Below are 72089 nucleotides of genomic sequence, written 5' to 3'. Positions count from 1 at the left end.
CTGGACTGTCACCAGAACTCGTGAGAGTCGGGAATGCTCTTTCAGTGAAGGCTGATAAACTTGTTTTATTGAATTGTAGATTTGTCAGAAGACCACACAGGAAGCAACACCTTCTGAGGTGGAAGCCAAAGGAAAAAGCAGACCTGAGAAAGAAAGAGAAGTCCTAAGGTCACTGCGGCCCCAGCCAATTAAGCATCTGTTAACAAGAGTTTATATCAGAGGTGGCTCCAAGTTCTGTCCTCAGAGCATGCTGTGGGACAGTTCCTGTCCTTAAAAAATAGGCTATTGTTCTCCTTGTCTCTTGCCCAACAGCTCTGTCTGAGCTTGCTTCCATTAAAATCTTTCACATTATTTGACAAATGGCCTCAGATACATAACTATAGAGATGTGACCTGGACACCATAGATAGATGGACAGATGGATAATACAAGATGGATGGATGGATAGATAGATAGATAGATAGATAGATAGATAGATAGATAGATAGACAGACAGACAGACAGACAGATAGATACATGATAGATTAGATATAGACAGATAGCAAAAGATAGATTAGAGAATAAAACAACAAATGACAAGATAGATACTAGAGAGAAAGATGATTGATCTAGATGATTGGAGATGAAAGATTGATAGGCAGATTAGAAAGATAGGTAGAGAGATGATAGATTAGATAATAGGACAATGGATGATAGGTAGACAGATAGATGATAGATAACTAGATACCATAGATAGATGAATAAAGGATAGATAAGACAGATCATGATAGATAGAAATTCACAGATGATTGAATAGGTGGACAGACAGATATATTATAGATTAGATAGGTAGGTAGATAGTAGAATATTCATTAGATAGCTAATAGAACAATAGATGACAGGGTAGGTAATAGATAGATAGATAGATAGATAGATAGATAGATAGATAGATAGATAGATAGATAGATAGATAGATAGATGGATAGATAGATAGATAGATAGATAGATAGATAGATAAAAAGATGATTCAGAAAATGATAGATGTCTTAGCTGATGACAGACTGATAGGTTGATAGGTAGATAAAAAGGTAGATCGAGATGATAGATTACATACATAATAGAACAATAGATGATATGTAGACAGATAGACAATAGGTAGATAGATGGACAGGCAGGCAGACAGATAGACAGGCAGGCAGGCAAGTAGACAGATAGATTTGATAAGTCACATTTACTTGATCAATTATACAAAATTGTTTGGAGCACCTATTCTCTTCCTAGCAGAAGGAATAGAATTCTATTCTTTCTTTGTATATACACCCTCCCAACACACATACAAACTAAAATGACTCATACTGTCCTGTTATTTCTTTAAGGCCATACTGAATCATTACACATTCTTTGGTTAACTTGTTTTTAAAGCTGTGAAATAGCCAGTTGAACCACACCTCCATTTCCAACTTTTTGCTGGTTAATTGGAAATAAGAGTCTCATGGACTGTCCTCAGGCTGGCTTTGAAGCATGATCCTCAGATCTCAGCTTCCTGAGTGGCTAGCACTGCAGCTATGAGCCACCGGTGCCTGCCTCGTGCATTCCTTTTGTATGTATGTCTTATAATTTATATAAAAAATTTTAGCCAGGCATTTCTGTTGCTTTTGCTTTGACGTTATTATCCACAGCATCATGATGTCTTACCTTTTGGCTAACTGGTTGTCAATCATCACAACTTGAACTACAAAGTCTGTGATCATCTTGAAGGATGGGTACGTTCCTTTGCCTATCAGTGGTTCCATGCGATACCCGATTACCCACACCTTTGCTACGAGTAGACATTAGCTGTTTATACATGAGTGTCTTGCATATTTTATTATTCTGTCTGATGATCAATGAGCATTTACGCATCTCCAATCGAGTCTGCATAATAACAAAAGAACCAGATCAAAAATAATAAAAATTAGGATATGTGATGAAGACTAATGTGTTAGCTTTGGTCATGTGACTGATCTATTACTCTATTGCTTTTGGTCAGGCCATTTCAACCACCATCTTTCCAGGCAGTGAGTGCATGGGGCTTAGCTGGTGGTGTTGGCCAACAAAGGGTGGATTATTATTATTTTTGCTTGTGTGGGTATGCTGGTCTTGGGACTTGGACTTAGGGTCTGGGCATTATCCTTGAGCTTTTTCTGCTCAAGGCTGGCATTCTACCATTTGAGTCACAATTCTGCTTCTGGCTTTTTGGTGATTAACTGTAGATAAGAGTCTTGTGGACTAATCAGCCAGGTTGGCTTTGAACCATGATCCTCAGATCTCACTCTCCTAAGACTGAGAGCCAGGAGCCATCAGTGCCTGGCTATAGATTTCCACAGCAATCTATGTACATTGTATTTCCAAGGACTAAAGGTGACATTGCATAAGGTATTCTGAATGAATGGTTTTGCCTCCCAAACAAGTGAACTTCTGGAGAAAGGAGCCCTTGAATTATATGTTAATAATCTACCCCAGGCATTACGTATTTATACACCAAAAAAAATTCCTAAATCCAATGTCATATCTTGAGTTATCTCCTGGGACAGAAAAGTTGTGTGTAAGGGGGCAGGAGGGCAGGGAGAACTGGTGAAATACAACCAAAACTTGGAATTAGTTAATAGCGATGCACAAATGTTTTGACAAATATACCATAATTATATCAGATGTAAGCAGCGAGTGGAACTGGATGAAAGGCAGATGGGAATTCTTTTTTTTTTTTTTGCAACTTTTCTTTAATATCGGATGATTCCAAAATCAGACATTCAAAAGTAAAAAAAGAAAGAAGGAAAGAGAAAAGAGTACATTAATAAATATTTCTTTCAGAAATGGATGTTAGTCTATTATCTATTCATTAACTCATCTACAGGAAGGGGCGGTTGTGAAGGGTCTAGCTAATTCTCAAATTAAAAACAAAGGGGTTGCTAGGTGAATTAGATAACCCAATCCAAGGCATTGCCATTCTTTTTCTGCTTCAACCTCCCAGGACACAACATTACCCCCCTACCCCTTCACCCCCCAGTAATAGGAGTTTAAAAAGCATTCCCATTAATCCTTTACCTCTGTCCGGCACCCTGCTGGTCAGAGAATCAGGGACCCCTGCAGCCCTTCATTTACATTCTTGAGTTCACTCAACATGCACATTTTATAAATCTGAAAATAGAATTCACAGAGGGAATAAAATTGTCTTCCTTCTTTTTTTTCCAATCAGTTTTTTTTTTCAATAACTTTTAAAGTTGCATTCATGATATGGTTGCCCAGTGTCATTCTGTTGAGTGTTGGCAAAACCCCGGGACTACAGGAGACCACAGAGGGGTGTAGGCTTTCTCTTGACTTCCTACCCCTTTCTTGCTGGGCAAGTCCATTCCAAGGGAGATTTTGGTCCTACCACCTCTTGTTCCCTTGATGAGACCACTCAGGGCTCTCTGAGAGGTTGTTTCTTAATTGGAGATTACAGTTTTGTTTTTTTTTTAAACAATGTTTTCGAAGACAGAGAGAAGGGTGGGTTTCTTTGGCTCGGCAGTGGCTTCCTACCTCGCAGTTGTGTTATTGCTAAGTACCCTTCTGCCCTCTTAAGATCTTTTCGCTTTTTATAAAAAGCAACAATCATTTGAATAATTATAAAACTGAAAATACTTTCTCTTCTGTGTACTGTTTTCCTCCAAGCAAGAGCTCTGCTTTCATCCCATACATAAAAGAGCAATAGTTATCTGATGAACTCAGACACATAGAATAGCTAATTAACATTAAAATACTGTCTGTTATCATTAGCTTCATTCACACTGCCTGAACCAGTTCTAGCAAGGGAAAGAAGTATGCAGCAGCTATGACTAGTCTCACAGTTTTGTTTTTGATTTTTTTTAAAGAGACAAATTAAAGAAAAATAATTTTTAAAAAGACATTGTGGTCCATTTGTAGGACAATGTTGAACCCAGTGCTCATGATGACTTTCTGCCTGGATTGCCTTCCTGTCCTGGAGGATGACTTCCTTTCTAGGAGGATGACTTCTTGCCTGAATTTGACTTTCTTCCTAGGGATACCATCCCTAGGAACTACCAACTGCCTAGCTGTTGGTAACTTCCTGCCTGAGGGGAACCTCCTACTTAGAGCCACCTCACTTCCGGGGGCTGACTTCCTGCCTGGAGGGATGACTTCCTGCCTGGGGAATGACTTCCTACCTGGGGAAGACTGACTTTTACCTGCAGTAAATTCCTGCCTAGAGCAATTTCCTGCCTGAGATAGATTCCCTTGGAATCTCTATAGAAAGGCTAACTCACCTGCTGCTGTGTCTTCAACCATTTCACCTATTTTTATATCTCAATCTGGTAGAGCGGATACTGAAGACTCATTCTAATGAATACTCAACTATGTAGATAAATAAAAATTAATATATATTTACCACTTTGAGCCACTTCTGGGTTTCTGGTGGTTCACTGGTGATAAGAGTCTAATGTACTTCCCTTCCTCGGGCTGGCTTTGAACTGCAATCCTCAGATCTCAGCCTCTTGAGTAGTTAGCATTACAAACGTGAGCCACCAGTGTTCAGCTAGTAGAAATATTTTTGTTTGCAATTTCTCTTTCAGTATCTCATTGGAAAAATAACCAGATAGACAATTTGAAATTTGTGTTGATGGAGGCACAATGTACCATGACATCTTTTTTTTTTTTGAGGAAAAATAGAGTCCTAAGTACAAGGAACAAATCAAAGCTTTTAGAGTCTTCATTGATCAGCTTTGCTAGCTGTACCAAGTGGATATTTCATAGTACAGAACTTCAGCTGATATGCTGATGGCTCACGCCTGTCACCCTAACTACCCAGGAGGCTGAGATCAGAAGATCACAACTCCAAATCAACCCAGGTCCCATCCCTTTCAAAGGCAACCCAAGATAACACAAGAACCTCTGCTGGCCAACCTGTGTCAGACTGGGACATAGATGCTGCCCTGCCCAGATGATGACCGTGAGCTAAGGGCTCTGTAGCAATGGACACATGTGACAACACTAAACAACTAGTGGTTCCTGGATCAGCTTAGTGTCCAGACATTATTCCTTTCACATAATGATGCAGCAAATGACAACCAAGTCTTAAATGATGGCAATGTGACCCCAAGGACAGCAAAGATCTATTCGGACTGTGGCATAACATAGCACCCATGTGCCTATTTATTGCTGGCTGGCAACTCTTAATAGCTAGAAAACTAACATTCTGCCTCTGTCCTTGGTGAAAGGCTTTCTTGCTGGTTTTGCTTGAAGAGGAGCAAGAACTAGAAGTGGAGTATCTTGGTGGAAGCAATACTGGATCCTCCAGGAATGGATTTCTATGATCCCCAACTCCTTTTGTTCTTATGAGACAGAAGGCGGAGCAGGAACACCCGAGGACCCCACCTTCCCCATGTGTGACTCCTGGAACATCTGTACTTGCTATTTCGGAGCTGGATTCTCAGTCTGAAGAATTGATTTTGTGTAATTAGGCGAGTGATTTTGAAGGGAGATTTTTTTTTGCATGAATTTGCAATATCATTTTCTTTTTCTGTAACTGTTAATGGAAAACATTTATCAGGTTTTTAAAGCTGGAACAAAGTTAACTTTTGAGAAGGGGGAAAGGTGTGAACTGCTCTCTTTTCTGTTTTTATACAATCTCAACGTTGTCTTTGATGCATACAATTAATTTCTTATTTACAATCAGAGATACAGGCTTCCTTATGTGGGGCAAGAAATAGCCTGTCCTAACTCTTAGAAGGCTGAGACTTCAGGTCTACCCACCTGGAAAGAGTTGTAGGAGCCCTTCTCCTTCCGTATCACCACCCTAGGGAAGACTGGGGTTGTAGAAATTTAAATTCAGTGAAAGTGAATGAGGTTTCTTTGATCCTTCCTGCTCTGTGGGTTTCTTCTGGGGGTTGCACAACATCTGAGTTCTTAGGGTGGAACTAGACATGAGTGGGTGGAGCCTGAGCTCAGGGATACTGGGGGGCGGGGGCGGGGGATGTGCCTGACACAGCGATGCTGGACCAGAGTGTGTGGGGCCTGGACATACGGATGCTGGACCTGAGTGGGCAAGGCCTGAGCCCAGGGATGCTGGACCAGAGTGGGCAGGCCCCTGAGCACAGGAATATTTTGTGCCAAATGAAGTACTTTGAGCAAAATGAAAATTGAACATTAACATTGTGGGGATACTGCAAAAGCTGTATTTAGAGGGCAATTTGTAACCTTGAATGATTCTAATAGAAAAAAAAAGAGGAAAAGTTTGAAATCAATTTGCTAATCTTCCTCCTCAGAAGACTAGAAATTAGAAAATAAAATAAAATCCAAAGCTAGTAGAAGGAGTAATAAAAGTCAAGACTCTAAGTAAGCAACCGAGTCAAGGTGCTAGGTCATTAAGCTAAGTGGAGAGGCTAAGTCAAGGCAGTAAGTCATGGAGCTAAGGCAGGGAGGTAAGTCATGGCTCCTAGGCAGACGCATTTTGAATCCCACTCTCTCTTCACTCTTCATTTCCCCTTGAATCAACCATGGCGGAGACCTGAATGGGGAGGAGTGAAGAGGCCCCCTTGGAAACACAGGAGAAATGGGACCAGTGAGCTGTAGTGACCTCAGCCCACCCATGCTGACCACCCCTTGTCACCCCAGCTTCCCCACTCTGTTCTCTCTGGACTAGCTGGACTCCTCCATCTGTCTCTAGAAAAGAAGTCTCAAAATAAATTTGCCACAGGTGTGATGATGACTTTAGGACATTTGCTGAACAGGTTCAGCAAATCACCCTGACAGGTGCATCTCAAAGGGGTGGCAGCTGGATGTGACCTGCCACCTGGGAGAAGGGTCAAGAAATGTCAGTGTCAGGCCCAAAGCAAGATGGCCATCTTTGGGGGGGGGGGCGGACCCCCAGCCAAACACCCTTTCCTTCCTAAAAACTCAATGCTTCTTGGAGAAATGAGCATAGCTCTTTTCTGTCTTTCCATTGGCTGAGACCATTCATCAGCAGACTAACCAAAAAGCAACTTCAAGAGCTGCTGGAAAGCTGAGGAGCAGTGTTTGTTAAAACTGATGTCCTTTCTTACCAAATCTTATTGTTCCCCATTGTTCATAATTCTTTTCCATCCTCTGAAGCTTATTGTTTTCTTTTCTTACTTTGTTGTTTCTCTCCTCCCTCCCCCTTTTTGTTTTTTATTTTGCCAAATCTAGGGCTTGAACGAAGGGCCTGGGTGCTATCTCTGAGTTTGTTTTTGCTGAAGACTAGCACTGTACCAATTGAATCACAACTCTGCTTCTCACTGATGGCTTTTTGGTGATTCGTTGGAGAAAAGAGTCTCATGGACTTCCTTGTCTGGGTTGGCATTGAATTATAGTCCTCAGATCTCTGCCTCCTGAGTAGCTAAGATGAGAGGCCTAAGCCACCTGCTCCTAGGACTTTCTTATTTTTATTTATTTTTTCTTTTTGAATTAAGGTAGAATGAGGGGCTTTCACTGCGATATTTCCATACATGCACTTGTACTTCACATAAACTCATCCCCCTCCACCATATTCCCATTGCGTCCACCCCTCTCCCACAATTCTGCAAACACTTATTTTTGCAAACATCATTTGCAGACCTTTTCACTGCTCTGCCTCTCTTTCTATTCCCCTCCCTACTCTTGATGATCTCTTTTAGATTGTCTTCAATTTCCAATCTTTTACTTAACCTTTACTAGTAATGTACTGCCATTATTTTAGTCTGTATGCCACAATGCAACATTTGGCTTCTTGAGTTTGTCTTAGCTTATGCCATAGGATGATAATATTCATTTTCTTTTTTTTTTTTTATTTAATTTTATTTTATTTGAGAACATACTGTACAGAGGGGCTACAATTACATGGGCAGGATAATGCATACATTTCTTACCAAGCATTGCAGCCTCCTCCTTTGTTTACCCTTCACCTCCCTTCCCCGCCTCCCCCCTCCCCCCACCCAATTATACCCCCCTCCCCCCCCCCCCACACCGACATTGTAAAGCTGGTTTTGACATGACATTTTGTACTTCTCATTGTTGCAACAGGTCCACCTGAATCCTTAAACGACTTGTTTGTCCCTATCTCCTCCACATGTTATACTGACATCAAATATAGTGAAAGCAGGGGTTACACTGTGGGGGAGGGACATACAAAGCAACAAAGAAATAATCTTATAAATGCGTTAGAAACACATGCATGAAAGAAACAAAAACATTAAAATACATATTTAAGGGTTCATTTTCCTAACATCACATTATCTGACCTTTTCCGCTTGACTCATACCTATACTAGATATTGCAAATAAGGGAAGCCATGGGACCTATGCTTCTTTGGGCCTGGCTTACTTCACTTAATATAATTTTTTCCAAACCTTTCCATTTCCTAACAAATGGGGAAATGTCATTCTTTCTGATGGAGGTATATAATATTCATTTTCTATTTTCTATCCAGCTTCCTGCAAATGACATTTTATTTTTTATGTCTGAGTACTATTCCCTACCTCTGAAGCGTGATGTAGCATTTTACCCTGGTGTCTCACAGTCTAAGAATGGAAGGCTGACATGTTTGGGAAGGGTGTTGCTAGACTTTGCATTATGACACTCGATGGGAACATTCTCTTTCTTTGTTCATCTCTATTCTATTCACTTAGTGTTTTCTCTTTTTATCTAGAGAGTACATGTTCATTGGAGCTAAGAGTCTTGTGGACTTTCTTGCCGGAGCTGGCTTTAAACCACAATCTTCAGATCTCAGGCTACCGAGTAGCTAGGATTGTAGGTCTGCCTGGCTTTCTCCACTTTTTTTGACATTCCTCTTTGAACAATTGATACTACTTGATTACAGATTATATTTTTAGAAATGATTTACCTTAGCCAGGCACCAGTGGCTCATGCCTGTAATCTGAGGATCTGAGGATCTGAGGATCACGGTTCAAAGCCAGCCGGGGCAGAAAAAGTCTGTGAGACTCTTATCTCCAATAAAAACTGGAAGTGGTGCTGTAGCTCAAGTGATAGAGCATTAGCCTTGTGCTGAAGAGCTGAGGGACAGCTCCCAAGCCCAGAGTTCAAGCCCTGCGACCAACAACAACAAAAAAATGATTTACCTCAGTCCTTAGATTGCCAAATAAACTAGTAAGCTCCTTAGAACATATATTTTTCTTCCACCTCTCCACCTCCCTCTCCATCTCAGTAAAGTCTTAAAATATTTAATGATTGCCCCCATCCCTCCTCCCAATTAAAAAAAAAAGAGGGATTGGCCTGGCTTTGGTAAAGGAATTGTTGATTCCTCACGTTCAAGTAAGAGTTTAAACCAAAAGAAGATTCATAAACGTGTAGTTTCTCACCCCCATCTATTGTCCTCTGTGATCTTAAGGAATCCTCACCCCCACCCTATTTCCATTTCCCTACCCCATTTCCAGTGTTTATTTGTCCTTTTTGCTACACGCTCTGCTTTCTGAGACTGGATTAGCCAGTCAGGCACATACACAGGCAGTGTGCAGTGATGCTCCCTCTGAGCACCATTAGAAATGTGGTCTGCTCAACTTTCATCTCCAAATTCCATCTATTTTAATGCACAATAATTGCACCATATCATGTTGCTGCCGGCAACACCACACGTCTTCCCTGACGCCGTCTCGCACCTCTCATCCTCTGTAAAGAGGGCGAGCAAATGACTGAGTTATGCATGAAGGAACCAACGCAGGAAGCCCTCAACATCTCCACCCTCACCTGCTGCTAGAACCTTCCAATGCAGACGCTCTGGATGGCTGCACCACCAGTTTGCAAATCCACCACGCCGCCTCGACCATGCAGTAGAGAAGGATCACTTATTGTCATCCATTCAGGGACATATTTTAGAAACAAACAACTCTAAACCGGGCACTGCTGGCTCATGCCTGTCATCCTAGCTACTCAGAAAACTCAGAAGAAGAAAACTGTTGGAAGCCAGCCTGGGCAGGAAAGTCCATGAGACTCTGATCTCAAAAAGCCGGAAGTGGCATTGTGGCTCAAGTGGCAGAAGGATAGCCTTGAGCAAAAGAAGCTCAGGGTCAGAGCACAGGCCCTGGGTTTAAGAGCCAAAACCAGCACACACACACACACACACACACACACACACACACACACACACACACACACACACACACACACACACACACACACACACACACACCACAAAACAATCAACTCCATAGCCTGAGCTGAATGCAGATACAGTGAACCATCTCTGTAGATGTCATAGTTGCAGATGGCAAAGCAGAGAGCCAAGAGGGTAGGCTGAAAAGGCATAGTTTTTTGTGTGTGTGCCAGTCTTAGGGCTTGAGCTCAAGGGCCTGAGTGCTGTCTCTGGCTTTCTTGCTCAAGACTAGCACTCTACCACTTGAAAAGGGTGATAAAAGGCTAGCACTGTACCACTTCTGGATTTGTGGTGGTTAAATGGAAATAGGAATCCCATGGACTTTCCTGCCTGGACGGACCCTGAACTATGATCCTTAGATCTCAGCCTCCTGAGTAGCTAGGATGACAGGCCTGAGCCATCAGTGCCTGCCTTAAGGATTTTGATGATCTCTTCTCTCTCTTTCCTTCAGTCTCTTCTTAATCTCTCTCTGTCTCTCTGTCTCCCTCATCTCTGTCTCTTCAATTTCTCTCATCTCTTTTCTTTATTATCTCTTCACATTCTATTCTCTCTCCATGCCTGCCTCTCTCATCTTTCTCTCTCATTTCTATTTCTGTCTTCCCTTTTTCTGCCTGTCTCTCCTATTTCTATCCTGTTTGTTTCTGCGTTCTCCTTTCATTCTTTCCTCCTCTTCCTCCTCCCATTTTCCTCTTTCTACTTTTTTATTTCCTCAATACCATCCTCTTCTCTGCTTCTGTTCATTTCCTCCTCTTCCTTTTCCTCTTGCTCTTCTTGTAATTTCTCATTATTTTTCTCTTCCCCGTGTCTGATTCTCTCCTTGTTTTCTCCTCCTTCTCTTCCTCCTCCTCTTCTTTTTTTCTCAAGCTCTTTCTCTCCCCCCATTGTTCTTGTATTATTCTTGTCTCTCTCTTATTTTATCCTTTGCCTGGGAGAACTTATTGTAAACCAACTTTGTCGGGTAACTTTTCTAAAACGGTACCTAACATTTATCACATTTGTGTTCAATATTTTTCTTCTATATAAAGAGCTGACAGCCTGCTCTTCCATGATAGATGTACTTATTTCTTTTAAACTATCACTAACCAAGCATATCATTTTTATACAGTAAGTGTATATTCAATTTTCTACAGTTTTGACTACTAAACAGCCTTCCCAGTGAGACAAATGACAAATATATTGCAATATTAGTGAGAAATCCCCTTAAACCCAGGTAAGACTGAGGAGTTGGTCTCTTCCCACTGTGAATGTCTGAGATGATAAGAGAGCCCAGCTGGTGGGGTTTCTAGCCCCAAATCCACCCCCACCCCAGAGCCCTGGCTCAGGGGATTTCCTCCCTTCCTCATGATAGAGCCAGTTTGCAGGTCCTGGACTGAAGTCAGGATGTAGCGATCTCCCAAGCTATGCTGGCTCTTCATTTCCAAAAGTGTTCTCAAGTCTTTCTGATTTTTATTGTTGCTGTTTTTATCAGTATTGGAGCTTGAAATCTGGCCCTTGAGCTCTTAGTCCACTTGCTTGCTTGGCTGGTGCTCTACCACCCGAGCCACACTTCCAGCTTAGACTTTTTACAAGTTAACTAGAGATGTAGCTCTACCCAGGTTGGCTTCAAACTTGAATCTTCTAGGTGTCAGCCTCCTGGATAGCTAGGGTGACAGGTATGAGTCATTGAACCCAGCCTACTACTACTAATTCCCAAGCTTTGCTCATTCTTCATTTCCAAAAATATTCTTATGCCTTCAAAAACACATTTTCTTTTGCTGTTGTTTTTTTTTTTGGTTGCTATTTTTACTGGTATCAGAGTTTGAGTTCAGAGCCTTCAGCTTTTCCTTGGCTTCTTTGCTTGGTTGGCACCCTACCACCTGAGTCACCTCTAGCTCAGCTCTTTGCTGGTTCATTGGAGATAGAGTCAGACTTTTCTGCCTGGACTGGCTTCAAATCTCGATCCTCCAGATTTCAGCTTCCTGAATTGTCAGAGGCACCAACTTGCATGACCCCATGTGAGGTCTTGTGTGCTGTGAGGGGGCATATGGCGGCATGCATTCCCTGGGGGAAAGAGGAACACCCCTTCCAAGTCTGGGCCTTAGCCTCAGATGAAGGTATGTGAAAAGTGCCCTTCGTGCTCTTCCAATTAATGCCTTGAGACTCCCCTTGTGTGTCAAAGGAAACCCACTAGCATGTTGCTTACTCTTCTCAACCTTTGATCCCTGGAGCAACTTCACATTTGTTGACAAGGATTAATTCTTCCTGCTTACTGACTTAAAGTTAACTTTCACTGTCTGTGTTCCTGTAAAACTGCTTAAGATTAACTTTCTGCCCCTGACTCAAGATTTATTTTTATGCCTGTATGTTGTATACCAGCATGTGATATTTCAATAAACTTTGCCCACACCCGCATGGTGTGGTCCACTTTCTGCCTACCAGGAACTGCATTCCTGGTCTTGCTGTGTGAACAGCAACACCGAGTAGTTAAGATTACAGGCCTGAGCCACTGGGGCTGAACCTACCTTTGCTATTGTTACTATTATTTTTTTTTTGTCCTGACCTCTGTCACATCCGTACCAGTTGCTGAAATAAAAATAACTTAAGGCTAAACACATAGGCCTGTCCCAACCCTCAAAGTGATCAAGCCTAACGCCGAGCCCAAGGGCACACAGAAACATTCAGAAGACAGAGTACCAGGGTGGCCAAGTCTGTGTTCAGAGAGCCAGGACCGTGAGATAGAAGCGAGCGAGAAGGAGATAGGAGCCAAGCTCTTGAAATGGACTTGGCACCTGGTGGCAGGTAGTTCTGGGGGATGGGGCGTGAGCGTCGATAATGGATCTGTTGCAATTCCGCCACAGAGATGATGTACGAGGCTGTAACGGTGACATTGAATCGGGTCATCGGGCCCATTGGATGTGATACAATGTCAATGGAACTGTTATGTGTTATGGATGCCACTCATGGAATAGATAAAAACATTATAAAAATAGCTTTTGTCGCCATTTACATTTTTTTCCTAAATGGTAAAAGGCAACAGCTTTCTGCCGGGAATGGGGTAACGAAAGGATCCATTTTCAATACGAATGACTACAGGAGGTCAGAGAGGGGCCACTCGCTGGCCCCCCACACCAAGGGACAAACGGGTAGAGTCGAGGGGCAGCATACTTCGAAGAGAGCAGGCCAGTGTTCCAGCAGTAGCCTTTGGGGTGAGTGGGGTCCATGTCTTCTTTTCCTAACTCAACAAGAATGCACACAGCTCTGTGTGTGTGTGTGTGTGTGTGTGTGTGTGTGTGTGTGTGTGTGTGTGTCCATGTTGGGACTTGAATTCAGGACCTGGGTGCTGTCCCTTAGCTTTTTCACTCAAGATTGGTGCTCTACTATTTGAGCCACAACTCCACTTATATTTTTTGCTGGTTCAGTGACAAGAAGAAATCTCATGGACTTTTCAGTCTGGGTTGGCTTTGAACAATGATCATCAGATCTCAGCTTCTTGAGTAACAAGAATTCCAGGTGGAAGTCACCAGTGCCTGGCTTGCTTATTTTTTGTTTTTGTTTTTGTTTTTTGCTTATAGCTGGAGCTCTACCACCTGAGCCACAGCTCCACTTCTGGCTTTTTGGTGGTTCACTGGAGATATGATTCTCACAACTTTCTCTTCTGGGCTGGCTTTGAATATCCATTCTCAACTCTCAGCCTCCTGAGTAGCTAGGATGACAGGTGTGAGCCACCAGCACCCAGCTCCATGGAGCCTTTATCGTATGTGAGAAATGGATATGGATTCCAAAGCATTCCACAGCCTTTCTGCATTTCCCATCCAGAAACCGGGGGCCATTTTACCTGAGGACTGAAGATGCACAGCTGTCAATCATTCCACATCTTTGCTTCGGGGTGAGATATCTTTTTGTGGGGGAGGGGCGGGGAGATCAGCACATTACCACAGTGCAGGAAAGCCTGAATCTCCATCAAGAGCTTGCATAGCACTCAGGGTCCAATTGTCTTTTTGCTGGGCACCCCCAAAACAAGTCAGCTATTTTGTGGATGAGGAGAGTGACATGATTCGTTGAAGGCTACAAGGCAGAGCTTGGCCAGGAAGGGCCAGTGGCTAGACTTCCTGTAGCCATTTTACCCGTGTTGGCTGCTGCCTCCTGTGGACTGGAGGGACTCTGCTGAAGCAACCAGGACTCTGACCCCAAGCTCTCGTTCCAGCGCTCCTTCTCCCGAGTCTCACTGCCTTCCTCCATGCTTCCTTTCCAAAGCCCATCCACGCAGGGCTCAGGCTCACAGACAGCCAGGAACTACGTCTTAGAGCCCTTCCATGTGTCCATTTGTCTTCAGAGGCATCTAGCCAAGTGACAACCTCAGAGATTGGACAAGGACTAAATGAGGCTTTTTTCTGTCTTTCTTTTATTACTGTGTGCCTATCCTGGGGCTTGAAGTCAGGACCTGAGTGCTAACTCTGAGCTTCTTTTGCTCTGCCACTTGAGCCATAGCTCCAGTTCTGGCTTTCTTGGTAGGTTAGTGGAGTTAAGAGGCTGGTTTTGAACCACAATCCTCAGATCTCAGCCTCCCAAGTAGCTAGGATGACAAGCATGAGCCACCAGTGCCAGGCTTGATTTTTTTATTTGTCTAATTTTCATTAACATTGATCTTTGAGACTACAGTGTTATCAAAGACAGAAATCTGGAGCCATGTGGATAACCTATCAATAAGGTCGGGCCACCCAAGTTTCCCCATAGCAGAGCCCCAGCTGGGCTCAATGACATTCCTGGGCAAGGTTGCTCAGATGTCACAGCCAGCCAGGGAGGTCTACGCCATCCTCCCCAAGCCTGGACAGGCCCCTTGATTTCCACACTCATCATCCAATGCAATTTAAAACAAACAGACCAAAAAACAAAACCCCACCAACAACACTGGGGCTGGAAACAGGGGGTGAGTCATACAGAAAACTGAATACAGATAAAGAGAAAGTTAGTAGAAAGGAAAATGTGTCAAAAGAAATATATAGGATGAAGAGAAAAATTATATACAATTGAACAAAAAAACCCTATCGTTACATAAAAATGAGGGCAGGTAATAGACACAATACAGTGAGGTGTTTAATATATATTTAATTAGAATTACACATAGAGAGAGGAGAGAGAGAGAGAGAGAGGAGAAAGAGAGGACAGACAGACAGACAGAGCGGACCATTTGAGCATTTGAGCAGAGGAGGTGAGAATTTTCTAGAAACCAAAAACTAGGGAAATATTAAAGAAAATCAAGAAATGCCCAAGGATAATTTTTAAAGAAACTAGAAAAATAAAAAAATGATATTTACTCATAGATATAATAGCAAAATTTAATAAGAATACAGGCTGAGGATGTAGCTCAGTGGTAGAGCATTTACCTAATAGGAACAAAGCCTAGTTTAATTCTCGGTACTGACAATAAAAAGAGAAGAGAAGAGAAAAAAAGGTTATCTCAAAAAAAGAGATGAAAGAGCATTGAATTTATCATAAGGAAACATTATGTTTGAAAAGACATATACTTATATATAAATAGGTATATTATAATGAATTATAACATGATAATATAAATAACATATATTTTATGTATTAATTATATACTTGATTATTGTATAATAGTTGATAATATTGATAATAATAATGTAATAAATTGTAAGTAATGTATTTCATATATAAAACACAATATATTTATAAGTGCGTATATCTCAAAATATCTTTTTTTGGGGGGGGTCCGGTCGTGGGGCCTGAACTCTGGGCCTGAGTGCTGTCCCTCAGCTCTTCAGCTCAAGGCTAGCACTCTACCACTTGAGCCACAGCGCCACTTCCGGATTTCTTTCTTTTTGCTTATGGGGTGCTGAGGAATCGAACCCAGGGCCTCAGGCATGCAAGGCAAGCGCTCTACCACTGAGCCACCTTCCCAGCCCCTCAAAATATCTTTATTGATTGTAATTTTTGTGTATTTAAAGCTCAGTTAAAAATAAGTAAAAACACATAATTAGTTATAATAACATAAAAACCAAACAGACAGAGAAGATGATATTCTATTTTTCAAAAGATTAGCAGTATAACAAACCTGGGATTCCTTATAAAAAGATCTAGTTATAAGAGCATAGGAGGCATACATGTGGACATGGAGTATTAACTCTACTTTAGATATTAAGTCAATGGTAGGTTGAGAACAGTACTATGAATATATGAAAGAATGCTTTTATTTTTTTTAAATATGGGAGAAAATTCTCTATACATAGCATCCAACAGGCTTTGAAAAAGAATCAGAAAGTCAAGAAACAAAGTACAATAAAAACATATTTTTAGACCCAGAAAAACAGAGAGACCTTCTCACGAGCAGATTTGCACTACAGGAAATAATGAAGGGAGTTCTTTAGTAAGGGGGAAAACAGAAAATTCCAGATGGAAGGTCAGTGCTGCAGGAAGCAATAAAGAGATCTGAGTAAAAAAAAAAAATCTAAATGGAGAACTGACTTTATCAAAATAACGAACGATGTGGTCTGGGGCTTCAATGGGCGAAGATTTTTCCACCAGGTTGCCTAGAGGAGTTGAAATGGGGCAGACAGAGGAATTCAGTGATTCCTTGTGCTGTGCTGTGCAACTTGTCAAGATACTACAGTGACACTAGATGTTTATCACTCAAAGGGTGAACAGATTATCTCTCTGGAAGTTTCTTTTGCCCTTCCTGTGGTTTGAACGCGTTCTCGAAAGTTTACAGGTTGGAAACTCAATGGTTCAGTGTTGGGATGTAGGACCACGAAAGAAGGGAAACAATTTAGTAGACTCTTCCTTTTTTTTTTTTTAAGTTCTTAATCTGATTGAGGCCTAAACACAGTGGCTCATGACTGTAATCCCCAACTACTCAGTAGGCAGAGATGGAGCACAGATGTTTGAGAACAGCTTGGTCAAAAGAAAACATTAGCAGGACTTCATCTTTACAAACAAGCCAGGCATGGTGTTTCATACCTGTAAAACCAGCTACCTAGGAAAAGGTGAACCAGGATCAAGGTCTGGGGCTTGAGATCCTATCTGAGTAACACGCTAAAAACACAGAAACTGAGGCCTTGTCTCTAGTGGCAGAGCTAGCCCAAGGCCCTGAGTTCAAATCCCAGTACTGGCAAAATTAATCCTAACCAGCTAGAATTTTGAAAGTTAAATACTTGGCACATTTGTAGATCACTGTAACTTAAGCAATGTCTTGTCATAAATAGTATTCCAACTGTTCCCCAAAGCAGCCCTGCAAATATATTTAAGTATTTTTATTACCTCCTTTAGAACAAACCTCAAAAGGCAATGACTTCCATTTATTTTTTGGCTGTTACAGACTCTCAGCTCATCAGCTCAAAGGCAACCTCTATGGATTGCAAGGAGACTTTCTTGAACACTCTCTGAGTGAAAAGACTCTGTGTAGCAAAGGAGACAGGACATCCTGAAGAGAGACTGAAAAGAAGCAGAGAGGAACAGGAAACAGTCCATTGCTCCAACTTTGGTTCCCACAGTGGGGAGGAGAAGCTGAAGTTTCCGTCATCAAGTTAATCTAGGCAGCCTGAGTGACGGACCCACAAGACCTAGCCATGAGATCAGCCCACACGTCCCACTAGTTGGCCTTGGAGAAGAAAGATATTTTGCCTTTCCACCTTTTCCTCAGGCGCCATCTTGAAAGGGAAACCTTTGCTTTGAGATTGAGCTATCATGGGGGACCTGGAAATGAGGAGCACCCACATCTCAGTGCGATAAGCAGGCAGATAAGAAAGGAACCTGTATTTGAGATCCCCTCCTTCCCTGCCCCAGCAGATAAGGGGTAATCTTGACTCAGGGAGCCTGGAGAAAGCCGTCTAGTGATTGAAGCAGGAGCGGGAGTGGAAAGGGTGGAGGTTTGGACAAGTTTGAGCAGTGGGTAGCTGAAGTGGAGAAGCCCATGATGGCCAGACTCTCTATTCTTCCTGCTGAGAAATAAACCCAGTGACCTGAGAACAGAGTTCTGAGTGCGCAGCCTCCGACTTTTCAGCTCTACGAGACGTGTTGAAAGTATAACTAAGAAACTAGGTGCAGAGGCTTATGCCTGTAATCCAAGCTGCTCAGGAGACTGAAATCTGAACATCACCGTTCAAAACCAACCCAGACAGGAACGTCTGTGAGACTGTCCAATGAAAAAAAATCACCAAAAAGCCAGAATTGGAGGTGTGGCTCCAATGGAAAAACATGTACCCAGGCCCCAAGTTCAAATCTCCCTGTCAGCACAAAATGAAAAGCATGGCTACGTCCTCCTCAAATCACTTAAGTTCCTCTGGCTCCCTGGGGAGGGTGCTGAGGCCAGGAGGCCGGGAGGGTACCTGATTTCCCGGCTTCCTCTCTCCAGTGCTAAGCTCTGTGCACTCTTTTTTTTTCTCTCATCTTCCACACATTCAAGGGACACCTAATGAAATCCAGACAGCATTACCAGGAATATTTCAAAAGCTCATTGCCCACCAAATTGGAAAATCATCTAGAAACGGAGGGGCTTATTGCCTGCACCTGACATTCTTTCTAGAAACAGAGGAAACGCCGTGAGCGTGCATTCCCTTTAAGGTATACTGCATTTTTAAAAAAAATTCCAATGTATATAATTACGGTAACTGATAACAAATTACCAGTGGTCCCCCCACGCTTATAGAATACTATTATCCTTAATTAACGGTTAGATACATGCCTTTGATTCAATGGAACTGATTTATTGTCTTAATTTTCCCGATGTTCTGCTTCACGTTACCACCGAAACCAACACGCGCCCATAGTAACCAGCTCACCATGCCTGCGTGATCTCATTTATGACCTGTGCCTAATTAGTTTTTTATTCTCCTCCTCCAACTCCCGCTTTAAACTATAAAAATAGGGACAGCACCGCTCCCAATTCCGATTAATAAGCCACTGGCTCCGGTCCTGTAATAAATAGAGTGTATTTATGGGATGAGATTAACATCTGTGAACTCTTTCTCTCAGATGATCCTCCTGGGTGAGTGAGGTGGGCGAGGTGGGTAGGTGGGGGAGAAAAGGCGTGCACAGGGGTGCTCTGATGAGGTCCTGGCCTGCCTCCACCTTTCTTATCCTGGCTGCCTCTCACCTGCCTGGCCTTTACTGCCTCTATTAGGCTCAGCTAGTTAAGTGAAAGCGAGAGAGAAAGGAGCTGAAAACTGGTGGGGGTTGGAATTTTTCAAGTCCAGGGAGATCTCCAGCTAATTGCTGGGTCTCACTGCCACAATTAGCTGCTACAAGCCCTTTGAGATGGCCCAGGGACCTTCTCAGGTAACAGCACTAGCCAGATAAAGGCTGAAATACACCCCGGTTAGAGAGACACTTACAGACAGAAGTGTCACAGCCTGCCAATTACGCTCTCTCTAGACACAGTCACCTCCCAGGGAAAAGCAAGGGTCTGAGCAGCACCCAGCATAAAAGGGAAAGGCTGCTCTGGAAACTGACCTGCTGCAGGAGGAGAGTCATGTAAGGTGGACAGTGTGTGTGTGTGCACGCACACGTGCAATAAACACTCCATTTACTGGATATTTTCCCCTGGCCTACAAACTTCCTGGCAACACACCACCCCTGGCCTGTTTTATGTGCATTTGCTTAAGAATTAGGGTCCTTTTCTCTACCCCATCCACCCCCAAATCAAATAGCCCCACCTCAAGGCCATCTATTTCACACAGGACCCGGTTACCAGACACTGTGTTAAAAGACAAAAATCACATTTCCAGGGTGGTTGTGATTGCATCTCATAGAAATCATCTAGAACGTGCCCTATTGGTAGATATGTGTAGGTACTCCATTCAGTGATTTGTATGCACTGATGCCAACACTATAACAAAGTATGTAATGAATATACAACATGTAAGGCATTTTCTTTTTTCTTTTTATATGTTGGTCAGGGGCCTTGAACTCTGGGCCTGGGCGCTGTCCCTCAGCTCTTCAGCTCAAGGAGAGCACTTTACCACTTGAGCCACAGCGCCACTTCTGGTTTTCTGGTGGTTCATTGGAGATAAGAGTCTCAAGGACTTTCCTGCCGGGGCTGGCTTTGAACCGTGATCCTCAGATCTCAGCCTCCTGAGTCGCTAGGATTACAGGTGTGAGCCACTGGCACCGGCAATGTAAGGTATTTCCAGTCTGTCTCATAAAGGAAAAGGAGAGAATGGGACATGGATTTGAATTCATGCATGTTCAAGTGGACAGCCCATGACTGCACTCCATGATGTTGGCTGCCCCACTGGTCTTGACTAGCCAGCACTCAGTTCTACATCCACGAAGGAGAGGGAGGGATACTGTAAGATCCAAGGATTGGTATTTTATCATGATTGTGAACAGCACCCTCTCTCACAGCATGACCACCATCTCGGCTGGCCCCTTTAGTCCAGTCTGACCTTTGCTTTTCAGATCTACAGATAGGAAGGAGATACTGTCCTACAATGTATCCACATGTTCTTTGCAACCCATGCTGGACATACATGTTCAGCTACTCAATCCGTGGGAGACCAGGGCTTTTGGAAATCCTCATGATGAGTAAGTCCTCAGGCCTGAAATATATAACATCTGGGGAGCAATTAAAAACAAACAAAAAAAACAATAAGCCAGATGTTGGTGAGTCATGCCTGTCATCCTAGCTACTCAGGAGGCTGAGATTTGAGGATCTGGTTTGAAGCCAGCAAGGGCAGGAAAGTTGGTGGACTCTTTTGGCCAACAAGCTAGCAAAAAGCCAGAATTGGAGATGTGGCTGAAGTGATAGAGTGCTAGCCTTAAACAAAATAGCTCAGGGTCAGCACCCAGGCCCAGAAGTCAAGCCCCAGGACTGACACAAAAACAAAACAAACAAAAAACAACTAAACAGTTTCATATGGCTACTATGAAAGAGCTTGGCACCACTCACAAAAGCCCCCTTCGGTTTTTGGCCACCACAGGGTCCAGATCAAAGTGGAGTTGGACCAGAGCTTCCACAGATAGCTTTGTGAAGTTCTCACGCAGGATGAGACACTGGCACCCCAGGAGGTCATTTGGAGGAAAGCTGGTAAACAGGGTGAGCCTCCGATACCACCTGGCCTTTGCAGAGACCTGGGATCGGCTCTCATTTGTGCCATTTCCTCTCTGTGTGACATTGGACAAATCACTTAACCTTTCTGAACCTTCCTTCCCTGGTTTTACAAATGAGGAATTTGTGTTTCATTATATGTTATCGATTGCTTCTAGCTTTGATATTTGAAGATTCTAACCTGGTCTCTTGCAAGTTATTGCAACGTTGTGACCATGACAACAAACGGCCCCCAATCCCAGGAGAAAGAAATGAGACAGGAGGAATGGAGGTGAGCCACCACGTAGCTTATAAAATGATAGAGTCATGCCTTGGAAAGTAGAATTTTTAGTAAAAGCCTTGCTAACTTTCTCTCTCCTTCCTTCCTTCCTTCCTTCCTTCCTTCCTTCCTTCCTTCCTTCCTTCCTTCTTTCTTTCTTTCTTTCTTTCTTTCTCTCTTTCTTTCATCCTCTCTTTCTTTCTTTTTTCCTTTCTTTTTCTTCCAGCCCTGGGGCTTGAACTCAGGGTGTGGGTACTGTCTCTGAGCTCTTGTGCTCAAGCCAGGTGCTCTGCCATTTGAGCCACAGCTCCAATTCTGGCTTTTTTGGGGGGTGATTTATTGGAGATAAGAGTCTCACAGATTTTCCTGCTTGGGCTTGCTTCTAACACAATTTTCAGATCTTAGCTTCCTGAGTAGCTAGGATTACAGGCATGAGTCACTGGTACCGGGCTTATAGTTTAGATTTTAAACTCTCAGAAAGGAAGACAGATAGGTACAGCTAGGTCCAGTGCATGCCACCGATCTAAACTACAGGATATGAATTGGGTTATCAGGCCTTAATCATCAGATAGGACCTTTAATTTGGGAGTAAGACAGTTTCTAAGGGACCCATATAAGTGATGGACCATCCTCCCTTCTCTTTGGCTGCAAGCTACTAACTACACAATGAAAGTGCTGGCTTGGATGGGTTCCCAACCTTCCCTGAGTGCTCTGTAGACGCAGGTTTCTGAGCACCGTGCATTACCTCTGGCCCCTAGAGGTGGCTTCTTTGTGGATGATATAAGAACCTTCTAGAGCCTACTTGTTTGGAAAGAGTTGCATTGAATGGAAGGGATTGGGAACCTAGTGATCTAGGTCCAAGGCTATCTTAGGTATCAATTTCTTTCTCCCTCTCTTTTTGATAATTAAAAAAATTGTTATTGCAATTTGTTATTGTTATTGTTAATTGTAATTGTAATCATTAATTATAACAATAACAATGGTTACAATTGTTATTGTAAAGGTTACAGTTATCTAAGTCAATAAATGAGTACATATCTTTTTGGACAGTCACGCCTTCCTTCTCTCTCTCCCAGTTTTTCCCTCCCATCCCTACCCACAAGTTGTATAGTCCAGTGAATAGCACTGCTGCATTTGTCCACCATTTGTCCCTCCATTTCTGTACCTCTCCCTTACCATCCCCAAATCAAATAAATGAATAAACAAGGCAAAAAGAAAAGAAAAATAACAGCAAAAAAGAAAAAAATAGAATAAAAATTTAAAATAAAACAATTGATTTCTCTTCCACAGGGAAGGAGAAACAAACCCCAGGGTAGAGCCTTGGTCTTCCTGTTTGCCTTGCCCACTGCTTAAAAGCCAAGAGTCTGGGTGGGAAAATGCACAATGGGAAAATGACCAGAAGTAAGAAATGACTCCTTGGTGCTGGCTCAGACCTGAGTCAGGTCTCCAGGAGGGGATGCCTAGGGCACATGACTCATGCAAAACTTTCCAGAAGAGCTGAACACCCAGCATTTTCCCTGGAAAATTCTGAGTTTCACAAAATGTGAACTATAGCAGAAGACTCTTTAACATGTGTGTGTGTGTGTGTGTGTGTGTGTGTGTGTGTGTGAAGGTGTGAGGCTCTTTCTGTGGCACTTTGTGTGTGTGTGTGTACCAGTACCAGGACTTGAATCAAGACCTAGGTGCTGTCCTTGAGCTTTTTGCTCAAGGCTGGTGCTCTCCCACTTGAGTCCCAGGTCCACTTTTGGCTTTTTGGTGGTTCATTGGAGATAACAGTCTCAAGGACTTTACTGCCCAGGCTGAATTCACATTGTAAGTCTTAGATCTAAGCCTCCTGTGTAGCTAGGATTACAGGTGTGAGCCACTAGTGCCTGGCGCTTCTTGTGCAACTTTGGGGCAAGATGGCCAAATGGCAGCCCCTTTAACAAGAGTGTCTGTCGAGATCTGTGGGTGGTTAGGTGTTGGGTTAACTCATTTCCAGAGCCAGAAAAAGGTCTGAGGCAATGGGGAAGAAAAGGAAGAGAATGAGGATACTAGTTGAATTAGTAGGAGACATAATTTCAATTAAATACAGGAGCAGATCTATAACTTTTCCAAGCCTAGTACAAAATAGAAATGCAGAACTTTTATTCAATCATTAGAAAGAATTTCAAGAGGCAATAACAGAATACAACCAGTCTGGGAAATGACATTCTTATACAAGAAATGGGAAATGACACCTGTGGGAAGTGTCCTATATGGAAACTGCTTCCCATGACATCTCATGGCCATTTTCAGCCAACTCATGAAGGCATTTCCCACAATTTTTCCAGGAAAATTACCACGGGAGCCCTGTCCTCTTCCATGTTGGTTATTGACACCACCTCTCAAGTTCTGTGTCTTGATCTCAAGATGGGTGCCATTTTGGATGATTCATTTTGGACCACATTAGAGGACCAAACTTAATATTTGATTAAAGGCTGAAATATTGTATCTCTATAGAGTCTTTGCATTTATTTTTATGTCACAGGTGTTTGCTACCAATCCTATCTAATCATGGGGCATGGCTTTACTGAGGTAGGAGAGGGGAGAACCAGGGGGCAGTGAGGAAATCAGCTTAGAACACCAGGTTAAGAAACAAAGCCTTGAAGGTCAAGGGAGAACTTGAAGGTTGACTTTACTCATCTTTTCTGGAAGAAAACACCCTCCAGAGTGGCCCAGTGGATTTCTTTCTTGAACTTCTACTGTTAGGTGAGATGGTGAGCTTCCAGGAAGGCTCCAGAGTAAAAGTCAGTGTGGCCTCTACATCACATGCCATGAGACCAGGGGCCAATGACAGCTTTGATAGTCTACAAAAGCAGAACTGAATTAGACCAGATCAGCTCATACTCCTTTTTTTGGGGGGGGGCGGTCATGAGGCTTAAGCTTAGGGCCTAGACACTATCTCCAAGTTTTTCTGTTCCAGGCTATTGCTCTACCACTTTGAGCTATAGCTCCACTTGGTTTTCTGGTTGCTCATTGAAGAATCTCCTGGACTTTCCTTCCCAGGCTGGCTTTGAACCATGGTCCTCAGATCTCAGCCTCCTGAGTAGCTTTGGTGACAGGTATAAGACACTGGTGTCTGGTTGTTATTCATCTCTTACTACTGTGCCTATATTTATAAATTAAACACTGCCCTTGGTACAGGGAAAACCATAATGTAGATGGAGATGAGTGTTGGTGGTTTTGGTGTCCACATAGGGTCCTAGAAGGTGTTTCTCATAGCTAAGAGGGGACAACTGAATACTGGTTCCCCACTTTTGTAAGAAAATCAAACAGAAGCCAAGCGCTGGTGGCTTGGGCTTACAAACCTAGCTATTCAGGAAGCTGAGATCTGAAGACCATGCTTCAAAGCCAACCCAGGTGAAAAAATCCAAGAGAATCTCATCTCCAATTAATTAGTATAAAGTGGAGATATGGTTCAAATGGTAGAGCACCAGCCTTGAGCAAAAAAAAAAAAAAGCCAATCAGGAATGTAAGCCCTGAGTTCAAGCCCCAGTATTGGCATGCACACACACACACACACACACACACACACACACACACACACACACACACACACACATACATACAGAGGAAAGAAAATTAAACATGAATAGCAAAATGACAGCACGTAGATTTCAACCCAGGCCTGTAACACTACATAGGTGCCATTCTGCTACCTCCCACTTACTAATGATTCAAGGAGAGGCTGAGGAATACACAGGTCCAGCTGCTTGAGGAGATGGATGGATGACCAAGTTTCTGCAGCAGATAGTGAGTCCCAGACTAGAGTTTTAGTATTGGGAGCCTCAAGTCTAGGGTCTTCAAAGGTCCTTGCTAGCCCCAACATGGCCCTGGACTCTAATTCCCACTTTTATTACAGAGGTTGCTTTGGAGTGCAGCTAAAATTCCTCTTCTCTTCTCCAGCCTCTGAGCTAGATCTAATCATAGGGCCATTTTCCCTCGTCTTCCTTTGACTTACAAAGAATAAAATTAGCCAAATGGATAAAAGCTCATGGTAGGCATATGTAGAACACTTCAAACTCTATTTATCAAAAGACTGACCATTGCATTTCTACCATAGCAACTCCAAGTGCACGAAGACTCTGTCATTTAATTTTGAGAAGAAAAAAAAGTTCAACAAAGAGTTATAAAGTCACAGCCCAGCGAGTGGAGTGTGTGTGTGTGTGTGTGTGTGTGTGTGTGTGTGTGTGTGTGTCTGTCTGTCTGTCTGTCTGTCTGTCTGTCTGTCTGTCTGTGTGCCTAAGTTTATTTTCAGAGATCATCAAGCTCGATGCCATCATATTTGGCGTGTTCTTTTCCTGACTCTACTGGCCTGTTGAGTAAGGAGCAAATAGCATAGTTTGGAGCTTGATGGTTATCTTATGGCTCCATATCTCAGCTCCTGGGAGTTTTACTAGAATGGGTGATACAACACTAATCTAGGAAATGATCAGATGCCATTCTCCACTGGTCAACACTTTACCTCCTTCATCCCCACAGCCAGAATATGGCCAGGATTCATCATATCCTCGGGAGCAGAGGAAACAGATATGGGAAAGAAGTTACTCCGTACTTTCAGCTAAAAATCTCTAGCTGGGTGTCCATGGTCATGCCTGGAACCCTAGTTATTCAGAAGGCCGAGATCTGAAAATTACGGTTTGAAGCCAGCCAGGGCAGAAAAGTCTCTAAGACTTATCTCCAATAAACTACCAAAAAAAAAAAAAAAGGCCAGAAGTGGATCTGTGGCTCAAGAGGTAGAGCACTAGCCTTGAGGGAAAAGAAACTCAGGGACAGTACCCAGACCCTGATGAGTTCAAGCCCTAGGACTGGGATACACACACACACACACAGACACACACACACAGACACAGACACACACACACACAGACACAGACACACACACACACACACACACACACACACACACACACACACACACACACACACACCCCTCTCCAAATGTTTCCAGATCCCCAGTTTTCTGAAAGTCTTTTCATTGTTGTTCTCTGTGAATTCTTCCCGTGAAATCTGCTTTTATGTTCCTATTTTTCAATGGTGTGGTTTTACACAGGCTATACAACCTCCCCCTTCCACCCCACCCACCTTCCTCCATGAGGTTTCTATTTTCATCCACCTTAGAGATGAAGAGTGACCAGACTGCGTGTCTACAGCTGATTTCTGCTTCCCCCATTCCCAAGACAAACATTGTGTCCTACAGAGCACATGTCTGCCCCCAGCCCATCCTGAGAAATCCTCACTGACTTAGGAATGCAACAACCAGTGTGGCTCCAGCAGTGTCTCATGTGAGGGACTTCTGGGTGGATCTTTTGTGGGATATTGCCTTTCTGACTGCATCTCTCTTTTTCAGTGTTTCCATATAAATAGCCAGCCACCTCAAGCCCAGAGAGACACCGGAGACACAAAGACGCGGGGATGGGGACCCTGAGAGTGACGTGCAAGGAAGGGCTCAAGTGACCCTATGTCTCCCTATTGACCATGCACATTTTCCGGTTGTAGGATGGCATGCACAGAGTTACAACATGTCTGCACACACTCCCACGCTAGGTGATGATCCACCCGCACAGTTACCTCCCTCCTCCACGGCGGATTCAACAAGTCTTCATGTCAAGTCTCCAAGTAGGATGGAATGTTGGCTCTATACCAAGATGCAAAGCACACGCACACACATTAAAAAAAAAAGTGTGAGACATGATCGCTGCCTTGTGGCAGCCCATGATCAGACTTGAAAGGTTGTCAGCCATGGCAGCCAACCTCACCGTCAGTAATTCTGGGAAATGACCAACCATAGAAAACTCTTCCACTCTCAAACGTTGAACCATCCTTCTCTGAAACTCCCTCTCTGTGTTCTCAACTAGGAATTGTCGTATGTATCTGAAGATAAATCAGGAAATCTTCCTAGCTCTCAAGACATTACCACTTTGGGAGAAAATTTTCCAAGCAGAGACCACCTTTGTATGTTCTTGGTTGGTTTTTGTTTGTTTTTTAACTCTATAAAAGAGAGCTATTCTTGAACCTAGAACAAAACATGTTAAGTGAGACAAGCCAAGCTCAGAGAGACCAATGGTGCATGCTTTCTCTCATACACAAAAGCTAGATCTGATATATACTGGGACATGATAAATTGAACAGGACTCTAGGCATTTACACACAGGGAGACCAAAGGAAGATACTCTTAGGAGATGAACACAAAGGTGCAATGTCTGTGTGCCTCTGACCATATAAAATAATACTAATCGAAATGAATGCCAATAAAATAAAATACTATTCTGGTAAATAAAAAACAACAACAGAAAGAGAGAGAGAGAAAGAGAGAGAATGTGTGCTATCATTTCTACCATCCTTGAATCTTGGTCCACAAGAGTGACAAGGAATAGTTTTCTTTGTTGCACATTTATGAAGGTCCAGGCCAATAATTTGGTTTTGGATTTAGTCGTGTCGAAGTCATAAAGTCAATACAGTCATTACAGATCATGTCTTGCAAGGCAGGAAATGAATTGGAACAACGGAGAGAGATTTCTTGAGGAGGGTCAAACTTGGGGGAGGTGTTGAAGTAGGAACTGGATAGAGCGGTAGAAAAGTCAACGAAGAATAATAAGACACTGGAAGGAACAGAAGAAGATGCCATGAGAGGAGCAAGAAGAGGAAAGGAACATATTTGTCCCTTAGGAAATATGCTTCTGAAACACAAAACCTTTAGTTAGGAGAATTCAAGAGCAAAGAATTAGGGAAAGAAGTTAGAAGACCAGTAACTCAAATGATCCTTTGAAAAATCCTTATATGAAATATGTCTGGTGTTTTCTATGAAAATCATAAAAATCACTCTTTTGCCATTGTTAATCAACAATGGCAGGGATTGGGAAATTCCTATCTGTGCAAATGTATTTTTGCTTTTCTTTCCAGAATCTCTTTTGACTCCCTGATCCATAAATTACAGAAGCTCACTCTTGGAATCCTAGCTCTTCAGAGGGCTGAGATCTGAGGATCATGGTTCAGAGCCAACTAGAGCAGCAAATTCCATAAGACTCTTATCTCTAATAAATTTTCCAGAAGTCAGAATTGGAGCTGTGGCTCAAGTGGTAGAGTGCTAGCCTTGAGCAAAATAACTTAGGGACAGTACCTAAACCCTAAGTTCAAACCCCAGGACTGGTACACACACACACACACACACACACACACACACACACACACACACACACACAATATGCTACCATATTTATTTTATTTGTATTTCTTTACTGTAACAGTCATTCATTCATTCAAGCAGTCAATCAGCCAATCATTCTGAGTACCCATCCTATAGTAAGCACTCATATAAGTCAGTGGTGATAAAGAGGAGCCAGTTTACAAGGAGCTGACATACTTGGGGGACAGACTGACACCTCATCCTTGTTCCTTCTTAGCTTTCTCTCTCTTGCCATCACCACACAACATTTTTTCCTTCCAATGCCTCTGGCAGAAATGTTCCCGCTAGCTGATTCTCAGTCGAGTGTCTCTCACGCCAAAGCACCACAAAGTGGCACATCTCAGATCTGCTCCTCTGAGGAGTAGCCATGGCAGTGAGCTTCTACAAAAGAGAACAGGCAACAAGAGCTGAGCCCATGAAGTTGGACATGCCATTCCAACCAGGGTGTCTGAGAACTTAAGACTCTTCAAATTCCAAAAGAGAATCCACATAAACTTCAGCCACTGGAACAAAATTTGGCATCATACTCTTTCCATAGATATTTATCAAGTACTATTCTATAATGGAGGTTCTCTGGGAATCCAACAGGAGGTGAGCTGGACAGATGAGGTTCTGAGGTCCTTAAACACCTTGTGTCTAGTGGAGGAGGCATCTTTATAGGCATCCACATTTAAAGATGATCAGAAAGAGTTGGGTGCCAGTGGCTCCTGTCTGTAATCCTAGCTACTCAAGAGGCTGGCATCTGAGGATCATGGTTCAAAGCCAGCCTGGACAGGAAAGCCTTGTGAGATTCTTATCTCCAATTGAATACCAAAAAAGCTGGAATTGGGGCTGTAGAGAATATAGGAATCCATCTGACAGACATAAGAGCTTTGGGAGATGATAAAAAAAAAAGATGGTTGGAAGAGGAGGACACTGGGAAGAGGTGGCATCTATTCTTAGGGTCTCAGGGCAAACATGTCAGCAGCCCTGAACTGAAAGAGATCAGTCACTAAAGAGTAGTAACATGGGGCTAGGAAGGTGGCTTAGTGGTACAGTGCTTGCCTTGCATGCATAAGGCCCTGGGTTCGATTCCCCAGCACCACACAAGCAAAAAGAAAAAAAGCCGGAAATGGTGCTGTGGCTCCAGTGGTAGAGTGCTAGCCTTGAGCTGAAGAGCTGAGGGACAGCACCCAGGCTGAGTTCAGGCCCCACGACTGGACCCCCCCCCTCCCAAAAAAGTGTAGTAACATTTACAAAGCCAATGGGGGAAGGAGCTAAGGAGACTTCTTTCAAAGGTGAACTATGAGGGCCACAGAGTGAGATTAGAAGCTAGCCAAGCAAACAAAAAACAGCTACCAGAGTCAAGGGCATGTAAAGGTGAGATGCCATGGATGAAAGCCAACCTTTGAATTTAGTAAAATGTCTGGAAGAGCATGGTGTCATGGAAGAATTGAGGAAGGAAATGGATGGGTGGAGTGGAATGGGCGGGCCCAGTGTGGAGAACTGAGCATGCAGACACAAGTATGCATGGCTGTTCCATCTAAGAAATGTCAAAGCAAGAGAGGTGTGTTGGGGGGGAGGTAAATACTGGGGCAGGACAGTAGTCGGGGGTGAATGTGGGTGCTATGGGTTGAACATGGTTTGTTCCATCCAAAATTTACATGGAGGCACTAGGGGAGGTGGGGAGAAGGGGCAATGATCAGCGGAAGCAATTTGGGGTCATAGAGAGGAACCCACAAGAAAATGCACTGTACTCACAAGCTGACAAGTTGAATTAAAACCCACTTTGTACAACTACTTAAAGAGAGCAATAATATGCCAGGCACTGATGGCTCATGGCTGTCATCCTGACTACTCAGGAGGCTGGGATCTGAGGATCACTGTTCAAAGCCAGTGCAGGCAGGAAAGTCTGTGAGAGACTCTTATCTCCAATTAACAGCTAAAAGGCCAGTGGTAGAACACTAGCCTTGAGTGAAGAAGCTAAGGGACAGCACCTAGACCCTCATTTAAGCCCCAGCAGCCACAAAGACACAGAAATAAGATCATAACAACAATAATAAAAATCAAGAAGCAAGAGTGAGATTCCATGGTGTAACACATTTGAACAATTAACAGGTAATTTAGCAAAGAACAATAGAATATCAGGAATCTGAAACTTATCTTGACTGGGAAGGTAGAGAATAATGGAAGGGAGAATAGAAAGGAATAGAAAGAGAAAAGGTGGGTAAAAACAGTCATAATCTGCAATGCACATGCATAAAAATGGAGCTAGAAAACTTGGTGGGGGAAGGAATAGTGTGTTGGAGGGGGAGAATGATGGAAGGGATGACTGATCAAGATGCAATGAAACACATAAAGGACCATGTTGAATTGAAATCCCTGTGTACAATTACTTGAAGAAAGATGATAAAAATAAATTAACTAAAAAGTAAAATAAAGCAAACTGAAATGAAATTAAAAAGTAAAATCAAATAAACAAGAAGTAAAAAAATCTACAAGTTAATCCAATGGATAATAAAAGACAAATAACTACACTTGGACATGATTAATTAAACAGCACTCTAAACATTCACACAGTGAGAACAACGAGGATATTCTTAGGAGAGGATCACAAGGGCTCCATAGCTATGTGCATATGACCATCTGAAACGATGCTTATTGAAATGAACTACAAGAAATGGAAACTATCTGGGTTTTTTAAAGTTTTTTAAAAAATCTGATTTGGGGAAGGAAAGGGCAAACTAATTCAGCAGTGATACTCAATAGACACTACGATGGAAATAAACTTTACAACTTGGGGTGAGGGAAAATGGTGGGAGCAAATGAGGGAGGGAGTAACACTGTTCAAAAAGAATTGTACTTATGCCCTTACTTACGTAACTGTAAGTATTCTGTATATTAACTTTACAAGAAAATTTAAATTAAAAAAGAAAAGAATTCAAAATAGAATAATAAAATTTAGTAAAATAAAAATAAAGTGAAGTAAAATAAAATATAATAAAGTAGCAAAGCAAAACAAAATGAAACAAGAGAGTAAAATAAGAAAGAAAGTAAATTAAAATAAAGTAAAATAAGATAATAAAGCGAAACAGATGGTGGCCATTACAACCTGCAGAAAGGTGGGCAAAATCCAAATTTCTTTCCTTTACAATGTCTACCACTCCAGCATCCTTTTATAGCCACAGAAAATGGAGGAAGATGGGGAAGATTATTAAGAATTCCTTCAGAAACAGGAGAGAATTTTGCCTGTGAGCCCTGCCAGGATGGAAGCAGGAAATAACCTACATTTGCTTCATGCTTGTAATGTGTTGGCCACATTTCTCAGGGTTTTCTCTGTGCTAACTCTTTTCATTTTTTACAACAACTTCATTAGGTGAGACAGTGTTATGTTCTTCACTCCTGACATGGGAACACCAAGTGCTGGAGAGGAGTACCCCAAAGTTAGTAGTCCAGGAAGTCTGTCCCCAAGATAATACATTTGAACTCCATACTGGAAGCCCCCTCTCCCCACGCCTCATCCCACACAGGTTGCAATGGTAAGCAGTCAGGAACAGAGGAAAGAAAAATAAAGGTTGGTCCTCGCCAGGGGCCACGCCTGTCATCCTTGCTACTAGGGATCTGAGATTCATGGTTCAAAGTCAGTCTGGGCAAGAAAGTCTGTGAGACTCTTATCCCCAACTAACCTCCAAAAAGCCAGAAGTGGAGCTGCGTGCGCCTCAACTGGTAGAATGTTGACAAAGCTAAGAGATAGTAATCCGGCCATGAGTTCAAGTCCCAGGATCAGCACGTGCACGTGCTCACATGTGCGCGAGCACACATACACACAAATGGGATCTTCTTAAGGACTCCAGAAGAATTCAAGGAAGTGGTACCCTGGAGGGTGACGAGGATTCCCTTCCTCTGATACAGAAGGGTGGGGGAGAAAAAGATGGATTATGATGCAAGCAAAATGGCAGGTGTGGTGACAATGGATACACAAATGGCTTTTGTTTGTCCTGACTATGAGATGCAAGATGTCCATTGTGTGTGGGCAAACAAAGAGGAGATGAAGAGTTGTCAGGTGTCTCTGGGCTTGGGGGGCTGGGGCTGAGATCCAGGAAAACTTATGAAGACTTACAGCAATTTAGAGGCTCCAGTCTGGCTGGCTGGAATAGCCATGCAAGTGACCTTTTAGGTTTCTCCTCCTCCCGCCCATCACTTCTGTCAACAGACTGTCCCCACACACCCCTCTCCTTCTGCAGAGCTCACAGGTGCCGGCAGTGGCCTCCAGTCAGAGGAGGCCTCTTTGAAGGCAGTCAAAGTGACCTGCTTTTTCCAGATGTGTGGCTGGAAGCCTGAGAAAGAGAAAGGATGATTTTACCAAGGAAACATATGAAGAATTGTGCCTGAGTCCATTGCTGGTGGCTCACACCTGTCATCCTAGCTACTCCAGAGGCTGAGATCTGAGATCATGGTTCAAAGCCAGCCTGGGCAGGAAAAGTCCATGAGACTCTTATCTCCAATGAACCACCAGAAAAACTGGAAGTGGAACTGTGGCACAATTGGTTAAGTGCTAGCCTTAAGCAAAGGAGCTCAGGGACCATGCCCAGGCCCTGAGTTCAAAGCTCCACAATTGAAGAAAGAAAGAAAGAAAGAAAAAAGAAAGAAAGGAAGGAAGGAAGGAAGGAAGAAAGAAAGAAAGAAAGAAAGAAAGAAAGAAAGAAAGAAAGGAAGGAAGGAAGGAAGGAAGGAAGGAAGGAAGGAAGGAAGGAAGAAAGGAAGGAAGAAAGAAAGAAAGAAAGAGAGAAAGAAAGAAAGAAAGAACGGAAGGAAAGAAGGAAGGAAGAAAGGAAGGAAGGAAGGGAAAGAAGGAAGGAAGGGAAAGAAGGAAGGAAGGAAGGAGAGGAGGAGGGAGGGAAGAGGAAGGAAGAAAGGAGAGAGGGAGGGAGGGAGTTGGAAGGCAGTCAGGCAGGCAGGCAGGCAGGAAGGAAGGAAGGAAGGGAGGGAGGGAGGGAGGGAGGAAGGAAGGAAGGAAGGAAGGAAGGAAGGAAGGAAGGAAGGAAGGAAGGATGGATGGATTGTGCCTCATCAGTGGAATAGTTCATCCCCAGCTCTCCTAAGACAAGGTCAGATCTTTTAGCTTGGCCAAAGGATGGACTTCCCTTCGTTCCGTTGTCCTTTTTTTGAGTTTTACGAGGTCTTTGGTCAGGGGACCAATTTAGCACATCTGTGTCCTTTAACCTTTGGTGCTTTCTGGGTACCATTTCAAATCTGGGGCCCCGCCCCATCAACTGTAACTCCAGATGGTGGTCTAGTAGCAAAGTACCAGCCATCGACAAGATCTCCAGGATTTCATCTTGGGTGGCCTGGCCTATTGGAGGCCTGTACCTAGCTTGTCTGTTCTAATTTATTCCACACGTCCTTCATCTTTTTTCCACGTGCTGTTTTGGAAAACCCCAAAAAAGGAGATCATGGGCGTCAGAAATCCGAACGGAGCTGGGCAAACCCAGCTGTATTTTGGATTTTTTTTTCTTGCCTGCTTAAAAAATATTTTTCATTGTTTTGAGTTTGATGAGAATGTGTTTTCCCATTAATTTTTTAAACCCAAATTGGATCCATATGTTTTCTGATTCATGTCTGTTTAACTCATCTTTCTGTCTTCCTAGAGCACTTGAAGTCCAAGAATTCACTTTCTCTGCTCCCTTTCCTCATGTTTAAAAGAGATAGAGTGGAGGGAGCGCTCCTCCTCCTCCTCCTCCTCCTCCTCCTCCTCCTCCTCCTCCTCCTCCTCCTCCTCCTCCTCCTCCTCCTCCTCCTCCTCCTCCTCCTCCTCCTCCTCCTCCTCCTCCTCCTCCTCTCTCCTTTTCTTCTTTTCAGGGCCTTGAGCTAGCTCTGCTTTGCTTTATTCTGGCACTCTACTACTTGAGCTACCTCTCCAGCTCAGCTCTTTGCTGGTTATTGTGGAGAGGGAGTCTTGCAGATTTTTCTATCCAGGCTGGTCTCAAACTACAGTCCTCTGGAGCTCAGCCTCCTGAGGAGCTAGGATTATAGGCACAAGCCATTGGTTGTGTTTAATTCAGTGTTTGGGGAGTCAGAGAAGAGGCCTTCTGCATTTTACCCCAGGCTTCTGGCACATCTAGGTAGGGGCTGCTGTTTGGGGTCATGAAAGAAAGAAAGGTGTCCTCAACTCAAGACCAGGGAGACAGAGCCTTCCTCCTGCCTAAATCTCTTTGGAGTCAAGAACACCTTGGAGAGGTGACTCCCAGAATTGCCTGTTACCTCGTTGCCAGATTTCAGGCCAGCCAGAAATCTGCCTATTGAAACCACCTCCCCCCCCCACTGCCCAAATACCGGCCCCCTCTGATTACACTCACATTGCAGAGAAACAATTACTATTATTTTTATTTTGGTGCAAGTCCTAGGTATTGAACTCAAGACCCTGGGCACTGCCCCCATGGTCTCTACAACTTGAGCCATACCTTCACTTCTGGCTTTATGGTGATTCATTGGAGATAAGAGTCTCATAGACTTTCCTGCCAAGGCTAATTTCGAACTATGATCCTCAGATCTCAGCCTCCTGAGTAGTTAGGATGACAGGCATGAGCCACCAGCACGTAGCATAAGAAACAAACTTCTTAATCATGAATAAACTATGCAGAGTACTTTAGAAGCAGCCCTGATTATTCCTCTAAAGCTCTTTGAGGTGTGTGTGTGTGTGTGTGTGTGTGTGTGTGTAAGTTTTAATCTCCTGCAAAACTGAACTTCTTGATTTGTAGAGTTTGGATGAGTAGATTGAGTTCAGAATGGTTGGGAGGATCGATTTCTGCTGAACTTCTTCTTTTTTCTTGAGCTCTAAAGCACTGGGGGGCAGTTTTATAATAATCATCTCAGGCCTCTTCCCCCACCCCACTCCCACCCCCAATTGCTCTTGGAGCAATTACCACTGCAGAAATAACGCTGTTCCCACCTCAGCTCTCCCTCCCTCCCCCTAACCACACACACACACACACACACACACACACACACACACACACACACACATACAACTGAGGCAAAGTCACACAGCAAGGAGCAGAGCCAGGAGGAAAATATGAACTTTTCCAGAATCCCGAGGTGGCAGCAAGGTTTCCAAGAGAAATGAACCAATTCCAGGTCCCCCCCCCCCACGTCCCTCCCCAGCACCCTCCATGGGCCTCAGTCTCTCCAGTTGGTTGTTTGAATCTGGTATCTATCCAAGCAGAGAAGTCTAATTCTCAACACTGTCTGCAAGTTCTCCTGGGTGTGATGTGTTTCCAGGGCCCCTATGGATCTTCCCCTAGCTGCCTCTCGGATGGGAAAAAAAATAGTTCATAAAGGCCCAAATAACTTGCATGTTCACATAGAACCCACTCAGGCCTCCTGTCCCCCATAGAAAAGATTCAAGGTGATCCAGGACCATGCCCCTCCCCCCACCCCGGAAGGAGCTGCCCTGGCTCACATATGGTCCCTCTCTTCCCTCTCTCTGTCTCTCTCTGTCTCTCTCTGTCTCTCCCTGCTTTTGCCAGGAAGAAGTGTAGGACCAATTTATGCACAAATTGGCCACATTTTCACACATCGCTCCAATTATCTAAAAGGGGTTGAACATTGTATTTATATTGATAAGCTTAACAATGTTGAACTGCGCCTCTCAGCTGATCTGTTACCATCCCCATCCAAAGAGACCAGAAGGGATAATTGGAAGCTCTCCAGCCTCTAGAAAGAGAGGCAGCCTTGAAGGAAAAAAAAAAGAAAGAAACCAAGATGAAAACTGCTGTACAAGGTCTCGCTTTTTGCTGAAATTACCACATAAATTCCAAATGAAGGATGGCCAAGCACATTCCACTTATTCTAGCAATTACAAACACTCTCCTAAAGACAGAGCAGAGATGTCAATTTCATGAGAGGGAAGACACAGGTCCTCCACTGTGGGGGGTGTAAATATAAATATAAATGTATATGTTAATATATTAAAACAGAGATACTGTCAGGTGCTGGTGCATCACACCTGTCATTCTAACTACCCAGGAGGCTGAGATCTGAGGATTGCAGTTTGAAGTCAGCCTGGAAAGCAAAGTCTGTGAGACTCTTTTTTTTTTTTTTGGGTCCAGTGGTGGGGCCTGAACTCTGGGCCTGGGCGCTGTCCCTCAGTTCTTCAGCTCAAGGCTAGTGCTCTACCACTTGAGCCACAGCACCACTTCCGGCTTTTTTCTTTTTGCTTATGTGGTGCTGAGGAATCGAACCCAGGGCCTCATGCATGCAAGACAAGCGCTCTACCACTAAGCCACCTTCCCAGCCCCTGTGAGACTCTTATCTCCAAAGAACCACACACACACATACAAAGAAGCCAAAAGTGGAGGTATTGTGCCTCAAGTAGTAGAACACTACCCTTGAGCAAAAAACCAAAAAAAGCTCAAAAGCTGAAAGACAGTGACCAGGCCCAGAGTTCAAGAGACAGGACTGGCATAAAAAGAAACACATTTAGCCGCTAGGTAGACATTGGATAGGGGGAAAAGATTGAAGTTCGTTATACTTTCTTAGCAAGATAATAATTCTAAGTTAGGAATTTAAGAGCACATAGTTTGAATACCTAGAAATTTGCATACATCTGTCATTGCAAGAAACTCCTTCAGTGACAATAAAATTAACTGCATTTTGCTTAATTTTTTTTTTGCCCCTGTCCCAAATTATTCTTGATGATCTGTGGCGGCTAAATGGCAACTCTGCATAGCCATCCACAGTCTGGCCAAGTGCTGGCTTAAATAACAGGATAAGGACAGACCTGAGGCCCTCTCAGAGGGCTTTGGCTGCATTACCGATATACAAAGACAAACAAAAACTAACAACCAAACCATAAAAATGTTAAAAACCTGAAAAGAGTCAATACCTTTGGAACTGTATGGATGACCATGCAGACAAACACAACTAATCAAAACTACATATGATTGGTGAATTCCCACTCATTGCAATGCTGCTCCCACAAGAGTATGTTTTGGATTTGGTACGGGCGTGGGGGCCTGGTTTTCACTTAGTGTTTTTAGTCAAGGCTGGTGCTCTACCAGTTGAGTCACGCCTACACTTCCTTTTTCTGGTTCATTGGAGATAAGAATCCCACAGACTTTTCTATCCAGGGCTGTGTGGAACTGTGATCCTCAGATCTCAGCCTTCTGATTTGCTAGGATGATGTGTATGAGCCATCAGCACTCGGTGGGACCAGGTTTGTACTAAACACTTGCCTGACACCTTAAGGAAAGGGCCACCCATTTCCCAATGGCAGCTGCCCACCTGGCCAGCAGGAGATGAAGGTAACACAACTGATCATGTGGCAGCCAGAGTGTGCATCACCCTGCTGACCACCGAGGCAGAGACCAACTCCTGCTGCTCACTTGCCCACAGCACCCAGAATGTAAGCCAGACATGGACAGGGCTCGGACTAGACATTGTCTCCATGTCCTTTCTTTTGTTAATGCATATTTTTTACTGTTATTGTAAAGGTGATGTACAGAGGGGTTACAATTACACTGTGTCACCCCTTCCCTCAAACTCTCCTAGTTTTACCCTCCCGTCCCCACTCACAGGTCGTACAGTTCATTTTCCACGTAGTGTCCAGTGGGTACCACTTCAACCTTTGTCCCTCCACTTCTGTGCCTTCTCAATGCCCTCCCAAAGACAGATAAACAAGACAAAAGGAAAAGAAAACTGAAAATGACCCTCACAACTCTCACTAAAAGATGGTGTGATTTCTTGGGAAAGGTCTATGTCTCCTCTACCTCCAGCCTCTCAAGAGAGAGGTGACAGCCCACTCTCTCTTTCTCTCACTCAAAGATATGGGCTAAGAGACCCCACACACTCAGAGTCTTTGATGGTTCATTAGAAAGCTTTGTAATCCCAAAGCAGTCAATGGGTTTTGGAGAGGGCAGAGAAAGCCACAAGCCAAATGTGGGCAGGTATCCATTCACCCAATGATTGTCTACTTTGGAGTGCTGTGGACTGTTGTAGATTTCCAGGTATAAGGCTCACACAAAATCCCTGTGTTTTTCATGGCTGGGAAGGTGGCTCAATGGTAGAATGCCTGCCTTCCATGCATGAGGCCCTGGGTTTGATTCCTCAGCACCACATTAGCAGAAAAAAGCCAGAAGTGATGCTGTGGCTCAAGTGGTAGAGCTCTAGCCTTGAGCTGAAGAGCTGAGGAACAGCACTCAGGCCCAGCTCAGCCTCCATGACCTACCCCCCCCCCCCAAAAAAAAAACAAAAAACAAAAAACAAACCCTGTGTTCAAGGGCAGTCTAGAAGTGGAACAGATGAATGGGTAAAACATGAATGAGTGAATGAATGAAATGGATAAATGAAACATGGAAAAAGATGAATGAAAGAATGGATGGCTGGCTGGCTGGATAAGCTTTTCCTGTGAATCCTCTCCTGTGTTTGCCCATGGGACAGACTGTGGGGAGAGCAACCCAGAAAGCCAGCTCTGTGTGTTAAAAGGCCAAGCTCATGCCTGTAATCCTAGCCAGTCAGTGGCTGAGATCTGAGGATCACATTTCGAAGCCAGCCTGGGTAGGAAAGTCCGTGAGACTCTGATCTCCAATGAACTATTAAAAAATTCTATAAACAGCCAGAGTAGAGCTGTGGCTCAAGTGGTAGAGTGCAAACACAGAAGCTCAGGAGCACTATTCTGGCCCTGAGTTCAAGCTTCAAGATCAGCACATGGGAGGAAAAAAAGGCTGAATTCAAGAGACTAGAGTACCTGAGCCAGGTGAAATTCAGCATGCAGTCAGGATCCAGACCTGGTGTAGCACACAGCTCACCGTGTTGGCAGCATGGAGTCTTCTGGCCCCCCCCCCCCCTCACCTGGCACAGGTAGTTTCATAAGGACCTGTTCTACCTGGCTCCCGCAGCCTGGGAAGTGAATCAAACCATCCAATCTGTGCATCTCAGAATCGAACACCATGCCGGCTCTCCACCGTCCTTAATGCGATTCCTCCTCCTATTTTCTTCTCAAAATGTATGTTTTCTGTGGAGTTACCCGTCACCCGGGAGCTGTCAGGGAAGATGTGTCATTCCTCTATGTGTGCATTCTGATAAAATGGCCTTAATGCATATGCAAATCTGCCTTCGCAAGAAGGAAGTGTGTGGAAACACATTTGGCTACAAGTCTGATACTGTGAAAATACTCAAGAAGCATATGCGTTAATTTTACCTTAAATTGCCAGCAGAAGCCACCCACCCTGTCCCTGCCACATGGGAAGGAGAGTTCAGATTGGAGGCAGCGTTTGGTTCATGAGATCAGCTTTTAGTTAGAAGGAAGCAAGAGCCAGAGCCTTGTCTAAACTGATGGGGGTCAGGGAGGGCATGGGAGAGCTCAGTTGGCTTGCCTGTCTTCCTTCCTCCCTCCCTCCCTCCCTCCCTCCCTCCCTCCCTCCCTCCCTCCCTCCCTCCCTCCCTTCCTTCTTTCCTTCCTTCCTTCCCTCCCTCCCTTCCCTCCCTCCCTCCCTCCCTCCCTTCCTTCCTTCCTTCCTTCTTTCCTTCCTTCCTTCCTTCCCTCCCTCCCCCTCTCCCTTCCTCCAACTCTTTTCTTCCTCCTTCTCCTCCTCCTCCTTCTCTCTCCATTATATTTTATTAATAAATAAAAATAAAAAATATTTCTTCCATTATTTTACTCATTTTTCCTCCTTTCTGCCTTCCCCCTCTCTTCCTTTCTTCCCTCCTTGTTTCCTTCCTTTGTCCTTCTTCCCCTCATGCCCATTCTTCTCTCCATTCTTCCTCCCTCCCTCTTTCCTTTCTTCCTTCCTCTTTCAGTCCCTCCCTTTCTCCCTTCTTTCGCTTCTCTTTCTCTCACTTCTTTCCTTCCTCCTTCCTCACATTTTCCCCTCCCTCCCTCCTTACCTCCCTCCCTTCTTCCTCTCACCCTTTCTTCTGTTCTTTCTTCCTTCTTTTTCTTTAATTTCTTTCTCCCCAGCGCCTCCTCCTCCTCCTCCTCCTCCTCCTCCTCCTCCTCCTCCTCCTCCTCCTCCTCCTCCATAACTTTCCTCTGAAGAATCATATTGTAGAGAACTAGTTTCCTCGGTGCTTTGTAATCATTCCTCACACCTAAGAGACAATGCAAGCTCAAGACATCTCGAGCCTCAAACCATGTAAGAGAATCAGACAAGGATGGGATAATACAGGCAGCGTTAACACACTTTGGGTGTCTTCTTGCCTGGGTAGGTAAGCTCTGTGACCTCATCTGGGGTACATCATCATTTGAAAGGTCAAAGTAGATTCCCAGAATGGCAGGGTTCTGCAGCACAGCTCTGTTAGGGTCTTTCTAGGGCTACTTTTGCTCTTGGCCTCATCTCCTCCAGCCCTGTAAGCTAATGACATGACCAGGGCTTTGGGTGACTTAGGAGAGGAACAGAGGTAGCTGTTGAAGAAGTCTAGCAAGCAGGAGTCGGCCTCTAAAGAAGTAGCGTCCTGGGTGCAGCAGCATCAGGCCCCATGGACTGGCCGGGCAAGCGGTCTCTGGGACACCAAGACTTCATAAATGCCCCCCTCATGTCCTGGTGTGGTCATGGGCAGGAGTTGAGGGGTGATACCCCTTCCTTCTTTCAGAATATGACCAGTTCATAGAGACAGGGCTGGAATTATTTATTTGGTTTTTTTTTTGGGGGTCCGGTCGTGGGGCCTGAACTCTGGGCTTGGGTGCTGTCCCTCAGCTCTTCAGCTCAAGGCTAGCGCTCTACCACAGCACCACAGCGCCACTTCCGGCTTTTTTCTTTTTGCTTATGTGGTGCTGAGGAATCGAACCCAGAGCCTCTGGCATGCAAGGCATGCGCTCTACCACTGAGCCACCTTCCCAGCCCCAGGGCTGGAATTATTTAAAGACACAAACAAATAGTGAATGTACAGAACTAAAGCACGGTGGGGGAGGGGGCGGGTGATGGAAGAAGTGTTTGGGGAAGGATGGAGGGACACAGGATGAGGGAATAGATTCTTCTGTCTCACGAGACTGGCCTCCAAGATATGCCCACATCCACTCCCTCTTTTCTAGTATAACCTGATTAAAGAATCAAGTATGCCGTGGCATTTTACTCACCCACCAGGAAGAATGATATTATGTCATTTGCAGAGAAAATCTGAACCAAGTAAAGTCATGCCCAGAGAGACAAAGATACATGTTTTCTCTCATATGTGGAAGTTAGATCTAATTTATAAATATATATGGAAACATATACAGTGCATATGCATATATACATAAACATATTAGCAGTATAGGATTCCAATGGCATAACTCCTTTGAAAAACTCACAGTTGAAAAAAAAAATGCCAGGAAGCTGGAACTGGAGGTGTCAGGGGTGGGGGGTGGGGGTGGGAGGTCAAGTGGTGGGGAGCAGAGACAAATAGAGAGGGGAAAAGTAGAAGAATGCAGTCATCATCTTCAATGTCCATATATGCAAATAGACCCAGGTAACTTGAAAGGAGGCTGGGTGGGGCTGGGCAGGAATGGCAGAAGGGATGTTGTTGATCATGATGCATAGTTCTGATAGTCTGACATGTTAAATGGTAACCTCTTTGTGCAATGACTTCAAAGTAATAATAATAATAATAATAATAATAATGATAAACAAAGGTGGCCAGGCACAAGTGGCTCACACCTGTCATCTTAGCTACTCGGGAAGCTGACATCTGAGAATCAAGATTCAAAGCCAGCCTGAGAAAGGAAAGTCCATGAGACTCTTATCTCCATGAGCCATGGCTCCAGTGGTAGAGCATTAGCCTTAAGCAAAAAAAGCTCAAAGACAGCACCCAGGCCCTGAGTTCAAGTCCCAAGACAAGCAAAACAAAGTCATCCAGAGTTAGATTTAAGTCATTAATCCTCCTTATAATCCTAGGCGAGAGACCCTACTTCTGTGTTATTGATGGAAAAAATAAGGATTAAGTTGCTTGCCCAAGCTGACACAGCTTCCTGATGAGGGAGAAGGCTTTGAGCAGGAAAAGTCTAAGTTAAGGGTCTTTGTCTACAATGACTCCTCCTCAGGCTGCAAAGGCAGGAATGAAGGGGAAATGGGCATATTCTAAGAAATACACGGGGCTGAGTGTGAGGGGAACGGTGATAGGGGCCCCAGAACAATGTCAAAGAGCTTGAACTTGAACCTGGGGCACTGAGTCACACACTGTGGGTTTCCCTCAACACACCAGGTCATCTGAACTAATATTAGGAGGATCAATCATTCTATGGGACAAGGTCAGATTAGAACGCAAATCCGAATCTCCTTAAAGCAGCAGTTGAAGAGATCGAGCCCCCATAGACATTCTATAATAAATCAATTAGGACCACAGCTATCTTCTTCTCCTCCTCCCTCCTCCTCCTCCTCCTCCTCCTCCTCCTCCTCCTCCTCCTCCTCCTTCTCCTCCTCCTCCTCCTCCTCCTCCTCCTCCTCCTCCTCCTCCTCCTCCTCCTCCTCCTCCTCCTCCTCCTCCTCCTTTTTCTTCTTGTTGGCATTGAGCCACACATTTAGCCAGCCCAGGGTCTGTGTTTAGTGAATAATGTCACAGCTATCCTTCTTTACATTAATTAATTTATTTTTGGTGCCAATACTGTGGCTTGAACTCAGGGCTGGGGCACTGTCCCTGAACTTTTCCACATACGGCTGCTACAATTCCTCCTCTAGCTTTAAAAGAAAAAAATTGATAATTTTGGAAATAGGAGTCTTCCATGGGACTTTTCTGCCTGGGCCTAGGCCTGGCTTCATCTGAGATAAGAGTCTCATAGACACTTTACCTGCTCAGAGTGGCTTTGAACTTTGATCCTTAGATCTCAGCCTCCTGAATAGCTAGGGTGACAGGTGTGAGCCTGTGAGTCCCCCATCCCTTCCCTCCTCCCTCTCCCTCTCCCTCTCCCTCTTTCTCCCTCTCCCTCTCCCTCTCCCTCCCTCCCTCCCTCTCTCTCCCTTCCCTCCCTCCCTCTCTCCCTCTCTTTCTCTCTGTCTCTCTGTTTGTCTGTCTCTCTCTCTCTCTGTCTGTCTCTGTCTCTGTCTCTCTCTCTCTTTCTCTCTCTCTCTCTCCCCCCCCCACTGTGAGATTCTCTTCTCTGAACTTCTTTCACTGAGGTTTGCTTCATTTAGAGCTGAGAGAGCCATGTTCAGAGTCCAGGTTTGAATATTGATGGAGACTCAATGGCAGCAAAGTACCGAGCACAGATCTCTCTCAGAAACAGATTCAGCAGAACCCCAAATCTACCACAGAGTTCTACTGGGGCTCAAGGGAATCCAGATGCAGCCCAGCCTCTTCTGTAAAAGTTCTGTCCACATTCATCTCCCTCAATGGGCACTGCTTTAGCTGGCATTTTAAATTCTCTAAGCTCTAGATAAGGCAAACTTTTCAGGACCAAGATTCCAGAACCTCCAGGTCACCCACAGCAACAATTTCAATGATTTTAACCCTCCCAGTAACCCCACAGCTAACTCATTCTATTCCATATATATAATATATAATGTATAATATATAATGTGTATGTGTGAGAGAGAGAGAGAGAGCGCGCGCGAGAGAGAAAGAGAGTGAGAGAGAGAGAGAGAAAGAGAGATAGATCTAGAACTTGAACTCAGGGCCTGAGCTCTGTCCCTGAACTTTTTCACTCAAGACTAAGGTTCTACTACTTGAGCCACAGCTTCGCTTCTGGCTTTTGAGTGGTTCATTAAAGATAAAGGGTCTCATAGACTTTCCTGCCCTGGCTGGTTTTAAGCTACAATCCTCAAATCTCAGCCTCCTGAGTAGCTAGAATTGTAGATGTGAGCCACAGAGGCCTGGCTGTTTCCTGTCTTATAGACAAGTCAACAAGAAGGGCTCAGAAAGCATGGAACACTCAACGAAGAGCACACAGCTAGTGGGTAGCTGAAGAATGACTCTATATGGCTTGTCCCTCCTTCACCACAGGAAAGAAAGAATCTAAGCTTTAGAGAGCCACAAAATTACAGCCCAGAATATAGCTGCCGAAGAGACTCCCCAGCAAGACATGCTTTTTTTCTTTTTAAGGTAAACTCTCCTTCCAGAGCAATTATTCCTTCCAAATATTGGAAAATAAAGGGATTGCTGTGTGCTGGAACACCACGCTGATTGGTTCATAATAGGTATCATAGGTATTAAGTGCAGTTTATCCTCAGTGTAATTAGTGGCTGCCTTCAAACAGGATGATAATGGCAGCTCACTGTTTCTACAGTAATTTACAGAAATAAGAAGCTGTATGGACTCAAGTACTACAAAGAGCAAGAGAACCACTGCTCTTCAGAAATGAGCTGATGGCTGAGGCCAACCAACATAGCTCAACCATACAATGAAGCTGAGGTCCCACTTCTCTACACAGATGATCATTTGAGTCGACATCCTGACTACTGAGTAAGACATTGGATGGGCCTCTTCTTCATCACATCGCAATTCAATGGGAATCACGCTGCAAATCAGCCACAAAGTGTTTATTATTTTAAGAACCTTTCTGGGTGCCAGTAGATCATACCTGTTTCCTAGCTAGTCAAGAGACTGAGATATGAGGATCGTGGTTCAAAGTCAACCTGTGCAAGATAGTTTTTGAGGGTCTTATCTCGAGTTAACCAGCCAAAAAGAGCCAGCAGTGTAGGTGTGGCTCCCATGGTAGAGCTCTTAGCCTTGAGTGAAGAAAGTAAGGAATTAGCACCTTATTTTATGCCTGAGTTTATGCCCCAATAATGGCACACATGCCAGAAAAAAAAATCTCTGTGTCTCACCACCGCTGCTCTCTTTGCTGCAGTTTCTCAATGCTTCTCTCTGAAGTATTGAACCCATGATGTTTGTAGGACCATGCCATGATCATTAAGGATGCATATGTGACTACAAACCCTCCTCCAACAGGCAGCAAAGCCTGGACTAGGCCTGAAGAAAAGAAGAATCTCTTCCTGCACAATGTCATCTGTGGATGCTTCATGAAAGTCTCTGCCTTTTCTAGAGTTCTCTGTATCTATAGAAGCATTACACACATCTCTTCAACTGACTGTCTTACTTGCTCATGCGTCCATTGACATGTACATTTGATTTGTTTTCCTAACCAGAGGGTGAAGAAACAAGCAATTGTTTCTTTCCATGATTGTTTTGTTTTGTTTTGGTTGTTGTACCAGTTCTGGGGCTTGAGCTCAAGGTCTGGGCGCTGTCCCTGAGCATTTTTTCTGAAGGCTAGTGTTCTATCACTTGAACAGCAATTGCACTTCTGACATTTTGGAAGTTTATTGGAGATAAGAATCTCAAGGACTTTTTGCCCCAGGCTGGCTTTGAACTGTGATCCTCAGATCTCAGCCTCCTGAGTAGCTAGGTTTAGAGATGAGAGCCATTAGTGCCTGGCTCTTTCCATAATTTTTAGTTTTAAAACATCATCCTATTTATCTCTTGTGGCTTTATATTTCCAGCTATCTTCTTGAGTAATCAAATTTTGTGTGTGTGTGTGTGTGTGTGTGTGTGTGTGTGTGTGTGTGTGTGTGTGTGTGTGTGTGTGCGTGTGTGTGTGTGTATGTGTGCTGTTACTGGGTCTTGAATTCAGGACCTCAATGTTATCTCTTAGCTTTCTTTGTTCAAGGCTGGCACTCTGCCTCCACTTCTAGCCTTTTAATGGTTAAACAAAGACGAGAGTCTCATAGACTTTTCTGGTTGTGTTGGCTTTGAACTGCAATTCACAGATCTCAGCCTCCTGAGTAGTGAGGATTACAGGCATGAGCTACTGGTACCCATCTAGTAGCCCTGTGTTTTAACATCTGTCAAAACAGATGGAGAAGAAGAAAAGTATCTGCCAATAGAAATCCTTTGTCAGCACCCATCTCTGCCAGGGAGGACCACAGGGACAAATTGTTTCTCAGAGACCAAGAAGGGTCAGAAATAAATAAGCCAAAGAGCAGCTGTGTAACATCCCAGGAAGGCAAAGGTGGGCCTTCAAACTGGCAGCTTTCACATTCTATGTTGGAATGAAATAATTGGAGCTCATGCTGTCTGGGGGCAAATGAAGTGAGAGAGGTTGGAAGTGTTTTGTGTGGGAGAAACTAGCTATGTCTGTAATCTAGTCACTAAACTGTCCCTTGTCCAAGAGACTCTTGGGACATTACCCACTTGCTAGGTCTTCCCTGGGAGGACCTACAGGCTATTGGTCTAAGAAACTTAGCTGCATAGGAAATAGCTAAATTTCCCTCCTAATTCTGATCCATTGGATTCTGAAAGGGAAGGCTCCTTCACCCATCCCCCCACCCTGGCAACTAGATGACTTTCCAGAAACACTAAATTTGATAACTCACACTTATTACCCATTGGCTTCTCCAGAATATTCTTGGCAGGGGTTGGAGATTGACGTCGACGGTTGAAAAAAATAATGTATTGTCAAATAGGAAAGACTCCAGGCTATAATTTTTTAACACTTGTATCTGTATATTTTAAACATGAAACATTACATCCGTTTGACATTAATTTATATAATAGGGGCCGGAAAGGAAAAAGGCAATTTTAGCGGACCACCTCCATTTCATTAACTGACAGGGAATGCCACTAAATCCCCCCACATAGAGAATTACCATACACACAATAACAAAGGCTTTGTGTACACTTCCCGTCATGCATTATTGAAATGTACCGTGTCATTAGGGCGAATAATCAGGACGGGAAGGTAAAAACCAGCCACTGACAAATGCACACACAAAACTTTTATGAAAGTTTGTAAATACAGTATTGTATGGAAATTCGAAGGCATATTGGCTTTCCCGAGCACTGAGAAATGTTTTATTATGAGGGGGAAAAAAGTGGATAAGATACTTATCTTTTAAATTGGAGTTTAATATTTTATTAGTGCCAGGCACATAATTCTCATCAAATGGCAGGAAACTCTTTTTTTTTTTTTTGGTATGGATATAAATGTCTAGAGTTTAATATTTCAAAGATAAGTACCTACCACTGAATCTATCACAGAGCAGTTTAATGGAATTTACTTTTTCTTAAATATTTATACTGTATATGTGTTTGCTAGTCAAGTGATAATACAGCTCTCTGAGGGAGAAGGAGAGGCTAGTCTTGTCATTAAGATGAGTCACCCAAGCATTTTCTTCTTCTTCTTCTTTTTCGTCATTAACCTGGACACACAGAGAATAGAATAATGAAGGATCCAAACTCAAGGGTTTATACAGGAACAAGCTATAAGGACTACTTCTGAACATCCAACAGCTTAGAAAGTTGTTCCCATTCAACCTGAGTTGAACTTGGAAGAGAGAGATCGAGAGAGTAGAGAGAAATAGACAGAGACAGAGAGAGGAAAAGACAGAAAAGAGAAAGAGGGGGTCCTGGCTTTCAAAGGGAAATTGCATTGTGTTGAAAATACCCCCTCCCTCTCCCCCTTCACCCACGGGGTGTGGGTTGATTGTCCAGGACTGAGTGTACAGCCCCCCTGTCTAAGTTCTTCAGTCTTAGCTAACTCTTTCATCGGGCCTGAGAAATGCTTTCTGATCTATGCTGATACAATTACTTCGCCTTTATTGGCAATTTAGACCTGCTTTTAGGGACATTTTACGGCAAATGATGTTTTCTTGATATTTTTTTAAAGAAAAAAAAACCTAGTGCTATTTCTCTATACCTTTGGGATAAGGTAGAAACCAAGTTAAAGGCTCATTAGAGGGCTGATTGCTACAATGTGGTTTTCTGTGGTTGATGTCCTTGAAAAGAGGTAAGCTCTCCAAAATATAGGTAGGGACCACACCACAGAGTCTCTTGGCTCAACCCACCCTAACTTTTTATTTTGTAAATTGGGGTCAAATATACATTGTAGGGTTTAAATAATCATCTATTTAGAAATCTGCTTCGCTGAAGCAGATTAAAATCAACTCAATATATATTTTTATATGCAACTCATGTGAAGGGGAGGAGAGAGGGTCTTTGTTCCAGTAAAAGTGGATTATCTAGTTTCTTTTGGTTCTTTCTCAATCTCCCCCCTTCACCCCGTCTTATAAATCTGAGACCAGAAACTTGAACTTGGTACTTGAGGCTTTGGCTCACTGGCTGGTACTCTATCACCTGAGGCACATCTCCAACTCCAAGGATTTCCCAGAGCTTCCTGGCAAAGTTTAGGGACCATTAGATTAATATCCTAGCTGTCCTTAAGGACCTTCTGATGGGGATTTAAATTGAGGGACACTAAAGTTCCAACAATGGGTTTAACCTTAGGCCCAACAGCTCACATTTTGTTGTTGTTCAAATCCCTTGAATTCCCTGGATCACAGGCTTCTTGGTTCAACTGAAGGAATCACACTTAATTCAGATCCTGCTTTGAAAAAGCACATCAGCTTACTGGATGTCTTGGGTCAGGCTATGACTTCCTCTGAGACCAGCTAGATTAGACCCACTGGGGAGATAGCAGAACTTCGTCGGAACTCAGTCCTCTCCCACTCCTCCCCATCTTTAGGGTCTTGACGGGGAATAACAAGGATGCATCCCTCCCTGGGGGAGGCTTGGTGGTGATAAATAAAAGCTGATAATTTAAAATGTTCTTAAATGGGGAACTTCGTAACGAGAGGGAGAGAGCTTGGCTGTGGTAAATAAAACTGTTAATTAAAAGCATATACACCTATTCTTTGGAGAAAACAATGCTTACCATGTCCCTGCTGATCCAGGCTTGTGTCCAATGTGAGCTTTCTGTATATTGGCATGGGAGAGAGAGAGAGAGAGAGAGAGAGAGAGAGAGAGAGAGAGAGACAGAGACAGAGACAGAGACAGAGACAGAGACAGAGACAGAGACAGAGACAGAGAGACAGACAGAGACAGAGAGAGACAGAGAGACAGAGAGACAGAGATTGATTTTGGTCCTGTAGCTTCTTTCCCTGAGTACCCTGTACCTTGAAGCCCAGCTTTACTGCTTTGGCTTTGTCCTGGCTCCTTTCTGCCTCTCAATTCTAAGAAAATGTCCTCCTTTGCTGCTCAGTTCCAGCCCTCTATCCCTGTCTCATCCCTTCTCTCAGACCCTGACCACCACCCCCTTGGTCTGAGGTCCCCTCATTCAGCATTCCACGCAGTCCCTTATGCCATCAGCCCTTCAGAACGACTGCCTGACCTACTCAACCTGCCTCCAGTTCCCACTTCTCCCACATCAGATAATCTTACGTTTTCTGGATGGCCTATTAGCCCTATTGAGATCGGGAGAGAAAGCATAGTTGTGTCTCTTTGATGTCTCCATCTGTGAGTCTGAAGCACCCAGTAGTTAATGCTCAATTCATCCTTATGTGTTTGAGAGCGAAAGGGGTTAGGTAGATAGAGCTAAGACATGGCATACAGCAGATGACTTATGTCCCATCATGACACTTCTTGTTCTCCTAATGACACAGGCACCCACATCTTCTTCCCATAATGCCCTGTGTTCCCACTCACGTGCTTCCTTTTTTCCACATGTCCATCCCTGGATGTCTGCTCCACTTGACAAAATGCCAGGACTGCGCATGTGCAAGCCATCAAACAATTAGTGCAAAGCCCAGGAGATACGGGAGGAGCCCACTGCTATAAAATAACTACCATCCTACAGCCATCCAATGGGCTACTCTGTTGGCCACTCTCTGGATAGGGAGCTATTTGCTTTTGTGATTTTCCCTTTACTTTTCAAACACTTTCCTTTGTTTAAACACTTTCCTGCCTTTTAAATCTTTAATGGGTGGAAAAAAGAACAAGTCCATCTCCCCAGAGGGCATCACTTATTGGAGATCAGAACTTAGTGTTTCCTCTGGGTAGCCCCCCACTAACCTGGCCTGGCTACATCTCTGTAGGGCAGAACATCACCTGGACACATGGACCAGCAGGGGGAAGTCTAGAGGCAAGCAGGAGAGAGAAGCATCAGAGGCTGGCCTAGGCCAAGCTGGCAGGGGTGGGCTAAATGGAGCACATGACTGACCTGCCTTCTGCGTCACCACCACCATCTGACAGCCAATGCCTCCACAATCTTTATTCTAAGCCGGACCAGCAGGGAAGGCAATCAGGGAACAAGTCAGCTTCAGGTACTACAATCAGACTACCTGGTGTGGGAATTTGTGGACTCCGTGCTCCGAACACGGTTCTGATCCATCAGAGACAGCTATGTCCTAGCCAGAGAGATCCAAGGGAAAAATAATCTCCAGCCAGATTACAGCGAACCTCCCGTGTGACAAATTGATAGGACAGGAATGGAGGTAGCAACCCCAAATTCGGAATTCACAAGATCAGGTGGAGTCCCTGGCTGTAAGACCCCATCCTTGTAAGGAAAGCACAGGCTACAGGGGTCCAGGCAACTAGATCCTGAGGTAACATAAGTTGAACACTGAAGATGTCCCTGGAGCAGGCGATGTTTTGCCCGGAGCTCGAACACTTGAGAAGAAATAGGACGGCCTTTTCCTCCAGTGAGCATTGTTCCCCTATTCAGGATCTGAGTTAGAAAGTGACAGAAGTGTCACTGATGTCCTCAGTAATACCAGTGTCACTGTCATGGCGGACTCTATCCTCACACAGCCCCAGCCTAGCCTGACAGGACCTGTACTACCATTGGCCCAATGTACCATTTCCCTTTCCTCTGCCCTGTCTCTGCGTAGATATCCACTTTGCAAAGCCACTGACTTCCAGCTCATTCTGTAGCCTTGCAGACACTTGTGTGTGTGTGTGTGTGTGTGTGTGTGTGTGTGTGTGTGTGTGTGTGTGTGTGTGTGTGTGTGTGTGTGTGTGCCCACCAGTATTGGGTCTTGAACTCAGAGCCTAAGCATTGTCCTTGAGCTTTGAGTCCCAACTCCACGTCTGGCTTTTTGCTCATTAATTAGAGATACGAGTCTCATAGACTTTCCTGCCTGGGTTGGCTCTGAACCATAGACTTCAGATCTCAGCCTCCTGGGTAGCTAGGATGACAGGCCTGAGCCACCAGTGCCAGGCCTCACAGATAGCCTTGCTATTGCTGCCAGGGATGGGCAGGAAAATTCCCCAAGAAGACTTTCCTATTATTTCCTCAGTACTCTCTGCCATCCCCTCTTCCCTCTCTACAGTGGGTTTTATACTGTGCAGTCTGGGCCATGCACGGAGTTACAAAATCCTCTGGTAAAATGCCCTGCCAGTGCATGCACACAAGGCCTGAAACAGCCAAGGGTACAGCCTGCTAATACCCAACAGGGAGGAAAAGAAGGCATCCTGCTGGCATAGTGTCCCACAAGGGAAATATGCTCAGGGATCCCTTGATGCCTTGGAGACTGCAGGCAAACCAAAGGACATGCTTAAAACAAGGCCTCTGTCTCCAGGGACCCTGACAGAGAAGAGAAGAGGACAAGGCACCTCTGTCAGTAACACAGAGCAGAACAGGGCAGGTTGGGGGGGAGAAGAAGAGAGATGGGATCCCAGGAGGAAGTGCTCACTACCTAGCAAAGGGATTTCCATATACCCAGCTCCATGAACCTGCCTTCCTTCCTGATTTCTCAGCCAGAGTTTGAAATTCAAAACAAAACCTATAGTAGGGTGCTGGTGGCTCATCCATGCCTTGTAATCCTAGCTACTCAGGAGGCTGAGATCTGAGGATCATGGTTCAAAGCCAGCCCAGGCGGGAAAGTCTGTGAGACCTTTATCTCCAAGTAACTTCTAATAAAAGCTAAAAGTGGAGCAGTGGCTCAAGTCTTAGAGCACTAAACATGACGGGTGGGGAACCCCAAAAGACAAAACAAAAAAAAAACAACTCAAGGACAGTGTCTATGCCTTGAGTTCAGGTCCTAAGACTGGCAAAATAAAAAGAAAATGAGAAATAAAATTCCCATAGTCTTCACGTGGATGAAACCGTATGAGTTTGTGTCATCCATGTGGCTGACTGCATTGCTATAAAAAGGTAGATAAATGACATAACAATAGTAAAGTAAAAATTAATAATAAAAGATAAAATAAAGCCTATAATATAATATATATGATAATATAAAATATGGTGACACAGATCAAGATGCATTATTTATATAAACTGCTTTGTTAAATGGCAAAAAAATTCCCCTTAATACATATCCTGAAAATTTAAGAAAAGGGAGGGAAAGGAAGGATTGGAAAGAGTGACATGGATCAAGAGTCATGGTATTCCTAAACTGCTTTGTTGCATGGCCATTTCTTTGTACTACTACTTAACGATAATAAAAGTATTCAAAAATAAATACAGTGAAGTGAAAAAATATAAAACATGAGATATAATATATACAACAAAATAGGATGAGAATCAGGTGATGCTTGCAGAGTTTAAGAGCTAAACAATGCCAGGGAAAGAGCAGGCCATTGTCCCTGGGCCCTGCTAGCTCCTTCACCATGGAGAAAATCATTTGGGAAAGAGAGATGCAATTTCATAAAAATAATTTCCAAGCGCTGTTTTATGAGTAGTAGAAATGTTGGGGGATTTTTCCCCCTTTCACCAAAATGAATAAAAAAATAAATAAAAACTTTTATGTTCAGCATGGGGTAATTAGGAATTGGGTTTTCTTAATTTCTTACAAACATACTGGCTCCCTAGTAAATCCCACACTTGGGGAGGGATTATTCTGGAAGAGAATTCCCAGAATGTCCTCCAAACTATGATTTGTTTTGTTATATTAAAAAAAAAAGGGCCTATAAAACCCAGCATAGAAATTCCTGCAGGAAACTTGAGGGTTTAAATATCTGCAATTATTCTCTTGTGATTAAAAAGAAAGGAAGGGACAGAGTGGTTTGTACCCCACATTCTGTGTGAGGTGTGGCAGAACAGTCAATCACGTGGCTGATGACAGGGCGGGCCTTGAGAGGGGTTCACAAATCAGTGCCTGGCTCAGAGTCTCCTGATTGGTTAGGGTAGAGGGGGGAGGAGGGCCAGGCCTGGGATGGGGGTGGGGCAGGGGATAATGGGAATTAGTAGTGGAAATTTTTGGTAAGGGGTGGCCACGGTGACTCTCCACATTGGGTGTTTTGTGTCCACAGAGGTCATTTTGCTCTATGCAGAAGTAGTTTGGGGGAATGAAGGCTGATACACATGAGTTTTCATGTGCCACCAATGTGACCTTTACACACACACACACACACACACACAATATCATTGCCCTCCATCCTGTGGTTCTCCTGATGGCTCTGTTTTTCCTTCACAATCCTTGTGAGTCCTAGGGACAGTGTCTTTTCTATAAAACTTGAGAACCACCACCTAGGATTGCATTCACCAACTGCCCAGCACACTGCCCGATTGTCTGTGTGCTGGCTTAGGTTAGGCAGAGATGGGGCTCCTGTTCATCAAGAGGCTAACCACAGTCCTGGAAAGAAAAGCATGGATCCCATGTCTTCCTGACACTTTGGGGGTCCACCCCTTTTCTTAAATATCCTTGAAGGGCCAGCTGGAACCTTCTTTTCCTTCTTAGGTTATCCATGCTATTTCCCACAAACCCTCCAGCTTGCCTCCTGAGGAAGAAGCCTCAGATGGAGAATCCAAATAGCCTGCTGCCCTGTCTCCAGGGGTTCCCATGGGTGGAAAGGGTGGCTACATCACTGTGGCCTTTGCAGCCCCAGATAGCCCCTTTCTCCTTCGTCCTGGCTTGGGGGAACAGCTGTGGGACCCTTGAAATGACACCTCTTCCCATTGTATTTTCAGGCTTGGAGGCAGGGTACTGGAAGAAAGTATAGGTTGTCTCCTATAAGCCAGGTGGTCTCTGGTTCTCTTGCTGGCCAATTTAGTCCTTCAACTCCTTTCTAATTTGTCTCCTATATGAAGCCATCATCGCTCAGGCTGGTGGGCAATACAGAGTTTTCTCAAGCCAGGGATTCCTGTGGCTCTTGCCAGGTACACTGAGAAAACAGATTTGGAATTGAGGGATTAATGGCCTAATGGACAGGCTGGTAATATGCCCTCTACTTTCGAGACGCTATGTTGAGTATCTAGGCTCTTCCAGTCCCTTCCTTCCTCATAGAACAAGGCTGAACTATGCAAATGGCAGGTCCTCCCCCAGGCCTGGAAGCCAGTGGACAATTCCAGCTAACCACAGAGGGCTTAGGGTAGCATTGACTTCTGTGTGTACCGGCATTCCGTGGCCATACCAACCCTGCAGACGCGTCCTGTCTTTGTGTCTTCTGTTGACTCCCTCCCTGCCCCTCCTCTCCCTCTCACTCCCATGTCCTAGAACTTGAAGCAATATTTGGGGAGGTCAAAGTGGAGGATAAGAATGCCCACCGAGACACACACACATAAAAAACAGGTTAGTATAAAGCCTCTGAATGCTTGTGTAGGTCAGAAATGACAAATAGCAGGGCCCTGAAGGTGTGCAATCCATTTATCGATTTCAAGCCCTCCCTCCTCTCGTTCCTTGGCCCTCCAGGGAGAGAGAGAGAGTCACACAATCTTAGGGTTGAAATTTTGCAGGAAGGACACTGGTTTCCTATTGGCCAGACATCTGAGGCCACTAGCACAAAATATGGAGCTCATTACAGGGGAAAATCTGGTTCATGTTTCCGATGGAGACAAATGGCTTCTCTCAGGCTGATGGCCTGGGTCTCTGGGTTAACTTAGGGAAGACAGGAGTGAGCAGAAGTGAGCATCTCTGCTTCCTGGCTGCTTGGTGTCCCAGCAGAGGGGTGTAACATAACAACAACAACAAAAATAACCAGAGAGAACAATCACCCTTGACACGGACGGCATGTGGTGCATGCCCAGAAATATGTTTTAGCTCACACGTATGAACTTAATCCTGGCCCTCCCATGTACAATAGAATTTATAGGCTTCGAGTCTCCCATCTCTGGAACAGGGGATGAAAGCTATCTCAATTTTCAGTTTCATCATTTGCAAAAAGGTGATTAACATCAACCTTCCCCCTTTTGTCTCTGCATTTGGCCAAAGCAAAGAAACAAAAATCTTGACCAGACACCCAGGGCTACTCAAGAGGCTGAGATCTGAGGAGAAAGGTTTGAAGCCAACCTAGGCAGGGGAGTCTGGGAAATTCTTATCTGTAATGAACCAGCAAAAAGCTGGAAGTAGAGGTATGGCTCAAGTGGTAGAATCTTCCTCCCCCCACAAAAAAGCTAAGGAGCAGTGCCCAGCCCCTGAGTTGGAGCCCCAGTACAAGCACAAAATAAAATAATAAAATAAATCCCTTCCCAAATGTAGCATTTAATTTCTCAAAGCATTCTTCTTTTCCCTCAAATATTTCTAAAAATATGGAAAAATTAGGCCCGGGAGCAAGGAAGAGGGGGAAAAAAATCAACGTTTAAATATTCCATGGTAGTGTGGCCTAACTCTTTCTTACAGCACCAGAGTTAATAATTTAGGTGTCACAAGTCACAGGGTATGGACTGAATTCTGAAGTATGCAAGTGAACATGTGTGGTTTGGCCCAGTCATCTTTTGTATATAGAAAGAGGTCAGAGTAGTGAGGGTCTGGGTGTAGAACCCCAGGGCACCGTCTGATTATCTTGTCTCAGCCATCCAAAACACAATTCCTGTCTTGATCAAGGAATATAAAAAAGATCAGGAGTTATTAAAACGTGGAAGCTGGACAGTGGCAGCTCACGCCTGTAATCTTAGCTCCTTAGGAGTCTGAAATCTGAGAATCACAGTTCAAAGCCAGCCTGAGAAGGCAAGTCCATAAGACTCTTATCTCCAACGAACCACCAAAAAGCTGCAAGTGGAGCTGTGGCTCAAGCAGTAGAGCATTATTCACCTTGAGCTAAAAAGCTCAGGGACAATGCCCAGACCCTGAGTTCAAGCCCCAGCACTGGCACACACAAAAATTGTAGTTCAGAGACATGGTGATCCAATATTGTCATCTTGGCTCCATTTTGGAATACTTAAGTGTTCAGAAGAAAAAAAAAGGTGATGGTAATTCTGCTGTTTTAACTGCAAATGAGAGATCTTACCTAAGTGGATGAACCTCGGGTTTTCATCTTAAACATAGAGAGCTCATGAATGCAAGTCTCTGGCACGGTGTACTGAGTGATAATTGACAAATGAAGCAGGAGAAATAGATTAATGTTCACAGGCATGATCAATTTCCCCCTGAAGTACCACGCAGGATTACTCCTCAGAGTTACTTCATTTCCACAGCTTTCCTCTGACACTCTCAAATCCTCTTCAGTCCACGTTCGGATTCTGCGTCATCCATTCAGGAGACGGCTCCATGTTTCTAAGTTATTCCAAAGCTCATTGGCCATGTTCCTGCAATATATTTTCCTAACCTGGAAATAAAAATCCATGCATCTCTTTACCTTTTACAAAAACAAAACAAAATAACAACAAAGCCATTGTAATCGCATGTCAGAGAAAGCAAGGGTCTGCATACCAAAATCCGTACATGCCCCGTTAAACTGTTTAAGTATGGAAGAAAGACCGTCTAATAGCACCAGGAAATTGAAATTTAAAATTTTTTTTTCTCTCACTCACTTATTTGATGAGAACTGGGGATGCTGACAGGTGAAGCAGAAAACCATTTTTCAAGTTAAATGCCAAGTAGTTATAGGGCCTAATATTCAGTCAAAATTAACCACCTAACTGCTGCCCTGACACCCAGCGTATTTAATGCCAACTGTTCTTTGCAAAGAAAATCACAGACCTTAGGGAAATGCCTACAGAAAGGGAAAGAAACCATTACGAATACTTCCATTATTTAGTAGGAGATCCAGCTCTCTGAGTAGGGGAAAAAAGACAAATTGGACTGGGCAGCCATATTGACTCATAAGAGGAGAGCTGGAATGGGTGTCTGTATTTTGAGACTTCTCTGGATCTTTTCAACGAAGTCTCAGAACTTTCTAGATGTAGGTGGCATTTGGGTAAGCCCTTTTGGGAAAAAGCAACTTCTTGCTTAAGTGGGGGGGGGGCAGATCAGGGAGAGTCCTGTTTTCCTAAGATGATTGCCTTAAATTTGTAGAGTCTTGATTTATGTGACTGAAGAAAGACCCAGAGCAACATGCAAGAAGAACTGGTCATTGAGTGGGATTTGAAATTCCAGCAGTGGCTTGAGATCTATCCATTTGGAGATCGAAAGAAGGGCAGGAAAGTCCATGAGACTTTTATCTCCAATTAAGCAACTGAAAACTGGAATTGGTGCTTTGGATCGAGTGTTAGCTAGCCTTGAACAGAAAGAGCTCAGGAACAGCACCCAGGTTCTGAGTTCAAGTCCCACAACCGATTAAAAAAGAATCAGTGCGTGACCCACGACTCCAACTAATGGCCCAGGCAGAGTCTTGCCCTAAGGTCCAACTAGAAAGGGAGCAAGCCTGGAGCTGGGTTCTCCTACAGCTTACACCTCCCAGCAATAGGGTAACCAGACGGCCCTCACTTCCCTTCTAGTCAAGACACAGACCTTGGTCTAGAAAATGCAACATCCCCCTCGGCTGGGGAGACCCACCGAGAATATGGAGGCAGCCATGTTAGATCCTGGTCCTCTGAGCATTTATCAATTAATAATTGCAGTCTTAAGATGCTGCGTTCCTTCAGCTTTTATTTCCCCATGAGGTATCGCCTTGCCTTCTGGAGCCACTCTGAAAGTCAGGAAGGCCGAGGTTACATGGGGTCACCAAGGGGTGGGGCGGTCAGGTATGGAATTAGGTCCACAGAGGAAAGAAGACTGAGCTGTGGCTCAAGTGGTAAAGTACCAGCCTGAGTGAAAAAGCCAAGCGAGAATCCAAGGCCCTGAGTTCAAGCCCTAGTATTAACATCAAAAAAACAAAGAAAAAGAAAAAAAAATAGAAATGGATGAGTGGATGGCTAGTTGGATGAAACTAAACTGGAATCAAGATTTTGTTCATACGCATGTATGTATACACACACACACACACACACACACACACACACACACACATACACACACACATACACACTTGTGTGCCCAGGTACAGATGCTTATAAGAGTCACTGAAGAAACCATGGACTGCAAGAGCATCAATTGCTTTCAACCTTGTGGTGATTTCTGAGGGTAAAAATTTCTCTGTGTAAGCATGGAAAGAAAAATCCCAAATCTGCATAGAATAACATCTGTGGAATCAAGAGCGATGCATTTCCCAATGATGTAGGTACCTCCACTTTTAAATAAGGGTTACTTAGGGTTGTCAAAGGAGAGGGGAACTTTCACTATTGAGCTCAAAGACAATTTACTGCATCATTAACACACGGCCTTAATGGAAAGACTTTTTTTTTCTTTTGTAGGAAGAAATGAATATTCTGTACTAAGTATAATAATAACATAAACCTTGAATAAATAACTGTAACAGTTTATAAATATTTAAGTGGTAAATCTAAAGATCCTAAGGGAATGGAAAAGGCATGGGGGTGGGGGAGATCTGACTTGTACTGTACTAAAAATAGGCCTTCCAGCACAGGGATTCTCTAGAGGGTAAAGATGGTGGCCAAAAGAAGGTTCCCATGCTAGTATTAGTGATGGGGGGTCCTGCAGGCACAGTGACCTTGCTAGAAATGCCACTAAAGTCTTGCTGCTGGCGCGCGCCTGTGCACTCTGGTACCGGGCCGCCGGGCCTGACTCCATCTGGAGTTTGGCGAATGCCAGTAGACCAGAGATGTTTTAGGGTGTGTTTCAGTCCGATGACATCCACAAGCTTCATTGATTTCAGGGCTAGTGGGCACTATCCCACTTGAACCATGCCCTCAGCCCTGCTTTTTCTAGTTATTTAGAACTCCTTAAAAAATAATCTCGGGGCTGGGAAGGTGGCTCAGTGGTAGAGCGCTTGCCTTGCATGCCTGAGGCCTTGAGTTCGATTCCTCAGCACCACATAAACAAAAAGAAAAAAGCCAGAAGTGGCACTGTGGCTCAAGTGGTAGAACGCTAGCCTTGAGCTGAAGAGCTGAGGGACAGCGCCCAGGCCCAGAGTTCAGGCCCCACGACCGGACCCCCAAAACATAATAATAACCTCACTCTCCCAGATCTTCAATACCTGGGATATTTTTGCTTGCCTTTGTCTTCCTGCTTCTGAGTCTAAAGGAGATGGGCTCCTTCCCTGCTCATTGTGTTCCCTCCTATCCCTTGGCCTCTGGCTTTGCTGGCTGTGTTTTAATGTACCGCTATTGGTTGGGAAGGGTGGAATCTGAGCAGGCTCAGAGGCTTGGACACAGGCTAAATCTCATCTAGAATGTCTCATCAGGTATAAAGTTCATGGATGGTAACAGCGCTGTCATCTGACTCTAATTAGGACCGGTTTATTAATGTATCATCTTCCTAAAGAAACTCCCGCATTTCCCTGCCGCCTCTACAGCTCTGGCCACAGCCCAGAAATCTTTTGTTACCTGTTTGCAACTTTTCCTTTCACACCGGCTGCTACTTTATGCCAGTGTAAAGACCTTGCCCTCAGCCCCCAACACAATACTTGGAAACCCTCTTCGTTTTTGTCCACTTATCAGAATTCTATAACCTTCCAGATCTTTCTCTAAGGCCCTGTGGGATTTCTGTGGCTACTCAGCCTTGGAGAGAGTTCCCTAAGTATGGATCTATGGATTGTCCCAATGCCAACCTTAACATACCTCTGAATGTGCTCACTGTATCTATGCAAAGGTCTTCCCCATTGAGACTCATGATTATAGGGCAGAGGGCAGAGAGAGAGAGAGAGAGAGAGAGAGAGAGAGAGAGAGAGAGAGAGAGAGAGAGAGAGAGAGAGAGAGAGAGAGAGAGAGAGAGAGAGAGAGGAAGGAAAAGGAAGAGGAGGAGGAGGAGGAGGAGGAGGAGGCAGCAAAGAAGAGGAGGAGAGGGAGGAAAGAAAAGGAAAACGAAGAGGAGGAGGAGAAAGAGGGGGAGAAGGATAAGAAGGAGGAGGGAGAAGAAGAAGGAAGAAAAGAAGGGGGAGGTGGAGATGAAGAAAATAAAGGAGGAGGATAGGGAGAGGGGCAGAGGAAAGAAGAGAAGAAGAAAAGACAAGAGGTGAAGAGCATGGTGGGGGGAGGAGGGTTGTGGGGGGGGGTGGGGGGAGAAGGGGAAGGGATGGGAAGGGGAAACAAAGGAGGAGGCTACAATGCTTGATAAGAAATGCACTCATTATCTTGCCCATGTAATTGTAACCCCTCTGTACAGTATTTTCTCAATAAAAAAATGTTTTCATCTAGTTATATCCATTATTTGTTCTTAACAGTATGACTTAGAAAGGAGGGGAGGGAGGAGAGAAAGCATTTTGTGGTCAGATACATTAGAAAAATAATAGGCCAGAAATGAAGCTAATTTATGGATTCAGAACATTCCAGAACTTTTAGTATGGGAACCCATGAAGGCAGTAGTGATGGGATATTTTCTTTTGGAAGGAGGGGGACATTTGGTAAACTGGGGTATGGAATGTGACAGATGTAAATCAATTTAAATTTTCTAGGAAGTCAGGCTTATACTTCCTGGTCAAAGGTCAAATCTACATGGCTTTTGACTTGTCTGTGCCAGAATACCAGCTTTTACATGTGAGCTTGTCTGAGTGGAGAATTTCCTGACCTTTACTCTTCTGGATAGTGTAAAGGACTGGCATGTGAGGTGTGGGGGAGGGGGAGAGATGTTTTGTCATCTTAGTCCATATCTTAAATTGGGTGGCTTATGCCCAACAGAAATGTACAGCTTGTCTTTCTGGAAAGTGGGATATTCAAGATGGAGGCATCACCAGAGCTGGTGTCTGGGGAGGTACGCTCCTGGTCCATGCTTTCTCAGGGTGTGCTCACATGTCTGTAGAGGCTCTTTCCTGGAATCTTCTCAGGACACTAACCTCTGCTTCAGGGGCCGGTTTATGACTTCATCATTCCCCTAAGCCCTGCCTCTTCCCTTTGAACTCCGTCTCATCCAGACTTCAAATTCCTCAGAGGAATGTGTTTTGGGGCTTGAACTCAGGAGGGTCTGGGCACTGTCCCTGAGCTTCTTTCGCTCAAAGCGAGCACTCTACCACTTGAGCTACAGAGCCGCTTCTGGTTTTTCTGTGTATATGGTACTGAAGAATCAAACCCAGGGCTTCATGCATGCTAGGCAAGCCCTCTACCACGAAGCCTCCTTCCCAGCCCCCTGCAGAGGAACTTTGAGTGGGCCCAGTCATAGCAGAGGACCTTCTAGAAGTTTCTAAGGCAAACTTTCCAAGGGCAAACTTAATTTTACCACGATAATATTTAAATCCTAAAAAAAAAAAAAAGAAGCATCCACTGCAAATTAGTGTGTATAGTAGCCTTAGGGTTGTTGAACACATGGTAGGGGGTAGGGGAGTGTACTTCACTGGTTCAAATACAGGGCCTATCTAAGGCTCCTGATGGGTCCCTCCAGAGCCATCAGAATCCAAATGGCACTGTGGGGGGGTCTCGTTCATGCAGTGGGCCTATCGAATGAACTCCCTAGTTGGCTGTGACACGAGTTATCTTAAGAAAAGACATTACACAACTGTGTCTTCCCACATATTTCCAATTGAGTTATCACAAGGGCATTACAAAAAAAAAATCATCAGAGTTGGCAGTAACTCCGTAAATAAAATCACCATTTTAATTGCTCCAGCGTAACAGGTCGATCATTATCAAGAAAGGTTTTGATATATTTTTTAATTAAATGGTGACTCTGTTGATCGATTTCACTGATAATCAAGCAGTCCCCCTCTCCCCCCCTCCCCTTCAATCTCTATTCTCAAAAAAAAAAATGCTAAGCTTTCTTAGTTGGTAGGACATGGTAAGAGTTCAGGAATCTCATTTTTGCTCTGCTACAAACCAGCCATGGAGCCTTAGGCAAATATTTCCTTTCCTATGCCTCAGTTTCTTTTCCTGTGTTTCCCACAGCTTTTCCTCATGTCGAATTCTCCTATTTGGATGTTGGATAAAGGTCATTCATATTTTCCTCATCCATATAAAGTTTTCCAAAAGATACATAGATATTCGTGCTCAATCTGGCCAGAATAGATCCCTTAGAGGACAGTGAGATTTTCATCTCTCCATCCCCACAAAGTGTGAGATACCGCCCAAAGCTAGTATCCTGGTTTACCAAGTGAGACTGTGGCATCAGGTTCACTGGTCCAATTCACCAGTTCAGGAGAAGAGAGTGATGGGAATCCAAGAATACCCAAATATACAGAAGTCTGGAAAAGGAAATGTGATTAAGAAAGCAGGAGAATTGAAAAGTTTGAGACCCCAGAAGTCAAGAGTGGAATGGAATTACCGACTCAGTCAAAAACTACTTGTAAATTGGGTAAGGTGAGGACTGAGAATCAGATGTTGGATTTGACAAGAAGTTATTATTAAATTACTGAGACTGTTTTATTTGGTGAAATGTTAGGGGAGAAAACTCCGTTAGAAGGGGTCTTAGAAAAAAGTGGAAGGTTAGAAAATAAGCAAAGTGTTTTTTGTAACCCCTTCCTACCACTACTTAAAGATAATAAGAATAGAATTTAAAAACAATTCACCTGTTCCAGGTCATAAGTGTCCTAACTGAAATCCCAGACATGCATCTGTGGGGTGTTCAAAGCCAGCCCTGAGCTTTTCCAGCACTGATCCTTTAGCCCCCTTTTCTTTCCCTATGGATGGGAGATCCACAGGACCTTAACAGCTATCTCTGCTCCTGAGCTTTTCCCAGCTCTGTCTGTGACATGCTAAGTCACTTGAAAAGTTGCTTGGATCCATTTTACAAGTGGGGAAGTCAAGACACCAAGAATTGGGCAGTTACATTTGTAAGAAGCAACTTAAAAGATGCGTTTGCTGGGTAATGTGAATGAATGCTCTGCTGCAGTCCCTTTATGACTACTGTGGGCTTCTGAAAAGTAGAGTCACTGATGAACATGATGTGTAGAAGGCAAACTGCCCCTCTAAAAAGTCATGTCTCTTTCTTATCACCTTAAAGCAAACAGCCAACAATTCAGGAGATCACCTTGTTTCTGTTCTGTTCCAGTAATGAAATAAGAAGTCTGGTGCTGGTGGCCCATGCCTGTCATCCTAGCTCCTCAGGAAGCTGAGAGCTGAAGATTACTGTTCAAAGCCAGCCTGGGCAGGACAGTTCATGAGACTTTTATCTCCCGTTAACCACAAGAAAACTGGAAGTGGCACTGTGGCTCAAATGGTAGAGTGTTAGCCTTGAGCAAAAGAGCTGAGGGATAGCGCCCAGGCCCTGAGTTCAAGCCCCACAACCAACAAAATCATCATCATCATCATCATCATCATCATCATCATCATCATCATCATCATCATCATCATCATCATCATTTCTCGAGAACTCCTCCAAGGACAAAGGCTGAGCTCATGGTCAACCAGGCCTCAGCTGTGACTTGAGATTGTTTTAACTCTGCATGTCCTTCTCACCCTCTGTCCCCAAATCCTCCCTGTTGGACCTGAGGCCAATGTGTGCACCCTTGCGGATGGCTGAGATGAACTGAAGCAGTCTCTTCCCATGGCTGCCACGGAACAAATCTCCTTTCTCTGCCCTTCACTGTGTCTGTTTATTTGGCATGTGGGGGCAAGTGGCCAGATTGAGCTTGGGAACTTCTGGACTTTAAGTCTGGGCTCTTAAAACCTTCATATCTGTCCTGTAGCGTACAGTGAAAACCAACACCTGTAATCCAGCTGTGCTCAAAACACAGCTCTACAGGAACACAAAGTTGTTGAATTTTACCTCTAGTTAGTCCTACCTTACAGTGATTTCTGCCTCACCGTGATCTCTCAGAAAACATCCACTTGAACCAAAGAATGGAGGAAACAGTGGTCTAAAGGGATTTCACAGTCCTGTGACTGAGCAAGCTTACTTGCTTGGCTTTCCATTCAAGTTGTTGCTCTACCACTTGAGCCACGCCTTTACTTCTGGCTTGCTAATTAATTGGAGAAAAGAGTCTCATAGACTTTCCAGCCCCTGCGGGCTTTGAATCAGGGTTTTCAAACCTTACTTCCCTGAGCAGCTAGGATGACAGGCATGAGCCACCAGTGGCTGCCTGACAGCCTCTTTTGAATGATACTATGCAGGAATTTCTCAGTGAGAAGTTAACATCAGCTAGTACTTCTCCTCTGACACTCACTTCTCATTTAGGCAGGTGGTCCTGGCAGGTCCATCTATCTAAATTTGCAACTCTAGATTAGAATTGAAGACTGCCTGAGGCTTGTCCAGTGCCTGACTCACACTAGGCACAAGACTTCCCATCCAAGGAAGGTCTGTGGGGAGCAAAGATGCCTCTTCTTCCCTGGCACAGCTCAGAAGGCCCTTCCCAAGCACAGGGACCAAGATGGAGGCTTTGAACTTGGACTTGCCCTGTATCTACCCCTGCCCCTCACCTCTGCATGAGATTCTCTCAATAATCTCTCTCTCTCTCTCTCTCTCTCTCTCTCTCTCTCTCTCTCTCTCTCTCTCTCTCTCTCTCTCTCTCTCTCTCTCTCTCTCTCTCTCTCTCTCTCTCTCTCTCTTTCTGCATGTATGCCCATCCTGGGGCTTGAACTTGAGGCCTGGGGCTTGTCCCTGAGCTTTTTGCTCAAGGCTAGTGCTCTACCACTTGAGGCATAGCTCTACCTCTGGCTTTTTGGTGGTTCACTAGAGATGAGAGTCTTTCCTGCCAAGGCTGGTTTCGAATTGTGATCCTCAGACCCCAGCTTTCTGAGTAGCTAGGATGACAGGCTTGAAGCCCAGCCTCCCAGCTCTCCTAATAATTTTCCATTTGCAGCACAGACTTGGCCCCTCCCCTCTCTTCCGGGAAAGCGAATGGGAGCACACAGCACTTTCAAATCTGGGCATCCCTGGGGTCCTGCTCAGAAGGTAATGGGTACAGAAGTAGAGACCAAAGATTCAGATGGGAAAGGGCCAGTGGCAGGAAGTCTGTCCCGCCTGAAAGAAAATATTTCCTCCTTCTTATCCAGAGGTTTTAGACTTTCTGAATCAAGATCTCTCTCCAGCCTGCTGGGCTTCATGAGCCCAGACATCTTGAAGCAGGAAGTTCAACACCCACTGGAAATCTCTGTATATACCAAATGTGGGTCTTCTATGGACTGCTCTGATTCTACTCAGTTTCAGGAATGCAAAGAAGACTTTGGTCTTTCTTGGGTCACTAGGGAGAAAGCTAAATTAAGTAGAGGTATCAGGGGAGGAGATCCAAGGGGAGGAACAAGAAAAAAAAAAGAGATAGAAGCACTCCTAATGTGTGTGCTACAAAACAAAATGATTTCCCCCCACTGTCTGAAATCTGATCAGAGGCAATTCTGGCTTGAACTCATCTGTTTTATTATTAGCCTTGTGGACACAATGAGGAGCATTTTTAGAAAAATCAAAGAATAAAACCGATCATAATTCTGGGGAGGAGAGGGAAAGACATTGTCTAGCTGCAGAAAAAAAAAAGATCTTTCCAAGTACTAACGTCTGAGTGTCACTGTAAGGTCCCAGTACAGACTGGTGAGCAAACAGACATCACCATTCTTGGAGAAGACCATGAATAAACACAGAGGCTTTTCCGCCTTTTGCCTTTTATCTTTCTGCCCCCTCCTTCTTCTACAGTAGACAAGTTGAGCAAAAGGGAAAAATGCAGAGATTTCTAGTTCAGGGTTTTCTAATGTTGTCTATATTGACATTGGTATCTAGGTGGGTTTTTTTGGAAGTTGACCATTGCCCTGGGCTGTGCTGGACTGGAGTAGTAGTAGTTCTGACCTCCAGCCACTAGATGCCAGTAGTGAGTGCTCCTGCTGGGTCAGCCAACCTGGCCCTAAACAGGTTGCTGATGGCCCTAAATGCTAGACCCAGCCTAGGGTCCAGCATAAAAGGAAGCATAAATGCTCCTTCAACTTTAATAGTTATATAAGGCACTTTCCTAAACTGTTGGGCTCTCTCTCTCTCTCTCTCTCTCTCTCTCTCTCTCTCTCTCTCTCTCTCTCTCTCTCTCTCTCTCTCTCTCTCTCTCTCTCTCTCTCTCTGTGTGTCTCCCCTCCCCCTATTTTTTCCCTTCACATTACTATTCAAGTAGGGCTGATTTTCACCCTACCCACCTTTTATAGGATGAAGTCTTGACCCCCTACTTCTTGAGGAGATAACAATTTAGGGCTGTAAAGAAATAATTCCATTCAAATAAGGTCATAGGGTAACCCTAATCCAATATGGCCTTCTAGGGAAAGGAACTTTGGGCCCAGGCAGGAAGAAAGCAACTACCTGCATGCCAAGGACAAAGCCTTCCTAAAAAACCCACAGAGCTCGTTCATGATGCACCAAGATGGACGTGGACCCTCCAAAACTATGATACAAAAGATTTGTGTTGTCAGGGTCCCCCATTTTTGGAAAGCCTGAATGCACTGAAGTTAGATACAGTGGAGATCTGATGTCAAAATTGGTAAAAATAGCCCGTGCCCAGCACACTGAGTCTTTTGGGGGGGGTCTAGATGGGGAACCCGACAAAATTTCCTCTTGAGCATCTGTTAGACGCCCTCATAATACTTGATATTGTGTATTGAATGGAGCCCATTCTCCTATGGAGAGAAAAATGAATGAAGATTCCTTTATTGATCTTTCTATGAATATCTGGAATTATTTCTCATTTCACTCTTATTTGTTATTATTTATTTTTGTCATTTTTTATTTCTTGTCACCAACATGGATGCTATTAGCCATTCACAAATATGGATGATAGAGCCAATGTACAATAGATGAAACTAAAACCAGTTGCTGGAAAGGTTCTTTCTTTCTTTCTTTCTTTCTTTCTTTCTTTCTTCTTCTTTCTTTCTTTCTTTCTTTCTTTCTTTCTTGTTTGGTCAGGGGTTTGAACTCAGGACTTGGGTGCTGTCCCTGAACTCCTTTGCTCTAGGCTAGCAGTTTACCAATTTGAGCCATAGTGCCACTTCTGGTTCTCTGGTGGTTAGAGATAAGAGTCTCATGGACTATTTTGCTGGAGGCTGGATTTGAACCATGATCTTCAGATCTTAGCCTCCTGAGTAGGTAAGAGGACAGGAGTGAGCCACCAGTACCTGGCTGGCTTAATCTTTTTTTTTTTATGGTACTAGTTTTCAATTCAGAGCTTTATGCTTATGCTTATGCAGTGGGCACTCTACCACTTAAGCCATGACTCCAACTTTACTTTTTCTTGGTTATTTTGAAGATGGAGTCTAGTCAACATTTCTGCCAAGCTGGACTTCATCCATGATCCTCCACATCTCAGCTTCCTGAGTGGCTTGGATTACAGGCATAGGCTACCAACATCCCACCTAATTTAGCTTTTCTCTAAGTCAAATACATTATATTTCTTTACTACTATGATCAGGTAAATTCAGTCACATAAGTGACATTTAGAAGCTCTGTGACACAGCTTGATATCTCTACCCTCAAGAAGAGCTGGGCTCAAGCATGGACTCTTAACAGGTATTTACACATACCATGCTTCTCCTTCAACTTTCTCTATGTCTTTGTTAAAAAAAAACTATTCCAAGCCCGGCATTGATGGCTTAGTTCTGTAATCCTAGCTATCAGAAGGCTGAGATCTGTGAATCATACTTTGAAGTCAGCTGGGGCAGGAAAGCCTGTGAGATTCTTATCTCCAGAAAAACCAATAAAGAGTCAAAAGTGCCATTGTGACTCAAGTGATAGAGCACTATCCTTGAGCAAAAAGCTCAGGGATAGTGCCTTAACCCTGGTTTCAAACACCAGGACAAGAAAGGAAGGAAGGAAGGAAGGAAGGAAGGAAGGAAGGAAGGAAGGAAGGAAGGAAGGAAGGAAGGAGGGAGGGAGGGAAGGAGGGAGGGAGGGAGGGAGAGAAGGAAAGAAAGGAGGAAAGAAAGGAGGAAAGAAAGGAGGAAAGAAAGGAGGAAAGAGAGAGAAAGAAAGAGAGAGAGAAAGAGAGAGAGGGGGAAGGAAGGAGGGAGGAAAGGAAGGGAGAGAGAGAAAGGGAGGGAGGGAAGAAGGAAGGAAACTAGTATCCTCTCTCAAAAAAAAATTCCAGAATCAACAGCCAGTAAAATCTTACCTAACTCAGATTTTTCTTGCAAAGTGAGGGGTTTTTTTTTGGTATATGTAGTATATATTTCAAATTTTGTTATAGGTACAAAAGAAATGCCAGCAGTAATAAGGACATAAACTATCTTTAGGATTTATGGTGTATGGGGAAAAACACAGGGAGAATCGTAGATTTGGATAGGTTTTCCCCCCCTTAGAAAAGATGTATTGTGCTGGTTACAGCAGTGGGGAGAAGGAAAATCATGAAATTCTTCACGTGATTAGGTAGAAATTGTCAAACTGCTAATAGATCCTCGTGGCCTGTGAGCCAGCCTCGAGCACAGTATATTTATACTCAAATTTTTCTTCAGTTCCCTTGGACAGTCGCTTTAGCCTTGTGCAGCTGTAATGTCCCACAAAAAGAGTATTTACTTTATCTTGTCAGCGAAGGTAGTCATAGAACCATCATAAATATCCGGTGTTTATCAAGTTGTCTCCATGTACTGATTGTCATTGGAGACATAGCCGTCTTCCGACTTTCTCTCCCTCTCCTTCTGAAGAAAATGAAATGTCTCATTGCTCATTCAGCAACAAGAAAAATTAAGAAGATAACAACAACAACAACAACACCCCACCAACCTCAAGAATCCAAAGTTATCAGAGAACACTTGTCTTCCCATTAGTATTATGTTAGTGATCAACAATGTTTTATGCCCCATCATTAAGGCACAGGTAATGAGCAATTATGCAGATCGTGAATTAATTATATTTAAAACAGAACCCATTACAATCAATACTCAACACATTTCAACTGCGTTCTGGAATTAATAAATCTAATTAAAACTTTCAACTGGCAGAGTGATCTTGTTTACGTCGCCTTGGTGCAGAATCATGAAACAGCTGTCTATCGGCAAATGCATACCTTGTCACTACACCATCCACTGGTGAGATCTGGGGGGCATACTGTGTCACTACACCATCCAGTGATCAGATCTGGGGTGCGAAGGAGTTGTACACTACCTGTAGTTCTTTCACACTGCTCTGGAGAATCAACAATTCAAATGTCTTTGTACTGGGTGCTGGAGGTCAGTCCTTCTGGTTGTGATTCTTGGGGCAGTTGTTTTGAATCTGGAGCAGGTGGCCTTTGATGGTAGGTTGGCTGAGGTTTTCTCTACCCAGTCTCCAGCCTCAATGTTATTTCTTCTTTCTTCAATAGATAGCATGTTAAATGCTCAGAGAAGCCTCACTTTGGGGTCCCTTCAAGAAGATTATCCCCCTTTAGTCAATGGTTTGTGTGTGAATCCCTGGAGTCCTGAATAGATGATCATGTCCAATTATATTTTTTACCTAGCTTCCACAAATGAGAGAAAACATGCACCGTTTTCATCTCTGCGCTTAGCTGACCTCACTTAGCATGGATGTGTTCTAGGTCCACCCATTTCCCTGTAAATGACATAATCTTATTCTTTCTAGGGGCTGAGGAAAATTCCATTGTGTATCTATACCATGTTTAATTAATCCATTCGTCAGTTGTCAGGCATTTTTGTTTTTGTTTTTGTTTTTGAGAACCACTCATCTTTACTCTCAGCCTGTCTTTCCAGAAAATTCTTGGCAATGGTGAGCTCTGATAGATGCCACTGGCTACTATAGTAATTCATGGATGTTCCATGATTTTATCAAAGGTCAAGAGCTGCCCCAGGGCCTTTGCTGTGACTTTCCAGAGTAGAGGTCTCCAACTGTTTTCCAATAGACTCAAGACCAATAAGAGAGACAGCCAAAACTGCTGTCTGCCTTCCCACCCCAAGGACCAAGGCTGAGTGGACAGGAGACCATGTCTCCATGGGTGAACATCACCTGCATGGCGGGATCCAGAGAAGCTGAGAGTCAAGACAGATTTCCATCACGGTGACAAACACCTGGGAAAATAATGTAAATAAGGATCAGCTGGTTTGGGGTCAAAGTTTCAGAGGTCACAGCCCCAGGTCAGCTGGATGCATTGCTTTCAAGAGGTGTGGGGAGGGGTGAGGCAAAAATAAACATTTTTTAAAAAAGGAATAGGTCACGGAGTGCATCCTCTTGAGGTTACATTAGAGAAGATGATGAAAGAGTAAAGGGAAGAAGGGGGAAGAAAGCAGTCCTTATATTCAGTGCATAGCCTACAAAACTCAGAAAATTGAAGGGAGGAGGAGTGGGATTGGGAGGAATGGGGGAGAATGCGGAAGGGAGGGACACCCATGGAGGTGCATTGGACTCATGAACTGACATGGTGAATTATAGCCTCTTTGTACAGCGACTTAAAGGTAATAAAAATATAACTAAAGAAAAAAACCCCAAAGAGAATGAGTCAGATGCTAGTGACTCATGCCTATAATCCTAGCTACTCAGGAGGCTGAGATGTGAAGATCACAGTTCAAAGCCAGTCCCAGACTCTTATCTCCAATTACCCACCAATAACCAAAACAAATCAAAAAAGCCTGAAGTGGAGCTGTGGCTCAAGTAGTAGAGTGCTAGCCTTGAATGCAAAAGCTCAAAGATAATTCCTAGGCCCAGCGTTCAAGCCATAGAACTGGCTCATTTTTTTAAAAAGAATAATTATATTTCACAATAACTCACCCAGCTAATATCTCCATGATTCCTTTTGAGGAGATCTTCAAACAGTTACATTCTGGACAAAAAGTAACTTCATCTTGACATTAATGCAACTCGATCTTGAGGACGGCTTACCTGTGCTAGCTTCTTTGAAATCCTTCCAGGGGATTTTGGGAATCTGATTACTGTGGCCGTGCGCTTTGGAAGATTGTAAAGGTATTCAATAGACACAGTTGATTGGGAATCCCCCGCTCTAACTTTCTCTTCACACAAGTCCTCTCGGGTAGATTGGAGTTGAAAGGACTGGGCTGGAGTTCTGGCAAAAGGGAGGCTGAGTGGGAAGACATTCTCTCTGGATCTGAAGGAATGTGCTTAGGTATTGACAGTTACTTCTGCATGCAGCTGTGTGCTCTCCCATACTGGCAGCGTTCAGAATGACTGGAAGACTGTTTGCTTCCAGCCCTCTGTCCCACCCCCCACCCCCCACGCTTGTACCCCATGCATGCAGCTGAAGCAGAAACCCCACGCAGGATCAGAAGTTTCTACCAAAATATGCACATATCCAACAACACCGCAAAGGATTGTGGAGGATTGAAAAGGTTTGAAGTTTATAGAGCCAGATGCTCGTGTGTCATTGGAAATGTAAATTATTAAAGTAGAATATATTATTATCAATACCTAATCAAAATGAAAGTCATCTCCTATAAGGAATCTATTTAACAGGAAACATGTGATTCCAAATACACCCCTACATCTCCTCCCCCCCCCCCATTTTTTAAAGGAAGAGTAAGAAAAACAGAATGTATGAGAATTCATATGTTTGTAAGGCACAGATCTGTAGCAGTTTAACATCACCCTGAAAATTCATCTGAGTGTGAATTTACATGTTTTATGCATGCCACAGGAAAGGCTCTTTCTATTCTGACTATAGAAAATGACATTATGAAATTGTTGATCAAAGAGAATGTCGCCCTCCAAAATAAAAAAGGAACAGAAAAAAAATGTGCTTTAAAGATGTGTCAGAATGTTAATTAATAAAAATGTTGGTTAATAAAATATGCTTCCTTTTGAAATATTTGTGATATTTGTCAGTCT

Source organism: Dipodomys merriami, unplaced genomic scaffold (assembly GCF_024711535.1).
Source record: "Dipodomys merriami isolate MVZ:Mamm:240054 unplaced genomic scaffold, mDipMer1.0.p SCAF_52, whole genome shotgun sequence".
Lineage (NCBI taxonomy): Eukaryota > Metazoa > Chordata > Mammalia > Rodentia > Heteromyidae > Dipodomys > Dipodomys merriami.
The sequence above is the reverse complement of the archived record's forward strand: the minus strand, read 5'-3'. Positions refer to the sequence as shown.